Below are 60,948 nucleotides of genomic sequence, written 5' to 3' on the forward strand. Positions count from 1 at the left end.
TATCCTAATGATCTTTGGCATAAAAGAAAACTCAATAATTTCGACCCATACAATGTTTTTTTTTTTGTGGCTATTGCTAAAAATATACCCCAGCAACTTAAGACTGCTTTTGTGCTCCAGGGTCACATATTTTCTTGCTCAATAAGCTGTTTCACTCTGAAATGTGTTGATGTGTCACAGTACAGTAGTGAATCAGACAACTTGCATTTCAAGCAAACTTAAAATTCATTAGGCTACATGAAGTCATACTGAAAACAGTAAATGGTAACTAAGCCATCTCTTTGCAAGATTTAAAAAGCAAAATTCATATGTAAACGCAACATTCCTGTAGCTTAAACAGTCGAGCAGGTTTCTTGCAATGGCAAGGTCATGGGTTTCATTGCCAAAGAATGTTGCGTTTTGTACGCGACATCTGCTCAGAATGCATGAGGGTTAGTTTAAAGTTTACCCATTTGTTGTCTACCCTCATTTTTGTCACCCCAAAATGAATAAATTGCTGAACATTTACTCACCATGAGGCTATCCAATATGTAGATGAGTTTGTTTCTTTATAGCAACAAATTTGGAGAAGCGCTCCATCAATTGCTCACCAAAGGATCCTCTGCAGTGAATGGGTGCCGTCAGAATGAGAGTCCAAACAGCTGATAAAAACACACCTTTTCACATCACAAAACAATATTAGACTGGATGGTGTGGATTACTTGTAGATTATTGTGATGTTTTTATCAGCTGTTTGGACTCTCATTCTGACGGCACCCATTCACTGAAAAGCATCCATTGGTGAGCAAGTGAAGTGGTGCTAAATTGATGATAAATTTTCAGTAGACGCACATCAGAAGCCATGTCCCACATTAATGTGTCTAAACTGACAGCTGAGTAATTCTCTACAGCTAAGAATTGTGGGTCAGATCAAGCCGCTGTAAGCCACTTTAAGGCTGTGGGTTAGATAACACTTTCTGGTGAAGAAATCAAAACATGTCTGCCAGAAGAGGAACAGGAACTTCCTTCTCCACTCTCTTTAGCTTCAATAAAAGCACAGGCTTTTAATGAGAGCAGGTCAGTCCTGTTAGTCATCAGTTTTACTAATATACGTCCTGTCTGACACTAATTTAGTCTAATGTTCCATTCAAGATGAAAGATGAAGCAGGAAGCTGAGAAGGTCAAAGCTGGATAAGCTTTTATTCATGTTGGACTTAGTGGATGATTCCTTATACAACATAAAACTGTACTAAATGAACCCTGTCCTGGTTAAAAGGAATGTCACGAATCTGCAGTTTTCTTGAATATTATGAACTGAACATTCAAGAAATTACTAGATGGAATGTCAAGGACATTCATTTCTGCATAAAATGCATGCATTTTGTCATCATTTTCATGAAAAGTAAGCACATTTTCCTATTTAAACTCTCACTATTGCAAACACAAAATATATTTTAAATATTTATTAATGCATCATTTAGTATTTGTTATATTGCCAATAATTTATTTAGATTTCAATGAAGAAAAATCACACTACTTTTCATAAGTTTGGGGTCAGTAAAATCTTTTACATTTTAGTTAGTACTTTTATTCAGCAAGGATGCATTAAACTGATTGAAAAATTCAGCTTAAATAATAAGATTTTTTTTTATTTTAAATTATAATAATAACTAATTTCACAATATTGCTGTTTTTAGTCCATTTTTGATCAAATATATGAACTTTTGGTCAGCATGAGTGACTTTTGAAACATTTGAACATCAGAGTGTATAAAAATGAGTGCTGTCAAATGATAAACTGCATCTAAAATAAAAGTTTTTGTTCACATAATATATGTGTGTGTGCTGTGTATATTTATTATTTACATATTAATACACATTCATGAATTTATTTCAGAAAAATATTTTATGTTTATATATTAAATATATTTATTTATAATATCAATTGTAAGAATATAAATATAAATACATGTAAATATTTCCAAAATATATACTGTATGTATTTGTATTATATATACATAATGAATATACACAAAACACAAACATTGACCAGCACTCATATAAATAAATAAATCAATAAAAAAAAAAATTGCATTAGATCAGGGTATCTTAAACTGAGGTTTGAAAGTTGATGAAAAGATATTGATTAATGAAATCATCAAACATTTTAAGTTTTAGTATTTTCAAAATACACTACTAAATATTTGATTTGTTTACTTGCAGGTCATCATTAACTGACTTCAGAGAATGATGAACATACAAGTGCATTATCTTAATATAAAACCTTTATATTAGCTAAAGTATGAGCTTAAAATCTCAGGTGTTGCAGGATCTTTTCTCATTACTTTTCCTCAAGTTCCCACAGGAGGAACCACAGCTTTAGAAAATCCCAATTTTCTAAAAATCCCAAAATAGTTTCTGAAGTCACATATGAAGAACACATTTATAAAGCATTCACAGACTGGTGGTTGTGATAGTCTAGAGGTTTATGTTGTGAACTGGGAAAGTACATCCAGTAAACTTAAAAGTCACTGAGGGAAAACTATCAAGCCCTTGAGTACAGCACCTACAGACTCCAGAGAGACTGAACCCACAGACACTGTGCTGTAAACAAAGCTTCAAAGAGTGACTTTCTAATTCTTTGTTTTCCTGTCTGACTCACTACAGCTTTGAGTAACTTCTAGTACAGGACGATCAGGATGAAAAGATGGCGACCATGCTCTTGCCAGCGGGTCCTGATGGCTTGCGACCATACACTCGAGAGTCTCTGGCGGCCATCGAGCAGAGGATCAGCGAAGAGCGGACTGAGAACACGAAGGATAACAAGACGGATCCGGGGAACACAGAGGAGCCCAAACCCCGTGCTGACCTGGAGGCCGGGAAAGTGCTGCCTCGTATCTTTGGCGACATCCCCGCAGGACTGGTCGGAGTCCCACTGGAGGACATCGACCCTTTCTACTTCAAAAATCAGAGGGTGAGTCAGTCTGAGCTCGCAAGCGCCCTTCAGATGTTTTAGTGCAACTTAAAGGAGGAGTAAGTGCTGTAAATGAGGTCTAATGGATGTGAAGTTTTGGGGAAAGAAAAATAATCTTGTTTGCCCTTAACCCCATTGGCAGATATTTGATTCTCAAGTAAATGTATCTTGATTGAAGAATGTTTAAATATTTGTATAGAGGAAAATTGTATTTTACAGTGTATAAGTTTAGCACCACCATACTAACACAATTGCCAGTTGAAGACTTTAACTGACCAATCAGAATCAAGTATTACAGACAGCCATGTGATTATCAACTTCTTATATTGCATGTCTTATGCATATGATTTAAAAACAAAAATATTGGCCAATATGGTCACTGATGTATTATGATATATCGGTATGATTGAAATATTCTACCTAAGTGAACATTTTCACTTTCTCTTTTAGTCTTACCTTGCCTTGTTGGATTATTTAAACATCAAACAGTTCAAAACCTACTGTTCAAAAGTTTATGAGAGTCGGTAATAGTTATTTGCAATAATTCTGAAACAGAATTAATTTGAACAGAAATACAATAAAAATAATATTTTTAAATATTATTACAATTTAGAATACCTGTTTTTAGGTCAGAATTATTACTCCAGTCTTCAGTGTCACATGATACTTCAGAAATCATTCTAAAATGCTGACTTGCTGCTCAAGAAACATCCATTTATTATCAATGATGAAAACAGTATTCTGCTTCATATTGTTTGTGGAAACTTTGATGAATAGGACATTTGAAAGCCCAGTATTTTTTTAAATAGAAATATGTAACATTATAATCAAATGCATGCTTCCTTGCTGAATAAAAGTATCAATATATTAAAAAAAACACATTGACCCTAAACTTTTGAACGGTATTATGTGTCTATGACAGCAGAAAAGTGACATTTTATCTTTTTTCCTTTTTTTGTCTCTCTTTTTACAGACTTTTATAGTACTAAACAAGGGAAAAGCCATCTTCCGCTTCAGTGCCACATCTGCGCTCTACATATTCACTCCATTTGACTGCATCAGAAGAATCGCCATAAGAATCCTAGTCCATTCATATCCTTCCACTGCCTCTTAGAAGAACCGTTCTCTATGTGTGCATGTTTATAGCTTGGAGAATTACAGAGAGATTTGGTCTGTATACAGCCGTGCTTCTGATTTGTGTTTAGCTTGCACAGATATCAGACCCCTAAGACCACAAACTTCTCTAAAAACACAGCTACACTGATTTCTTTTTAAATTTGCGAAACATTTTATAAATCTGGTTTCCTAAAGCATCATTTTAAAAGCCAGGAATTTCGCCTGGGCTAGTATACAACCACGCAGTACATCTAAATACCATATACTCTCAGAAAAAAAAGGTACAAAAGCTGTCACTAGGGCGGTATCTTTTTTTAGAACCTCAAGGATATGTATTTGTACCTTTTGAAAAGGTACAAATGACAGCTTTTGTAGCTTTTTTTCTGAGGGTGTACCAAATGCAATGCACTAGCAACCATCCACAACATTACAGTAGTTGTAGTATCATTATGGTGGCTTCTGTATGGGCAAACACCACATATATTATCAGAAAATGTAGCAAAAAGCGGTTTGATTTTTCACATAAGGCCTCCTAAACTAATCATTTAGGCATCAAAATCCAAAAATCTGGCCCAACAGCACAATGATATCCAGCTGCTCACACTTTGAGGCAAATCTAAAATGCTTATCATCAGAATTCTATTGGATTTGGTCTCATTTCTGAAACAGCGCTGTAATGTTCTTCTCTGGCATTGCCAACCAAATCCGCTGATATTCCTCTTCTAATTCCCCAAATGAAAGTGATTTGGCATCATGTGACAGCTGCACATTACAGCGCACCACATGCACAGATGTTTTGAACGTCTGCAGTCATGATGCACGCAGGTGTCTGGTCCTGTGGCAGTCAGTTCTGTGTTGAAACAATTCAAACCTATTAGGCAGAGAGAAGGACAGAGATTTATTGTAGCTTGTATCACAATGTCACTCCATGTTACTGTCTTCATGCTTTACCAGTACAAATTATTATTTAATTCTACATTAAACTCTGATGACATTTCAAAGTACGCTTTTTCTTATTTTTGTCCCCCAAAATGAAACTCATCCTTCATATATTAATTATTGAAAAAATAATAATAATAATTTCAATACTAAAAAAGGTAACACTTTACTAAAAGCCTTTATATACAGTGTAATGCATTATGAAATTTATAATCTCTAATGAATTAATTGTGCATTTTAATGCACCTTATACTGCAAGTGAACTTAAGGTGTAAGTTAAATGATTTTATTTATTTATTTATTTATTTTCCAGGGCAACATTAGTAAGTATAATGCACTAAAACACGTGAACAAACAACCAGTTTCCGACATAACAAGGAAACTGCACACATTATAATGCATTTTAACATTGTATACAATTATTTATTAACATATATAATGCATTATAATATACACTATGAATACCTTTAAAATACATAAAAGCCTAGAATAAAGTGTTACCTTTAATTATTAACACACTGACATTTGACATAATTTCAAACAAAGTCAAATGAATAATTATCCCATTTATTTGTTAACATTGACAAAAAAATAAAATAATAATTATTTTTATTAATTTATTATTATAACATCACTGACACTAAAAAATACCGTTTTTTGTAAAAATATTGAATTAATCTGAAATAAAAACCATTATCAGTTGTTTTATACAGTATAAATATAAAATGTATTATATCCCAGCCAATATTCTACACTGAAAAAAAGAAAAGTTCAAATAACATTGATTTTAACATTACAATTTGAAGTAGAGAACCTTATTTTGATTTTCTTGCTAAATGCATTTTAATAATACTTTAAACGATCTTATATAATCTTTTAACAATGTAGATTTTCAGGATTTAAGCAATTTACAAAGAAAAAAGTTTTCGAAAGTGCTAATAACATGATGTTATTAGGAACATGGTCCATACTAAATTGTAGTTTAAAAACTATGCCGTGTCCTCTGACTGGATGTTTATTATAAGCAGTTCAGACAGGGCCAGCTATCGGATATCTTGTGTTATCCCCAAATGCCACAGGCTCTGAAAATCCCCACGCTGAGTCCATGTTCAAGCTCTATTAAAACCTCACAGAAAACAGAGTGAAGGAACAGATGCTTGTCTATCACTAGGGTAAAATCCTTCCATATTTTCAGTTATGATAAACAGAAATGACATCATGAAAATTATAGGCTAGCAACTTCTTTCAAAGCTTCTTTAAAGACATAGTGACATTAATGACATAGACCTAGATAACAGCAAAGTCCTCATATGTATAATGTATATAATACAATATAAAATAATATATACAATACACCCCATGTCTATAACATATTTTAGTAGGTTGAACAGAAAAATGCTATAGAGTATGTACTGAAAAGGCATATTAAAACACACAAGTTTAAAAATCCATTCCATTTTAATTCTACTTCCTTCGGTCAAAGTTCTAATTACTAGTCTTTATGCTTTTTGCTATCTTAATTCAGTTTCAGAAATGTAACTGTAATATTTAAGTATTTCTCAACCTTGAACTGCTGCTCATTTCCTTAACTTGTTCACTTTGTTTAGCTTGTTCATCATGTGCACAATTTTGACAAACTGTTGCTTCATGGCCATGTCAGATCCTCCGCTGTGGACCAAATATCTAGAGTGAGCAATACCATTATTCTATTTTTAAATGATTATTCATATTTAAAAATACAGTGTACATTTGGTATTTAATTTTGCATCATTTTGGTGATCTCTATATTTATTTTAAGATATTCTTATTTGTTCAACATGAAATAATATTGACATTTTTTTCAAATATTTTTTTAGTTTTTTTTAAATAATTATTTATCAACCTGTTTGTGTTGACAAAAAAGTACTTAAAATAAATGCATTATTAAAATCTATATACATTTTACCATAACATCACAAACACTAAAAATAATAATTAATCATTATTTTGGTGTTCTCTAGATGTCCGTATATATCCTTATTTGTACATTATTTTAAATTCTAAAAACAGAGACGTTTTAATTTAAAGAACTGGCACTCATGCTCTTTTTAATGATACTGATCAGAAATACCTTAATTATTAATTAATACAATGACATTTTACCGTATTTCCAACAAAAAATTTTGAATGTTTTTTTTTAATATAATTTACCACTAGCCTGTTTGTATTGACAAAATACCAATAAATAAAATTAATAAATAATACAATAATAATTATTTAGTATTTTTACCATAACATAGAGTAACTGACACACACACACACACACAAATGCTGTTTTGTAGAAAATATTGGATTAATTATCATTTTGGTGATCTCTAGAATATGTCTGTGTAGATATTGTTATTTGTTTTTAAACCATTTTAAACTTGAATATATATATATATATATATATATATATATATATATATATATATATATATATATATATATAAATGTTCACAACACTTCCAAAATGATGCAAGTGAAATAGGATATTTACAAAGAAATAAGTGTGCATTTATTCTGATGTATTGTTGACTTAATGCACAGGAACATGTAATGTTAGCATTCATAAGTGCTTCAGAATGTGTACTGAAATGCTAAAAAGAGTTTCCATCTTAATTTAATGCTTTGCTAAGGTCCCGATGACCGCATTGGTAAGAGTCACATCTTAACCATTCTGCCTGCAGCATCAGGAATGCCACATTCCCATGATGTCACTTCCTGTTATGTTTTGAAGAGCTATAGCATTGCAGCTCATTCACATGGGAACGTGACAGTGTTAAATTTAAACTAAAGCTACATAACGCAGGTTTCCGGGGTCCAAGCCATTGCCTAGATTTTAACAGATGACCAGAGTTTCCATATTCACTGATTATACATCCTAATACAAGGCCACAATGACCCAGCTCCAATCAAACATCATATGCATGCATGGAATATATTTCTAACAGATTGAATCTGAGCATGCAGCATGTTAATGATTCACCACTTGCATCAAAACAATCACTGAGCGAATTTAATGCATGTTACACGTTACACGTCCACAGCTAGCTACACAACTCAGTGTAAATAGTTATTTGCTTTGTATTCATGCAGGTATACATTCACTGGCATTTACACATTCGAGTCTCTAATAAAGATCTTGGCCAGAGGGTTTTGCGTAGAGCCCTTCACCTTCCTCCGAGACCCATGGAACTGGCTGGATTTCAGCGTCATCGTCATGGCGTGAGTTTGCCATTTGCTTTTATTAACCCCATATATCATTTTTCATAGCAAATTTCTTAAAACTTGGAATGATTGTACACAGTATTGTATGCAATTTACAACATGGCTTCTGTCCTCTGATTGATTGTTTATTCTTTTTTAGCAAATAAAAGTCCTTTTAGTATCGATCTAAAAACATCCACCTTCAGATTGTGGCATCTTTGCTGAGAAATCATTACTGAGTTTTTATAAAATAAATGCAAGAATAACTTTTATATTGTTAGTGATATTACAAGACAAACACTTACTTGAGCAAAGCAACTATAGGTTTACTTAATGATCCAGACATCATGTTTTTAGAAAAATCATGTGTCTAGATGTTTGATTCACTGCTCCATTTATACAAAATAAAAAAATCTACAACTATTTTATTGTATATGTCAGACTTGAAAGGGTTAATTGTCTCATTCTGAAACAATGTTCACAAATAAGAAAATTGTGTCATAATTTACTCACCCTCATATCAGTCCAATCCTTGCTTTCTTCTCTGGAACATAAAATGAGAAATTTAGTTTATTGTTAATACTGCATTTTTAAATCTAAAAAGTGGACAGTGACTTATTCTACCATGTTTCATAAATGTCAAAACACCACCAGAAAGGATCATTATAATAGTTCAAATAACTTATTTATTGAATTTCATGTTTTCTGAAGTAATATGATCACTTTGTGTAAACAGCAGACTCTGAAATGTTTGGAAATGTTAAAGGATGTTGTGCATATTCAGATTTGCTGTGTGTGAATATATTTGACTGGAAATATGAACTAGGGTTTAGAAACAAAAACAGACTGTTCTTTAAGTAGAAATCAACAGATTATATTCCCATGAGATACAATTATTCATGGAGCTGTCCATGGTTCTGAACACCAAACCAATGAGACCCAGGACTGCATTTGAGTGTGAGTCTAAAGAGAGAGGAACCAAGAAGGATGTAAATCAAGGGATGCAGGTATCCAGATCGGGATTTGTCAGGTGACCTAAATATCCAGCATTAAAGCTCCACCAAATCAGAGGAGTGGATTAACTGAAAGAGAGAGATAGACTACTGCAGGACGAACATTTCCCCTCATTAACAAACTGCTCTAGTTTGTCCTTCCAAGCTGTTTTCAAAGTTTAGAGGGTTTATCTCCTCTCATGCTTTGAGCATATGAACTTTTGTGGGGTAAGAGAAATGTCAGATGTGGTCTTTCGGAAGAAACCTTGAAATTTGTGGCTCTTACAAAAATAAATGAACTTTATATGATTATTTATATACTAAATATTATTTATGACATTGTCAGCAGTATGCTAGTGTGTGACAGACACCAAAATATCAACTCTGGTTGTTATTAATTAAGTAAAATGGTCAAAGCTCATAAAGCCCAGCTGATTAGATTATTGTGGTGCCCGAGGAGATGGAGTAGATTTCAAATGTCACATCCTCTGGCAAAGCCGTTAACTAGTGAAATACTGTGGGGAGATGGAGGCGACATATAACGATTTTTGAGGAATGTTCCGGTTTCAGTACAAGTTATGCTGTTTTATACAGCTTGTGTGAAATGCGATAACCACAGGGAATAATTTGAACAATAAGCAGTTAAAGTAGAAGTCTATGGGGTAATGCAGTGAGGTAAAACAATAAATTCCATTAGTTTCAAAATTACAAAACAACCATTACATGTGTTAACATGAAACTAGTGTGATAAATGAATTACTTGCCTTGTCTGTGTAAAGCTGTGTAAAGAAGGAATTTACACATGATATGCATAAAGATATAAAAAGATGCTTTTCCATCCACAGCAACAAGGTGAATTACACAAAACTAGTTTAAGTATTATTAATATATGATATATTATAACATACATACATTATAGTAATATACATGAAAGTTTTTATTCATGTTTTGCAATTATTTTTATATTTTAATTTTATTTTTGGTTTTATTTATTAATAATTTTGTTATGTGCATATGTATCAGTTTTTGTTCTTTAAATATTTCTATTTATTTCTTCCAGAATCGGCTTAAAACCCATCTTTTCCATCTTTATTTGACCATCTAACTTTAACACTCACTATTCTAATTCTATTCTTTAAAAAAAATTCCTTTCTAATCTTTTTTGTATTCTATTTTTTCATTTATTATGCAAATGTGTGTGTGTGTGTATAAGACCTCTTACATTAGCTTTCTCTTTTCTTTTTCTATTCTATCTGATTTCTTTTTATTTATTATATTATTTAAAAGCCCTTGTTAAGTGTACTGTGTTAACCTAACTGAGACTTGTTATAGCACTTATATATCATTGCTCTTTTGTTGTTTTTGATTGCTTCCACTGTCCTCATTTGTAAGTCGCTTTGGATAAAAGCGTCTGCTAAATTAATAAATGTAAATGTAAATGTATTTCTTTCTTTTTTTTGCAGTTCCTGAAAGCTTCAACTTAAAATTTCAGTTAGTTGGTCAAGCAACATTTCTACTATTCTTTTAGTTAAATTGCTTCATCTAATATTTATTTTTTCAATTAATATAAAATTGTTTTAAATAGAGGAGAGTTCACTGTGTGTAAAAGCCTCACGTTTCTGAGTCAAAATGATCATAACATTGCATGAACATAAATCAGTGCACACACTTTTTTTGCACTGTTTTAAAGAGCTGAGCTCTCTTGGAGAATGACTGCTTTTTTTTTTCAGGTATGTGACAGAGTTTGTGGACCTTGGCAATGTATCAGCATTACGGACATTCAGAGTTCTACGTGCTTTAAAAACTATATCAGTGATCCCAGGTGAGGGACGTGTTCGGTCCCGCTATCCACTTTACTTTCACACAGGCACTGCATAAGCCAATTAACTTATTTATTTGAATGTAATATTTGTTTTGTTTTATTTGTTTCTTCAGGTTTAAAGACCATTGTCAGTGCTCTCATCCAGTCGGTTAAAAAGCTAGCGGACGTGATGATCCTCTCTGTTTTCTGTCTCAGTGTCTTCGCTCTGATTGGTCTACAGCTCTTTATGGGAATCCTACGACAGAAGTGTGTCCGTAGCCCCGCCCTCTGCATAAACTCCACCTACCCTGGCAACGGGAGCTTCGTTTGTAACAACAAGACCTGGCTCTCCATCAAGGACTTCTTAACTAACGAAGGTTCAGAATTTTAAAAAACCATAAGGACACATTACAACAATATTTAAATGTATCCTCTCAACAAGAAAAAAGCTTCTAATACCACTCTCTTTATGTTGAGTTAACAATAATAACCCTCAGACAAGGTTTCGGTGATTCACAACTCTCAGTCTGACGTGTCTAGCAAAAGTAATTGAGATTTATTTATTTTTTTATTGTTCCTTTAGACAATTTCTACAAAATTGAAGGATCCAAGGATGCCTTAATATGCGGATACAGCAGTGATGCTGGGTAAGCCATCCCACTGATTACATTTAGATAAATAACGTGAAATAGTGTATATAAAATGTCTAATTAATAATTTCTGTACAAGGTGACCATGTAGATCTATTATGCTGGTTTCAGCTCGGCCTCATTGATAATCACTCAGTATCTGTGTACCATGAGATCATCAAACCCATTGTCATTAATATGAAATGAAACACAGCCATGGTGCTGCAATAATTTCCATAAATCCTAAAAGGGATGATTTATCTGAGAACACACAGCACTGTCTCTGCGTGTGAGGACACTGAGCGGTCAGCATGGTGACATGTGGCATATAATCGGAGGTCTGTGATAGTTAACCACAATGACAAAATGAGCAGCTGTCATTAGGAGAGCAAGCTTTAAAGCTTTATTGTAATGTTAGGAAATTTTTTGCAAAAAATGAATAAAATTTAATTAAAATAAGAGTTTTCATACAGGTTTCCTAAAGAAGAGTTATTTAACTAAAAACTAAAAACACATAAAAAGTCATTACTTGAAACAAAATAAAACATAAAATATAATCAAATAAGTGAATACAATATAAATCTAGAAAATAATATAGAATATAAAAATATAAAAAATCATAAAAAAGTTTTTTCTTCATCAAGTTTCATTTTAATTTAGTTTAATTTGAAGTACTAAAATAACTAGCACTAAAGCTATATAGAAATAACCAAAACTTTAACTAAAAGTTAAAACAGAAAATATAAAAATAAAATCTAACTTAAAATATTGACAAAAGCAATAATATATTAGTGTCACTAAAATAACACACCCCTGACGATCAAATAAATAAATCATAGCATTTACACTCATCAGAGTGGAATAAGTTGTCGCTATATGTTGCAAAACATCAACAAAAAGAAAAATTGAAAAAATGCATCAATGCTTTTAAGCAACCCCAATAAAAACAAAATACAAAAAACACATATTTTACAATATGTTGCTAGATGGTTAACCCAAAATGCACTATTAATCTAACCCCGGTGTCTTAATTTGTGGAAGAGTAATCATTTTATACCTTTTTAACACCTGATTATTCTCTTCAATTATTTCAATTACTGCAAAGGTTTTAAATGAGCAAAAGTCTGCATTAAAAGAATTCCACTTTAAAAGAAGCACTGTAATGTATTCAGTTCATGAACGCTTAGAGTTTTTTTGTTTGTGCATAAACAATCCACACCAATAATCCACTGAATTACGAGTGAAAGTCCTTCATTGTGGGTCTCACTAACCGTCTCCGTCTCCACAATGCAGAGACATAATCCTACAAATCCCAGCAACAATGTTTAGACCGGAGCCACATGATGATATTTGTGGTGTCAGGGCTAGTTCAAGGATTTTATTGTGCTAAATACCATCTGTGTTAATGTGAAATACTGCACTGTTAGGGGTATCAGTGACTATGAGGAACTGAAACAAAAATAAACCAAAAACAGAACAATTGATAATTAATAATTTTATAAACTGCAAGATGTCATTTCTTTGCATTTATCTTGACAATTCAACTAATTTATTTGCCGAATTAAACAAACAAACAAAATGCACAAAAAGCAAGCATTCTTTACTTAGCATAGTGTTTTGCAATTTCTCAAGATTATTCAGTTTCACTACTTCAAACCTCATCCTATGAGCCTTTATAGCTCATATCAGCCTCACCCAGTAAGAAGAAACAATGATCTGTGTATCTGTCTGTGATCAGGGTTTAACACTTTCAGTTCCCATCAGTCCTCTCCTCGGCTCAAGGCACACAACCCAGAGTGGATTTCCCCTCTACATTCACATCTGATCCCTCCTAAGCCCTTTTGTAGGTTTGTTAATGGCTGTTTTCACGACAACAGAACATAGTGGATTTGCACTGCTCTTTTCTCTCTCTCTCTTTCTGTATGAGAAACAGAGAATTAGATGTAATAATGAGATACAGACAGAAAACCCTATATAACATTAGATGCATTAAAATCAGACCAATTAATTACTCTGGGAATGGAATTAAAGTAATAATGTGCAAAGAGAGCTTATTTGTATGGCTTAAATACGGCTTAAATTCATTTGGCTTTTCTGTTGAAAAAAAACCACTTCTTTGGAAATTGGGGACTAATCAGAAACATAGTCAAAATGCCACTGTACTGTATATTGTATTTTCTGGAAAATGGGTAAAAATTGCATTATTGGTAGAAAAAAAGTTGCATTGGTGTATAAGTAACATTTTCACAGCTAACAAGGAACGTTTTTAGAACTTTGTCTAACATCGTCTTAAACTTATTAATAAAATGTTTCCAGTTTTTATAAGTTATGCTATGTGATGGGAAAGGAGAGAAGAATGAGTTTGGCAAAATGTGGGTTCGTAATCAGGTCGATTGTGTCAAAAATTACAGCCACGTGCCTTATATCCTATGTCACCGTTCCTGTTGCTTGACTTTTCTCTTTTTTAATGTTGTCTATTCCACCAGACATTGGTGGGCGAAGCTAGTGTAAATATCCTCTGTCAACACGACGGCTATTTGTACCTACAAATAAGCTAACCCATGACATTTGGTATAAATCCAAATGTGCGCTTATATGGCTCACGTATCTTCAATGTATGTCTTTGAGATTGGTTTGGTTGTTTTATAGTGTACTAAGTGAAAGTCATAAGCCTACTCACTTATTAGATAAATAATAATAGTACACCTGTGTCTATGCCACAGTTTTATTTAACAGAAATACAAATATATGTGTGAATAGCCTGCTGTCAAATGCTTACATACTCGCAAAATTCTTCAGCAGTTGATATGAAAGGTCAGCACTTACATGTGAGTAGGCAGATCCTGAGAGACACTTTTATTACCATCGCTTCATTCACCTCCAGGACACAGTTACTATAGAGACCTGAGCACCTCCATCCTCATGGCAACCTCAATCCTGAGACTAATGCACAGATTTAACCAGTTAACTGATGCTGAACTGGAACAGATCTACAGGAAAGAGAGAGAGAGAGAGAACGTACTTATAGTACTTATTCAGTACTAATTCAGAAATTGTGCTCAGACTTGCCTAGACAGGGATCTCAGTGTCTTACAGAAAAAGTTTAATGCTCAAAGAAAGCTCTTATATAGCTCATGAGACGTAATTGAGTTCTTAAGTATGCACCATTTTAGCATCAGCTACAGAGATATAAAATTATACATACTCTACTGTTCAAAAGTTTGGGGCCAACATGTTTTTTATTCATCTTTTATTCAGCAAGGACACATTACATTGATCAAAAGTGACAGTGAAGACATTTATAATGCATTATAATGTCTTTACATTTATAATGTAAAAGATTTCTGTTTCAAATAAATTCAGCTTTTTAACTTTCCATTCATCAAAACATTATGAAAGAATATCATGGTTTTTACAAAAAAATGAAGCAGCACTGCTGTGTTCAGCATTGATAATAATCAGAAATGTTTCTTGAGCGGCAAATCAGAATATCAGAATAATTTCTGAAGATCATGTGACACTGAAGACTGGAGTAATGATGCTGAAAATACAGCTGCGCATCACAGAAATAAATAACATTTTTTATATATATTCACACAGAAAACTGTTCTTTTTTTAACAGTATTACTGTTTTTATCTGCTCTGATCAAATAAATGCAGTTTTGGTGAACATAAAAGCCTTGTTGCAAAAACATGAAAAAATAAACTGACCCCAAACTGTTAACCAGTAGCGCATAAAGATATTTCAGATATAAAATTGTCATCAATTCTCATTTTAAGAGAATTTGAGGAGGATCATCAGAAATAATGTTCTAGATTTATGACACAGGTTTTATGAGCGTGGTATTGTACTGGACTGCATTATATAAACCTGTGTGTGTTTGTACACATTGTTAGGCAGATCATGGTTGCACAGCCTCTCTCTCTTTCTGCCTTTGGGCGAGAGATTTACAGATGGCCTCGTTTTGCGGCTCTGCTGTCCAGCTGTTGGCAGTTCCATTACTAAATGATCCCTCTGTCAGATTGACATGCATCTGTCCTCTGCTGGTCCTGTCACTCAAACTTAATGTCACCATAGTAACGCAGAGAAAGAGAGGGTGGACTGAGGATGGGAGGGGAAAAAATAACTGCAACTCGATACCCATCTGTTTACTTATAATCTTCCTTTTGGGCCTCAATGCATGTGACTTTGTGTGCTGTCTTACTGGAACTTAAATGGTTCTCTGTATATTTGAATATGCAATAAATACACTGCTCAAAAAAGTATAGCATCAAGTCAGTTAAACTCCTGGGATATTGATCTGGTCAGTTAAGTAGCAGAGGGGGTTGTTAATCAGTTTCAGCTGCTTTGATGTTAATGAAATTAACAACTGATGCACGAGATGGGCAACAATGAGATGACCCCCCAAACAGGAATGGTTTCAGAGGTGGAAGCCACTGACATTTTGTTCCCTACTCATCTTTTCTGACTGTTTTTCATTAGTTTTGCATTTGGCTAGGGTCAGTGTCACTTCTGGTGGCATGAGACGAGACCTGGACCCTACAGAGGTACATCAATATGTGCCATTGCTAGAAGGTTTGCTTTGTCTTCAAGCAAAATCTCAAGAGCAAGGAGGAGATACCAGGAGACAGGCAGTTACTCTAGGAGAGCTGGACAGGGCTGTTGAAGGTCCTTAAGCCATCAGCAGGACTGGTATCTGCTCCTTTGTGCAAGGAGGAACAGGATGAGCCACAAAATGACCCCCAGCAGGCCAGTGGTGTGAATGTCTCTGATCAAAAAATTAGAGACAGACTTCATGAGGTGGCCTGAGGCCCAGTGTCATCTAGTGGGCTCTGTGCTCACTGCCCAGCATCCTGGAGCTGGACTGGCATTTGCCATTGAACACCAGAATTGGCAGGTCCGCCACTGGAGCCCTGTGCTTTTCACAGATGAGAGCAGGTTCACGCTGAGCACATGTGACAGATGTGAAAGGGTCTGGAGAAGCTGTGGAGAATGTTATGCTGCCTGTAACAGGACCAGTCTGGTGGTTGGTCAGTGATGGTCTGGGGAGGCAAATCCATGGAAGGACGCATGCAGACCTCTAAAGGCTAGACAATGGCACCCTGAGTGCCATAAGATATCAGGATGAAATTGGACCCATTGACACTGGTGCAGTGGGTCATGGGTTGGTCCTGGTGCATGACAGCCTCAGGTGGCTAGAGTATGCAGCATGAAGGAATTGATATCATTGAATGGCTCCCACGCTTGCCTGACCTAAATCCAGTAAAACACCTCTGGGACATTATACTGTAACTCAGACTGTCCAGGAGCTCAGTGATGCCCTGGTCCACATCTGGGAGGAAATACCCCAGGACACCATCCATCTCAAAAGGACATTGTCAGGCATGCATACAAGCGCATGGGGGCAATACAAACTACTGATTTGCAATGAAATTTCATCAAAACGGACTAGCCTGCTTCATAATTTTTTCACTTTGATTTTCGGGGTGTCTTTGAATTCAGCCCTCTGTAGGTTGATCATTTTCAATTCCATCAAACGATGTGGCATCATTTAGTTCCTAACACATTAGGCAGTCCATATCAGTCCATTATGAAGCAGCACAACCATTTTCAACTTTGATAATAACAAGAACGGAGCAAATCAGCATATGATTTCAGCAATGATTTCTGAAAGATCACATGACACTAAAAACTGGAGTAATGATGCTGAAAATTAAGCTTTGCATCACAGGAATAAATTACACTTTAAATATATATTAGAACAGAAAATAGCTATTTTAAACTCATGTTTATATGCTATATTCTTATATGAATCACATTGTCATTCCTACTGTTAAGTGTCTTTGTGTTTCCTCCATGAACAGGAAGTGCCCTGATGGATTTGACTGTTTAAAAACAGGCCGGAACCCAAACTACGGCTACACGAGCTTTGACACCTTTGGCTGGGCTTTCCTGGCTCTCTTCAGACTGATGACACAAGACTATTGGGAAAACCTCTACCATCAGGTACCAGCCATGACACCGAAGGAATAATCATCAGTTATCTAAATATTATTACAAATGTCTTTTCTTCCTCTCCATGACAGACTTTACGGTCAGCAGGGAAGACCTACATGATTTTCTTTGTGTTGGTGATATTTCTGGGTTCGTTCTACCTGGTGAACTTGATCCTGGCTGTCGTGGCCATGGCATATGAAGAGCAAAACCAAGCGACCATCGCAGAGGCCTGGGCAAAAGAAAGAGAGTTTCAGCTGGCAATGGAACAGCTGCGCAAGGAACAAAGAGTAATTCAACAACTACTTTATAACTCGCTGTCTGAAATAATCATTAGCTTAACCTCAACTTCTTGTAGTTCTTGATACATTTTTCCTTTCCTTTTATGGCTACTAGTGGATAAAAGCAAGTAAAATTGATTGCAAACAACATTTTATGTTGACTTTGAAAGCAACTTCAAATACTGAAATTATGCTTTTTTCCCAGTACCTACATAAAATGTGTTGCATTACACTGCAAAAATATGTATATTATCAGAATACAGAATTATTAAACTCATTGCATTTAATTAAGCTCAAGCACATTTGATTTTTCTGTTCTTGTTGGTATTAGGCATTAGCAAAACAGCGCAGAAAGGAGGCTGAGATGGCCCTGAATGCAGATTTATCTCCGTCACCTTTCTTACGGAAAGACTCGGTGAAATGCCGAAGTAGAACGAGATCCCACCAAACGCTTTCAGAGGAGATGGAGGACAACTTTTTTCCAAAATTTGACCCATTTGATGAAAAAGTAAGTATATTTCACAACTGTTTTATTTATATTTGGCTTTAAGGTATACTCATTTCTTTTTACAAACAATAAAATAAAAAAACTGTTGTCTCAAAACCTTTTATTAGGAAAAATGACCAAGTTTAACCCCCCCCCACCTCAAAAAAATAAAAAAATAAAAAAAAAATATATATATATATATATATAAAATGATTGTAAAGGCGTATTGTCAAAAAATAAAATACAAATAAAATAAAACCTAATAAAAATAAAATTTATTTAAAAAAAAAGGAAAAAAGTATTGCTTCTGTCTTCAATTATTTTAGTGTCATTAGTGTCATACTATAATATAGTTTCTGTTAATATTTGTATTTTTTTACTAACAAATTTTCTGTCTTCACTTATATTTAGTTAAAGGTTTACAAATTTAGCTTTTTTTGTCTTTTTTGATACATTTTTAAATAGTACTTATTCATTTTGTAAATCTATATAGTATTTTTTGTTCATCATTTATTTATTTTAATACTTCAGCTCAAACTAAATGAAAATGAGAACTTTTGCCTTGTCAACTGGCTGAAATAAATGTTACATTTGTTTATATTTAGTTATGAAGTTTTTATGAGTTTAGTTTTAGTTAACGATAATAACCCTCTTGTCTTTTTATCATTTACTCCCTGATCTCTCTTTCAAACTCCCATCCTCCAGCCAGCTCACCCTCTCCTAGCCACTCTCTCCTCCCATCCTCTGAGCACCCGTCGAGGAAGCCAGCTCAGTACCTTTAACTTCCGGCCGCGCAACAGTTCAGAGGCTGACTTTGCAGATGACGAACACAGCATCCACGGTGATGGGCGGAGCCGAGCGGGTTCCATGGCGACACCGTGGAACAAGCGTCGTATGGGCAGCATCAAGAGTCACTCGTCGCAGGTGTTCATGCCCAGCCTCACCCATAACGGCAGACTTTCCCTGGACCAGAACGGCATCACCAGCATCGGCCCGCACACCCTGACCTCTGTTCCAGCGTTCAGCATGGAGAAGGTCAGGGAGGACACGGTATGGTCTTATCTCATTACAACTTTTTTTTGAATGTAAAATTTAATTCATGTCATTTATGTCATTTACAAAAAACATCTAAAGACAAATCTTTTTCGCCATCACCCCCTGACCAATTAATAATAACACTTACCTATTCTATTCTATTCTATTCTATTCTATTCTATTCTATGTGCAGTGTGCTATACTGAGAGCATAGGTCTGATTGTTTCTGCTTGCTTCTATTCAAGTCGCTTTGGATAAAAGCATGTGCTAAATGATTAATCTGTTTAATGATTAAATGTAATCATTATTACATTATTCATTAATCATTATTACGCCATATTATTTGTAATGATAATGTGAATATATAAAGGAGAATGTCCATGCAAATCTATCAACTTCCATCCTATGGAAAAGAGTTGAGGATGGCTACTGGGTGGATAAAATGAGAAAAATGTTTATTAATGATAATAATTTGATAAGGAAGCATTTCAATGAAAAAGTAAAAAATTGACTATTTTCATTGTAAAAAGCTTATTGTATTTTATGCAGATTTCTAAGGACTCTAAGTTATCAGCGATCAAAACTTTACTGAAAAACCTGTTGTATGCAATCTAACACATGCCCTCTGTCTTCTAATTGATAGTTCATACTTTTTTAGATTGTAAAAGGCCCTTTAGTATAATTTCAATAGTGTCAATCTAAATTTCATTTATTTACAATAGAAGTTATCAGAATTTTATTGTACTTTTAGATCATATAAATATCAGCAACTGTTTTTTATATTTAATCTAAAGATACAGTAATCTTCAAAAAAAAAATAGATTTTTTCTAACTATTATTTCAGGGTTAACCAATAGAGTGTAAGCTTGTTAAAATATTGTGCCAATAGTAGCAGCTTTTGAGGAACGTTTCAAATCAGTCACTTACGAGGTCCCACTTTAGTCTGAATACAGCTTTACTAGGTGTTGGAAAAGTTTTGACGTATTGATGTTCACTGTGATTGACAGGAGCCAGTGTTTCAGAATGAGCAGAGCTCTCCAGCTGCCAAGCTGACCGTTGACTTGCAGGAGGAAGTCCCGCCCCCTCGCAGGAAGAGAGGACTGAGCTCTGTCAGCTTCTTCAGTGATGCCATAGAGGGTGTGACAGATTAAAATTGTTTTGAAAAAAAAAAAAAGACACAAATGAGACAATTGTTGACATGCTGTAATATATAAAATCTCAGAAGATTTTAATGAGAAATGTTTGAGAATTCTCACTTTTGATTGCTGATGTTTGTACCTTTCTGATTGTTCTCCATTTAATCTCACGGCTATCGAGGAGAAATAATTTAGCTACAAAAGGATGTTTCAAATTTAAAATCAGTTTATCTAAAACACTCGAAGTATCAAACATCATCTTACCTTAATGTCCATGTTTCTTTTCAGTTACTCATTTAATGATTTTAATTTCTCCTCTTAGAACTAGAAGAGGCCAATCAGAAATGTCCTCCATGCTGGTATGAATTTGCGAAGAAGTACCTGATTTGGACATGTTCTCCTGCCTGGCTGAGAGTGAAGGAAGGGCTTAAAGTCATGGTGATGGACCCTTTCCTGGATCTTGCAATCACCATTTGCATTGTTCTGAACACATTGTTCATGGCGCTAGAGCACTACCCCATGACTGATGAATTCAACAGCATGCTGAGTGTTGGAAACCTGGTGAGGACAAACAATGGCATCTCAAACAGCCCTGTTTCTTTGCTTCTCTAATATTCATGTAAAGTTTTGTTCTTGCTTACCAGGTGTTCACTGGAATCTTCACGGCAGAGATGGTGCTGAAGATCTTCGCTCTGGATCCATACTATTACTTTCAGCAAGGCTGGAACATCTTTGATGGAATTATTGTTTGTTTGAGTCTGATGGAGTTGGGCCTTTCCAACGTGGAGGGTCTATCTGTCCTCCGCTCGTTCAGACTGGTAAACTTCAACTCTGCTTGGAAATAGACATACTGTAGTAAATTCACTAGAATGGACACTGAGGATTGCCACATGTGCAATTTATGAGAAAATGCCATATAGATACAAGAATCATTGAATCAGAGTTTGGAATCAGTGAAGTAACTGAAGCAGTGTGTTTGAACTGTTCCACAGAAATGAGCACCGTTTTTTTGTTCAAATGCACTCATATATTCACAAATCCCAAGACAAGGATTGTAAAACTAAATGTCATTATGGCCAACTAAAAAAATGCATTAATCACAATATTCAAATTAGTTTATTTTTGCAGCAAAGAACTATTAGTATGTATCATTCAGAGAGGACAGTTTTGAAAAAAAAAAGTAGCTTTAAACAATTCAGTATTGCAATGATCTTGAACTGACATCAGTGTTTGAATCTATAGTCTGCAATTAGAAGGCATTAGAATATATACTCCAACAAAGTTTTAAATATCAACACATCAGTATTTATGTGATGTAAAATGCAGTTTATGTGACAAAACGCAGCATGCAGGCTATCTGAATTTGTCTGACCCCTTTAAACTCAATTGTCTTGCTATTTATTATCAGATTAAAGCTGCACAGAGCTTTTAACATCCTTTTGTATTGCGATAAATACTGTTGTTAAGTAGTACTGTGTATGTATATTAAAAATGACTTTTTTCATGGCTGCACCCACATGTGCATATTTGGCCGAGCGGTAATCCTTTATCCATTAGTGAGATTAAATATGTTGGAGTTGAGATCTCAAAAAGTGGGCTACACTTTCTTTTAGTTCAACATCAGTCACATTGCAAACTGAATATAGGCCATGCTTTAGCTAAAATAAAATGAGAATTTACATGAAAAACAGTGACATCAACTGAAAACAAAGACTATTTTTGGTGTCAAATTACATGACTGATCAAAAATGTACTCGCTCTCAGGCCATGTAAGATGTATGCATGTTTGATTCTTCATCTACAGATTTGGAGAAATTTAGCATTACATTACTTGCTCACCAATTGATCCTCTTATGTGAATGGGTAGCGTCAAAATAAGAGTCCAAACAGCTCATAAAAACATAAAAATAATCCACAAGTAATCCAAAAAACTTTTGTCCATTAGTCAACATTTTGTGAAGTGAAACAAATCCATCATTCAGATACTTTTAAAACAGTCCCAAACAATTCTAAACAATTATTTCAGTGGATTTCGATGTGAGAGAGAACAGGGGGATGGACTTTTTCACTGGATGAAGTGTTATTACCGATTATTGAGTATTTTGGCCAGAAATGACAAATTGAAGTTCAAACACTTTAATGATGAATTAGTTTCTTGCAAACATGCAGCTTTTCACATCACAAGATGTGGATTATTGTGAAGTCTTTATCAGCAGTTTGGACTCTCATTCTGACGGCACCCATTCACTGCAGAGGATCCATTGGTGAGCAAGTAACATAATGCTAAATTTCTCCAAATCTGTTCTGATAAAGAAACAAACTCATCTACAATGGATGGCCTGAGGGTGAATACTTCAACAAATTTTCTTTTTGGGTGAACTGTTCCTTTAAGAAAGTAAATAGGATCAATTTTGATTTCACGTTGAAATGAAACGTATTCTGTATTTTGTCCTCAGCTGAGAGTTTTTAAACTTGCAAAGTCATGGCCAACCCTCAACACGCTGATAAAGATCATCGGTAACTCTGTGGGTGCCTTGGGAAACCTGACTCTGGTCTTGGCCATCATCGTCTTCATCTTCGCTGTGGTGGGCATGCAGCTGTTTGGAAAGAACTATCAGGACTGTGTGTGTAAGATCAGCTACGACTGCACGCTTCCTCGCTGGCACATGAAGGATTTCTTCCACTCGTTCCTCATCGTGTTCAGGGTCTTGTGCGGAGAGTGGATTGAGACCATGTGGGACTGTATGGAGGTGGCCGGACAGCCGCTTTGCATTCTGGTCTTCATGCTGGTCATGGTCATAGGAAACCTAGTGGTAAGAATGATATCTTCTCACATAATAAAATAATCTAATCTCATATCAACATTTCATGTCCATTCATTGATTCGTTATTTAAAAAATAAATTATTTATAAGGCATACCATAAATAATTTAGAACTTGCAACAGTGGTCAGCTGACTGTTCATTAACCCTTTACATATTCTTGTTAAATGTTAAATACTATAAATAAAAATAATATGTAAGCAGCTTTTAAATATTCAATCGCCATAAATATGCATGTCAGTTTGTATTCCTTGTGCATCTCTCAATTGTCAAATAGTTTTTGGATGCCTGGTTTCTTATTCTTTACATTTCAATATATTTTGAAGATAAACCATCATACCCTGAGAAAAATCTCAGACTGTGAGGATACACAAGATGGAATTAGAGAAATATTACTTAATTCTCCCAGATGTTCTTCTGTGATCCAGTTGTGACCAGAAAATACTTCTAAGAAGAGTAACTGAAGGTCTTTTCCCGGAAAATGAGATGCCACTAAGCTTCCCTTCCTAAGTTTTCCTGTTTTCATGACGACTGTTCTAAAAGCACACATGATGTCATGGTAGCAATTTTGTTCTATAAAGTGACAAGTTTTAAAATAGTAAGACAACATGCACAAACCAGAAAATTCTTCTCAAAAGGTGTGTGAATCATGGTTGACATTTATCATCATACTGTATATATAGATTTCCAAATGTATTTGGCAGATGACTGTAAACATAAAATAAATGAACCATATTTAGGCTGATGAGTGAGGGATAGAAATGTTTGGGTTCATTGGCTATACAGTTGTTTTGCACTAGTATAGCCTGACTAAGGTCATTTCCAAGAAAATAAATCAGCAAATTTTAGCTTTAACCTCCATATTTTACCCAGAAGTCCCCTGTTGTGTGTTGCTTAGAGACACATTTGTGGAATAGGTCCACAGGCTTGTGCTTAAGTACACTTAAGTATACATTATTATCCTCTTCTGGCTTTTCCAAATCATAACTAGCAACTTATGTACTCTAGAAATGTTGTAAAACACATCAGAAATAGCTGTTTGTCACTAAATTTGGTTCTTTCTGAAATAGACAAAAAAAAAAAAAGAGTATGATGTGTGAAATAAGTCCTTTTTATTTACTGTCTATTTGTCCTGTATGTTTCTGTACTACACTATATGTACTGTCTGTTTTTGGTGTTTGTTTGATTTTAAGCACAAACCATAATTCATCAAACATCAGTGTAGAAAGGTATAACCTTAAATCTAAACTGGGCCATATACAAATAGTTCACGCAGAACATTTTTATTTACATAAAAGGGGTGATGTTGGCGCAGTGGATAAGACACATGCCTTTGGTGTGAGAGACCCGGGTTTGAATCCACTGTGAGACACCAATGTGTCCCTGAACAAGACACTTAACCCCTAGTTGTTCCAGAGGCGTGCAACCTCTGACATATATAGCAATTGTAAGTCACTTTGGATAAAAGTGTCAGCTAAATGAATAAATGTAAATGTAATGTACTCACAATCATGTGATTCCAAAGATGGATCAGTATGGTTGACTAGTTCACCAACAACTGATTAATAAGGTCGAATAGTTGTTGATATGAGTTTGAAGTAGGGTGGGCTACGTGTAACCAGTGCAGTCCCATTTACGAATAAATGACTTGTGTGAATCGGTTCTTGCAAAGACTCATTAAAAAAAACACACGGGTGACCGTTTTGAATCAAATTCACTTATGGCTCACTAAATCGGTCATGGCTGTTACTGTATCAACATCTGTCTCATTTACTTAAATGCATATTATGTTTACTGGTAGTCTCAAAATGAAGTGCATTTGGCGCTTCTAGTTCGTGAAATTCTCCGCATTCAACATTGTATTTTAGATAATTACTTTCAGACTTCGAATCACCTATCTTAAGCAATGTTCCATTATTATTAATCTACACATTTATTTTTGCGGTTTTGTGAGGAGATTATTCTAGTAACAAACTTTAAATGCTTAGTGGGAATCGCATAGTTGGTTCATTCTGTGTGAGAAATGCGCATCGAGTTTGTAGCACACAGACTCCGTGCACTTAAATGGTTTTGTATAGTAAAAAGGTTATAAATATTTTCACTAATAATTTGTTTAGTTTTAGTTAGTTGAAAGGATGCGATTAGTGTTCTGTCTACACTATTTTAACACACGGTTTAAATCTTAGAAGCAGTGAATCTTACAACGATTACACCTATCAGATGCAAGTTCGATGACCTCAACAACGGTAAAATAGATACATTTTACATTTTTGAATCTGACTTAATGTCAAACAGATATTGATTAGTATTAAAAATATATATTTTATAACATTAGGTTAGGCCTGTTGTTTTTACATATTCTGAAAGCAATAGCTCATAGTGACCACTTCTATCAAGCTTTACAGGAATCTGTTATCACTTCTCCTTCTTTCTTGGCACAAGTCAGTTTGGGATTATCTTTGCTGTCTAGTGTGATTACAGGTCAGAGTGCAACTAATCAGGTTTCCATGCAACCCACAAAGTGGCTCTTACAATAGACCAGACTGCAAGAAAAAAAGCCTGTTATGATGAACATGGGAATTTTTTTTGTTTGACAAATTGTTGACATTCCTGCAATTGAACAAAGGCTTATCTTATAAAGACTGTTGTTCCCAGAAACACAGACTGCACTGAAGGTTTTTAGATCAACCAAAAATATGTTGCTTCGCTTACAATATCCTAGTCGGATATAAGGATTTAGTAAATGCCATTTCAGTAAATGTACCACTGTTCATCAAAACATTTCCAAATTCATTGCATCCAAATCAAATCATTTGCTTACAGATCTGTATTCTTGATTTCTCTCTAGGTGTTGAATCTGTTTTTGGCCCTGTTGCTGAGCTCCTTCAGCTCTGATAACCTGTCAGCACCCGATGATGACGGAGAAATGAACAACCTTCAGATAGCCATCAGTCGAATCCACTTTGGTTTCTCTTGGCTGCTGGATGCCATCAAAGATCTCTTCAATGGGAACTTGGCACGGCACAGACAGAAGGCCAAAGAGGTGCAGGTGTCAATGAAAGAGAACCACACTGAGTGCAACGGCGGCGTGGGAAGTTTAGAGTGGCATGGAGGGAAGTACATTACTCCAGAAGGAGAGGACAGTTACATGACCAATCCCAACCTCACCATCTGTGTCCCGATTGCACCAGGAGAGTCAGATGTGGAATTCACTGAGGAGGACGAAGATGAGGAGACAGAGACATCAGAGGATGAAGATCAGAAACCGGTGAGAGGTTATGAGAGGTGATTTATAAGTTTGGTTCATAAGGTCCTTGAAGTTGTTTATTCCGATCAATGAGCAAATGACTCATATGAGTCGACTCCTTTTAAAGGTATAGTTCACCCAAAAATGAAAATTACCCCATGATTTACTCACCCTTAAGGCATCCTATGTGCATGTGGGTCTATGTGACTTTCAGACGAATACAATCTGAGTTATATTTCCAGGCTTTATAATGGGAGTTGGTGTTTTTTTCAACACTCCAAAAGATGCCCAATAAAAACGCATCCATCCATAATAAACAGGGCCTCACATGGCTCCGGGGGGAGAATAAAGACCTCTAGAAGTGAATCGATGCATTTTTGTAAAAAAAAATATCCTTGGAAGATCCAGGAATTTTTCTTTTAAATGTAACTTCAATTGAAATCGTCTGAAAGAAGAAAATCATATATGCCTTCATGCCTTGAGGGTGAGTAAAACATAATTTTAATTTTTGGGTGAACTATCCCTTTAATGCACTGGTCAAAACACAAGTTACATAGTGATTCACATAATGATTTGAATCGGTTGGTTAATTCACTCTCTGATTCACTTGAACTTTATAATGTAAAGTAAATAATAAGTTTTCTTTTTATTTTTTATTATTTGACCAAAGTCATTGTTGTTTAGGATAGTCAGGACCAACAATTTCTGCTTTCTTAAAACTATTAAAGAATTGTTAATGTAATAAATTTAATTGAAATTCACAAATAGAACAGTAATTTTTTTTGTTTATGAGGTCATTTATTTAGTTTTTAAGGCTGTGTGACTCATATGAGATTATTCTTTTTAATGGATAAGAATTAATTCACAAATTAATCTCAAACTCCTTAGATATTGATTTGAAATAGGTTGGTCAATTCACTCTCTGAACTGCTGCAACATTTGTTTATAATAAATGAGTACTTTAAATTTAATATTACAAAAAAAGAAAAATGGTTGTGTAGTCTGATTCATTAGCAAATGACTATATGAACCATTTCTGCATTGTTCAAAACAAATTAGTCTGAAACTCATGAGTTATTGTTTTGAATCGGTTGGGTAATTCACTCTGATTGGCTGCTATTTTTGTCATGTCAAATTACAGACAGTATAGAAGTATAAAAAGAATTGTTAATGGAAACCAGAATAATTTTGGTCACACTTTATTTTAAGGTCCAATTTTCACTATTAACTAACCATTAACTATTATTTTCGCCTCAATTAACTCCTAATTTGCTGCTTATTAATAGTTTATAAGGTAGTTGTTAAGTTTAGGGTATTGGGTAGGATTATGGATGTCATGCATTATACTGTATGTACTTTATAAGCACTAATAAACAGCCAACATGTTAATAAAAGACATGCTAATAAGTGACTAGTTATTAGTGAGAATTGGACCCTATAATTAAGTTACCATAATTTTTATTTCGTTTCTGTGAAGGGGATCTAAAATTCATAATTTGACAACAATCTCCAATTAGTGTGGTGCATCTGATAAAAAAAAACACTAAAATTTGAAATTAACAGTGGTTTGACATCATATAATATTTTATATTGATATAATGCCATCTGACTTGCTTTTCCACTGTTCAATTTAACATCAGGACCAATTAGTTATATAACCCTAAATCCTTCATTTACAGCATATAATGGCTCATTGGTTTATCCCTATTGTGAGTGACCGGGAGCTCAAACGAGCAAGTGGGGTCAGAGGCCAGAGAGATGATATGATGTCACATGTGAGTGAGCGAGCCAGCGGCCGTAGACGTGGGGGGCGGGGGGGCATGCAGATTCATAAGCTGATAAGCTGCAAAAGCAGACAAGGTGAACCCACCAGACGCCATATTTGTTATATAAGAGAAACGGGCAGTGGAGAGGAGTGCAGGGAATATCGGTATAAAATGGTGGGATAGTGAATTATAAAACTACAACAACATAGGTCCATGTGAAACAGTTAAATTCCAAATTACATCTCAGTATGAGGAAATACAGGTGCATCTCAATAAATTAGCATGTCGGGGAAAAAGTTCATTTATTTCAGTAATTCAAATCAAATTGTAAAACTTGTGTATTAAATAAATTCAATGCACACAGACTGAAGTAGTTTAAGTCTTTGGTTCTTTTAAATGTGATGATTTTGGCTCACATTTAACAAAAACCTACCAATCTCAACAAATTAGAATATGATGACATGCCAATCAGCTAATTAAATTCAAAGACCTGCAAAGGTTTTCTGAGCCTTCAAAATTCAGTTTGGTTCACTGGGCTACACAATCATGGGGAAGACTGCTGATCTGACAGTTGTCCAGAAGACAATCATTGACACCCTTCACAAGGAGAGTAAACCACAAACATTCATTGCCAAAGAAGCTGGCTGTTCACAGAGTGCTGTATCCAAGCATGTTGACAGAAAGTTGAGTGCAAGGAAAAAGTGTGGAAGAAAAAGATGCACAACCAACTGAGAGAACCACAGCCTTATGAGGATTGTCAAGAAAAATCGATTCAAGAATTTGAGTGAACTTCACAAGGAATGGACTGAGGCTGGGGTCAAGGCATCAAGAGCCACCACACACAGACGTGTCAAGAGATTTACTGAACCACAGACAACATCAGAGGCGTCTTACCTCGGCTAAGGAGAAGAAGAACTGGACTGTTGCCCAGTGGTCTGGAGGAAGGGTGGAGAAGCTCATAGCCCAAGTTGCTTGAAGTCCAGTGTTTCCACAGTCTGTGATTATTTGGGGTGCAATGTCATCTGCTGGTGTTGGTCCATTGTGTTTTTTGAAAACCAAAGTCACTGCATTTATTTATTTTTTATGGCCTGTCAAGATGATGTTGAATCATTGACCTGGTGACACATTTTGTTGTGACTCATTCGAAATGTACAAATGTTGCTGCAAAAAGTCCTCGTGGACTTTATAAAGGCATGCAAGCAAAGTCTTAATGAGTCCTCAAGACACCACTTTTGACTAAACCTTTAAATATCTGCACAATTTGAACTGAAAACAGCATTATAACATAAAATACAGCAGTCATTTTTTTTTTTTTGTATTTGTATTTTTATTTTTTTTTTACAATATTAACATTAGTTACTACGCATTTACATGGGAGATTTAATCTGGCTGATCATTGCAAAAATGCCTCAACATTGTGTGCACCAACAAATGCACCATACAAGGCTAAGCACCTAAATGGTAGCATATGCATTGCATTAATTATTAGATGAAGAATGAACAGATACAGAGTAAGTCCTTTTTAATCATAAAGCATAGATTTAGGAGGTCATTTTTACATACATTCCATCAGTCAAGTTTAGTTTTGACTGAATAAGTATGAAAGGCTTAAACATTTTGTAGTTTGCACTGTATAGCTTTTAGTGTCATTTTTGCCTATGTAGGTTTTTTTTTATAATTTATATTTTTTCCTTAATTTATTATTATTATTAAATAGGTCAGAGTAGGGTGGGTGAAGTAAAAGCAGCCAACAAGTGTGCATCAGACACACACACACACACACACTGCCCGTCTCATAATGTGGGATTACATAAACAGCGCTATTGGATTGTGCTGGCACCTTTGGGCCAGTAATCTCTGTAAATCATTTTAAATATGTTGCCATTACATGCAGAGAAAATCCCATCAAAATTGTATTAAGAAGGCCCACTGTCTATGTAGAAAAAGAAAGAAGAATGAGTGTGCATTCAGGCAGATTTAGAACAGCTCTCTCGCTATCACCATCTCAGATTATACTGGAGGTCACAGACCTTGACTTGTGCGCTCGTGGATTAGATGCGTATGCTAGCATTGCACCATATGTAACTTGGGATGCATGCATTCTATTAACTCTCTGCATTTTCCATGCCAAACCCTGAGGATTTTTCAATCAATGCTGATTTCCTGGCTTTACAGCATATGTGCAAATATTGCACCAAAATTGTGCATTTAACAACTAAAATATTTAACTAACAGATTCAGTACTAGTTTATATGAAGCCAAGAACATAAATGATAGCATATGCATCACATTAATCATTAGTTGTAGTGGGAATATGATGGAATATGGGAATATGAGTATGCTTTGCATGTGGGATTTGAGCATATAAACACAGAATATCCTTTCAGTAATGGCTGCTGAAAATTTAGCTTTGCATCACAAGAATAAATTACATTTTAAAATATAATCAAATAGAAAACTGTTATTTTAAATTGTAATAATATTTCACAATATTCATATTTTTGCTGTATTTTTCATAAATGAATGAATGAATAAATGAATAAATAAAATAAATGAAGCCTTGGTGAGCATGAGACCTCTTTCATTTAAAATGATTGGTTTTGAAGTCCATTTTTATTTGAAACTCAATGCAAGCTTTGCGGTCTCGTTCAACAGGAAGTCGTCAGCCTCTCTGAAGGAAGTACTGTGGACCTGAGGAAGCCTGGGGAAGATGAGGAGGAATATTCTGAGATGGCAGATGATGGCATGGATCCAGAAGAGTGTTTCCCTGAGTGTAAGGATATAATGAAACTCCTGTGGCCATTGCTTCCACTTTGACATACTGTATCTTGTCAGGAGCTGATCTCTCTGTATCTCTCCAGTCTGTATACAGCGCTGTAAGTGTTGCAATATCAACACGACGAGAGGTCTTGGTCAAGCATGGTGGAGGTTGAGGAAGACATGCTATCAGATAGTGGAACACAGCTGGTTTGAGACCTTCATCATCTTCATGATCCTCCTCAGCAGTGGAGCTCTGGTGAGGAAACATGCTGAACAGTGAACTTTAACTATTCCATACTGTTTTGAAGTCAAATACTAATGTAATTCACGCATATTGTAATTGAATGTGTAGCTAGTCCTGGTCTTACTGTGGTATGATATTCTTCTTGTGGTCAGGCATTTGAAGACATTTACATTGAACAGAGGAAGGTGGTGAAGGTGGTGTTGGAATATGCTGATAAGGTGTTCAGCTACATCTTTGTGCTGGAGATGTTTCTGAAGTGGATCGCATATGGCTTTAAGAAATACTTCACTAACTACTGGTGCTGGCTGGACTTCCTGATTGTGGATGTGAGTAGAAGAATCTTCTCTGGAGCAATGTAGAACAGTTGCACTTTGATATGTTAGGCAAAGTTTGGAATAATTACATTTAAAAGTAAATAAATAAATAAATAAAAGAATATATTATGTTCACCAAGGTTGCATTTATAGTCAAACATTAATTTTTTATATATATTTTAAAATGTATTTTATCCCTGTGGCGCAAAGCTGAATTTTCTTCAGTGTCTTCAGTGTCACATGATCCTTCAGAAATCTTCCTAATATGCTGATTTGCTGCACAAGAAACATTTCTTATTATAATCAATGTCGAAAACAGATGTGCTGCTTAATATTTTTGTCAAAACTGTAATAAACTTCTATTCAAAAGTTTAGGATCAGTACGATTAAAAAAAAAGAAAGAAATACTTTACAGTAACAATAATTCAGCAGTGATGCATTAAATTGATCAAAAGGGACAGTAAAGATGGACAGGTCCATCTCAGTAAATTAGAATGTCGTGGAAAAGTTTATTTCAGTAATTCAACTCAAATTGTGAAACTTGTGTATTAAATAAATTCAATGCACACAGACTGAAGTAGTTTAAGTCTTTGGTTGAAGTCTCTGGTCTAATTTATTGAGATGCACCTGTATATAATGCTACAAAAGACTTCTATTTCAAATAAATGCGTTTGTTTTGAACTTACACCAGAGAATCCTGAAAAAGAAAATCAATTTATCAATTTCCAAAAAACATATGAAGTAGCACAACTGTTTTCAACATTGAGAATGAGAATAAATAATTCTTCTTTTATATATATATATATATTATATAAGTTTATTGGCCCTCAACTAAGCTGAAAGTACTTTACTAGTATAACTGTTGTTTCAAGTCAAAAACACGTTGAAACAACTGCCTAACACAGAAAAAAATAAAATAACAAAACATTTTAAAGCAGTGGGGTGACAAAGCTTTTTAAGGTGACTCAAAAAATAGTTTTTGACAGTGTACTATATTTTGCTATTACACAAGCAATAAAAGTAAAACAAATTCGACTGGTTTAAAATGAGGACATTTCTGGCTAGAAAACTGCAAAAACCATTTGCTGTAGCGAAGGCTGTTGATTACAGCAATTTTAGCACAAATCATGAATGAATGAAATGGACACAGACGTGGCCTATTGATTGAACACAAATGTTGGATTCTAGAACAGTTCATCCACAAATAAAAGATTTAATTTGTCAAACTGTACAGTAGACTGTTTATGTGTAACAAGCATGTAACTTAATATAGCCAGAATTTAGAATCTATCTAAGCCATCCATAATTGAGATTAAAGACATAATAATACAATTTCAGTTTGAAGTTTTGAATTTGTTGACTTTTGTTTGCAAGTTTTAGTTTTGTATCATTCTGGTTTTGTGTTACTGGCACAGTGTATAGTGTATTCAGAGTGATATCAGAATTGAGATTTTATGGCAAACACATCCAGACACAGAGATAACTGCACAAAATACACATAAAACAACTACAAATGAACACACTGGATAAAACAGCTGGCACAGCATCTGGAGTAGCTCAAATAAACACAAGTGTGTCTCACCTGATGCTCATCTGACCCACACAGATCTCCACACACACCTTTAACCATAGGGTAAGTTCACAGTTCACATGTGTCTCAGCTGCGGTTCTCTTCTCATCCACGCCGAGATATAAATGCCACCGTCTCTCTGTCAGCAATTTATTTCGACCTGTAATTTAACATGGTGTCAAGCTTGATATGTTTAATGTTAATTATTCCCACAGGACCTTGGCTTTTATATCAGAATATACTCACTGTATCAAATAATTATCTGGAGAAGATTCGTTACATTTAAGACTGTTAAAGCAACACTATGTGCATTTTGGATTTCTAGCGATTAATAAACACAAATGCACGCATCCCACAGAAGAACATTCTAACCGGAGCTACTTCTCCAAATTTATGTCTATGGCGATTCACGCAGGTATGTGTTACTCCACAGCAGTGACGACCCGAACAGGCCACAATAGTCCAAAAATAATCACTTATTCTATACGTACCGTAGAGATTTGGAGAGAAAAAGGCGGTTTGGTAGATGAATTTATGATGTACTCGCTCATTATATACATTTTGCAAATTTTGAACACAGAAAAAATTACATAGTGTTGCTTTAATAAAATCAAGAATTGACATTTTAAAGGTACATTACAGTGAGATGTCTTATTATGATACATTTAAAGAGCATTTAAGCTGAAATCCATATTTAATTTTGTTTTATATTATTTTATTATTAAATTTTGTACTTTTATATGTATTTTATTTGAAGTTGTGTTTGAGAGCAAATTGCACAGAAATATCTTCTTTAGATATATTGCAGGAAAACTATAGAAATTGTTTTTTATAAAGAACTGACCATTCTTGGGACTACATTTAATAATCCATAAATGGAATCTATAAAATGAATCTTAAACGCTGTTTGGACTGATGAAAATCACATTATTAAAAAGCAAAAGAAAATCTGATCAAAATAAATGATTTTTAAGAAAAACCCAAATTCTTTATAAAACCTCACTCTATTTTATATATATGCATATTGCTTATGCATATATAGTTGAGTATGTAGGTAAATACATTGATGTAAATATGCATACTTGTCCATGTTTTTTCTTCATTTCACCTCATCGAACACATTCCTGCCGTCCCTGTGGCCACAACCTGCCATGACAACCGAAAACCATTCTGTTCTACACTGTCTGCCTTCTCTGACTGTAGAATAGAGTGGAAACCTATTGTGGTTTTAAACTGATTTGTAAAACTGATCCTATAGAAATGGAATGTCCCAAAAGTGCAAAAAAAAAAAAAAAATCATTTTATAAATAAATTGCATCTAGTTACATATTATAGTCTATTGAACATAAAAATCCATTCAAGTGTTTTATAAATATTAACTTAAACATTCTTATTAAGTGTTTTATTAAAAAGTTATTTATTTCTCTCCACTTGCAGGTGTCTTTGATTAGCTTGGTTGCTAACTCTCTTGGCTACTCAGACTTTGGGGCCATTAAATCTCTGAGGACTCTCAGAGCTCTGAGGCCCTTGAGGGCCCTGTCTAGATTCGAAGGCATGCGGGTAAGATCCTGTCTTCTCTGTCGCTTCAACTCTCTTAATGTGATGCACATTAAAGCATGTCAGGTTTACTGGGAATTCACTGAGATTATACCACCCTGTATATGTTGAATGAAGTCCAATACATTTCTTAAAAATGTTGGACTACTGATTGCAATAGTAGTGTCTGTTTTGCTCAAGCACATCACACTTTCACAAAATATGATGCATTTTGTTCCATTTTTGCTTTTATGACAGCCATAAGGTGAAGAAGTCACTTAATCATCAGATAAACTGCCACAAAGACATGATTCCTGTCTTCCTCTGTGCCAGACCACAACTATTTATTCAATTGTCTGGCAATTTTCACATGTATGAATGATTCTGAAGACATTTTAATGTTTAATCCTAAGAATTATGACCAGTGACAGAAGAAAATTCAAACAAAAACTGGATGTTTTCTGCTACACCTGTGGGTTTTTCATACATCCAGACAGAAACATAGAAACGTTGTTGTTTACAAAAAACAAAACATTGTTTTTATAAACTTTTTAAATGTAAAGTTCATTGATGTATTAGGTTTAGTATTTACATACTGTAAGTTAATTTACTGTATGCATTTTGAATACTTAAGTTTTGTCATTATAACTTTTTTGACATATTCATGAGTGCATTAAAGCTGATACAATTTAGTTTAATCAGATGTTTAAATTACATGTGCATGTCTTGAGAAAAGCAGAAAGTTTTATATGATTTATTTATTTGCTTTGGTGATCTAGCACTGTGGTTGGATGAAGTTACATTATGATTGCTTCCTGTATGGTTTTCTGTCATCCAGGTGGTGGTGAATGCACTGATCGGGGCCATCCCATCCATCATGAACGTATTGCTGGTGTGCCTGATCTTCTGGCTCATATTTAGCATCATGGGTGTAAATCTCTTCGCTGGAAAATTTGGGAAATGTGTCAACAGGACAGGATACATTCACAGCTTAACCCTGGTCAACAACAAGAGTGACTGCCAGGCCATGAATGACACCCAGTTCTACTGGACCAAAGTGAAAGTCAACTTTGACAATGTGGGTCTTGGATACCTCTCACTTCTGCAGGTGGTGAGTGTCTCCAGGGCTGTGCTCCATTCAGAATTGCACTTAGAATGATTTTACCAAGCTGCCAAACAGGATGCATAACTATAATTCAAATTCAAATTTAACCCTTGTTCCCAGTAAAAAAAAGACCAGTCATTTAATAATTACTTGAAAATCTCTTTTATTATGCTATAATATCAACAAATACGTAAGCTCAGACCAATGAGACTGCCGATCATTAAATTCCAAAAATACAAACCCAGCAATTATCCAAAGAAAACTAAAAAGTTGCTAAAGAAGTTCAAAATTGCCAAAAATATTGAATCCAATATTTGGTAAAAATGTAGCGAAACAGAAAATGTATAAGCATTTTTGGAGATTGGTCATACAACAAGTATAACAAGGTAAGAAAAAAATTCCCCAAAAGTAGAAAAATGTAACTATATTTTTAGAGGGTATTCTTCTACCCCATGTATGCTACAGGGCCAGTTCAATATGTTTTAGGAAAAGAAAATCAAAATGACTGGAATACAACATTACGTATTAAGGAAGTATAATTATAATGGAAACTAAAGTTTTAAATAATGCATTCAGATTAATTTTTTGTGTAAGTTACTCTTAGAAACATTTTCTGCAGATATTTTAATGTCAATATTTATTATTAGAAATTAAATATCAAAACATATTGTTTACATAATGTTATGTATTACATTACATAATACATAATGTTTTTAGAACATTTTACATTTATTTTTCATTTAATTTTAAACCATTACATCTTGTTTTGATGGCCTTCCTAATTGTGTACTTCACCAAATACTGAACTAGTATTGATAGTTTTAGTCCTGAACTAAGGGTCTAGGATTATGTCAGTTTTGGAAAAATGAACCCCAAATTCAAAATTAGGGAACCAAAAACGCTCCTGCACAATTAAAGTATATCTGTTATGCAGCTTTATCCACCTTTGTAGTGTAAAGATGGCTTTTTGTTGATGTTGTTAAAACTGTATTGAAGTAATTGTTTAAATTCAAGTATTTGACATAAAAGACAAAGCTGAAGGAAATTCTACAAATTATAAATTTAAGGAAATTAGCCAAAAAAGGGAAAAGTCCTATCTGACGCTGTTCCATTCCAATTCAAATCATTAATGTAAAGGGAGCCAAATCTTAAGTTCTGAACTCTGGGCATTTTGAACAGTTTAGTCAGTCTAAGAAGGACTTTTGGTGAGTGTGCTGTAGAATCATCATATTTGTTAAGGTAGGCAAGCACCCAGAGTTTTTCATGGGCCTGCAACTCCTCGCTGGGCTTTAACCTATCATTTACCTCTAGGAACAGTCTCTCAATCACCACAGGTTATAATTTCTGTAACCAAGGCAACAGCATCCAAAAATGGACTAGCTTAATGGCGTTCATGCTGACTCTTGGTGAGTCACAACTCTTTGTCTTCACAGAAGGTATGAAACTTAAATGCGTAATTACCTCAGACTAAAAAGCCAAGTTTCGCTATTGTCAGGCATAAAAAGAAATGTGCTCACCTAGACGCAGAACATATATTTGAATAAACTGAAATTTGAAAAAATAAAATCTTTCTCTTTTAGGATGGACATTCAAGCATTCTTAAATATTTTGTTTTTCAGGCAACATTCAAAGGCTGGATGGAAGTCATGTACGCTGCTGTCGATTCCCGTGGAGTAAGCATGTTCATTTCATTCCTGAAATTAATGACTTGCATCCAAATTCACAAAATAACCTGGTTATTAACTACAAACTATCATTATTTTAAAAATAATAGTTTCAATTAAAAGATAGTTCTCCAAAAAAATACTGGTTTGTCGAGAAAGCCATTCAGAGGGCCTAGAACTTTTTAAAGGGGTCATATGATGTTGCTAAAAAAAACATTGTTTTGTGTATTTGGTGTAATGTAATGTGTTTATGTGGTTTAAGGTAAAAAGTCCCTAGTCCCTGAGCAGGGGTAAACCCAAGGTGCTACAAATAACCAAATACTGAGGGTTCAACACAAGGTGTTGCAAAAACCCATTGAAGAAAGTTCATTTTAGAGCTTTAGACTGTCAGAAAACCATATTTATGAGTATCTAAGATTTATATTGTTCTTGTTTGTCAGGTTGAGGAGCAGCCCGTCAAAGAGATAAACCTCTACATGTACCTCTACTTCGTCATTTTCATCATCTTTGGATCCTTCTTTACCTTAAATCTGTTCATTGGTGTCATCATCGATAACTTCAATCAACAGAAAAGAATGATAGGTGTTTAAGTTGAACTTATCTTCTAAAAGCATTTCGTTTATATTTATTGTGTTCCATGAAAAGATAACAGCCGCCTTTTCTCTGTACTAAAGGTGGCCAGGATATATTCATGACTGAAGAGCAGAAAAAGTACTACAATGCAATGAAGAAACTCGGATCGAAAAAGCCACAGAAACCAATTCCAAGACCAGTGGTAAGATGAAGAATTTGAATATTTTTGTAACAAAAAATCTCATTCCAAGTTCCCTTTCAAATTTCTCACCATAAAAACATTTCCATCTAGAACATTTTACAAGGGTTCTTCTTCGACTTGGTGTCCAAGCAAGCCTTTGACATCACTATCATGATGCTCATTATTCTCAACATGATAACCATGATGGTCGAGACCGATGAACAATCTGCTCGCCAAGAGACTATTCTCAATAACATCAACCTGGCCTTCATTGTCATCTTTACCACCGAATGCCTCATCAAGATATTTGCCCTCCGCTGCTATTTCTTCACCATTAGTTGGAACATATTTGACTTTGTAGTTGTTATTCTGTCCATCGTTGGTAAGTGCACGACTTTACACTCTGGTAAGTGATACATGTGGCTAATTCAAGATACTTCCCTCCTGAAAAGACCAACTTGGTTTATACTGGTTAGCTCTTTGGTACGGGTCCATCTGGTCACCGTTATGGTGAAGCCAAAGAAGAATGGCTGGTTTGGTTAAGTTAGTTAAGAAACTTTGCAGAGACACCAGCTTGTCTTTTCAACTGGGTTGTTGTGATCTGAGATGTTCATAGAGCCATTTCTCAGTTCTTCAAGAGTTTTTCAAGCGAATCCACCTTCTGTGTGTTGATATCTGGTTTTAATTTGTCCTTCCTCATAGGAATTGTCCTTGCTGACATAATAGAAAAATACTTTGTGTCCCCAACTCTGTTTCGAGTGATCCGGTTGGCAAGAATAGGACGAGTTCTCAGACTAATACGAGCAGCTAAAGGAATAAGGACGTTACTTTTTGCCTTAATGATGTCGCTGCCGGCACTGTTCAACATCGGCCTCCTGCTTTTCCTGGTCATGTTCATCTATGCCATTTTTGGCATGGCAAACTTCGCCTATGTAAAGAAGCAGGGCGGGATTGACGACATGTTCAACTTTGAAACCTTCGGGAACAGTATGATCTGCCTTTTCCAGATCACAACATCAGCTGGCTGGGATAACCTACTGGATCCCATTCTCAACAACTCTCCGGAAGAATGTAGCTCGAGTTACATCAACACCGGAACCAATACCAAGGGAAATTGCGGCAACCCCTCAGTAGGGATTGCTTTCTTTGTCAGCTACATCATCATTTCCTTCTTGATCGTGGTCAACATGTACATCGCCATCATTCTGGAGAACTTCAGCGTGGCCACCGAGGAGAGCACTGAACCTCTGAGCGAGGACGACTTTGAGATGTTCTACGAGGTTTGGGAGAAGTTTGACGTCGAAGCCACGCACTTCATTGAGTACTCAAAACTCTCGAGTTTCGCAGACAGCCTTTCTGAACCTCTGAGGATCGCCAAACCCAACAAAATCAAACTCATCAACATGGATCTACCTATGGTCAGTGGCGACAGGATCCACTGCCTGGACATCCTGTTCGCCTTCACCAAGCGGGTCCTCGGGGAGACAGGAGAAATGGACGCTTTGAAGCAGCAAATGGAGGAGAAGTTCATGATGGCAAACCCTTCCAAGTTGTCCCACGAGCCCATCACTACCACGCTGCGGCGCAAGCAGGAGGAGATTTCGGCATTCCTGATCCAGCGCGCCTACCGGCGGCACCTGATTAGACGGCAAATGAAGCAGGCGTCTTACCTGTACAGGCACATAAACCAAGACGCACACTGGCTGGAAGAGAACAGCGCCCTGGAGCGGGAAGGACTTATAGCATCAATGATTAAAGAGCTCTATGGTCCCAAGAAGGGGCTGCTGTCCTATGACGCTGTAACAAAGGATCCTAGTGACCATTTGAAGATGTTAAAACCTGACCTGCAATCCAGTGAGCCTCATAAATCAGAAGAGACATATGATGAGACCTTTCTTTAGGAACTCTTTTTTAAGTAACCAATCTTTGCTTGCTTTTTTTTTTTTTACAATGTTTGGATGTGTAAGTGTCTGATCAAGAGGAATCCAAATGCAAACAAGATTTCACTTTTTTAATCTGCAAGAAAATGTTTGGACAACCGGTTGTTTTTGTCACAAAATATGGCATGGTATCATGGGAAACGGAAAAAAATACATGGACATATCCAAGATGTACCTTTTCAGGTAGAGAATATATTTGAGCTCAGATTTGTTGCACTTATCGCAACTGTAATATTGCACAGATGTTATTTTGGTTGTTTGCTATAAAGCTTAACAGCCACATGTAGTTTTTCCCAGAGTTTTTCATTTCTCAGGATTAAATGAGAAATGTTATCACTATCACGTTACCACAAAAAGCCCCTAAATGCAGTTGGATTGACTACAGTGGAAATTTCCTCTTACAAAGTGAATAATCTTGCATTTTTATCAGCGTTTGAGGAATTTTTGTTTTCTTGTTGCACACAAGTAGGAAACTGTGTTTTAAAATGGTTTAATGGACTACTTAAGTAAATACATGTATACATATTCCTGATTTTATTATGCACAAGTAGTGCGTTATTCCAAAGAAAGAATCTATGTAATCTTTCATCAAAATGAAACTACTTTCCTGGCTGATGTTATGTATTTCTCAACCCATTCTCTCCAACAGCTTTGCTCCATTTTGACATTCAACACCCACTTTTAATGATTAAATCAATTCCCAGTGGATAAAAATCCATAATTGCCTACATTATTTTGGGTTAAATATCCTGTTTCACTAAACTTACAGCAGTAAAATGTTGAATTAACTGAAATATAATGGATATACAACTATATTTAATACAAACTTTGAAATTACCTTTAGCTCTTATGTTTTATTTAAGAGCTTTGCACATTGAAATACTTTAGTCTGGATAAAAGAAGATTTTCAGAATGTCCTAATTACGCATAACCTCATCACTGTTTTTTTTTTAAATCAGGAATATGAATTTACAAGCATTAAATGCATTTCTGTGACATTTGAAACTATATATTAACTAATATAATATACATAAGCAAATGGGAAGAAAAGTACAGATGTATCATCAACATTCATGTACAGGTATACCAGTTTCTGTGTTCAACTCCTTTTTTTATGAAACACTGCTGTCCTTTCCACAAATTGTTCTCTCTGTTGTATTTTATTTCAAGGGGATATTTATGGAACATGAAACACAATAAATAATAATTATCATGGCTACATTTGAATAAAATCCTGATGGACTGAGGGATGGATGATAATCACACATTTGCAATCTAATTTTGTCATGTTACATTGACACACAAATTGCAGCTGAATGCCTAGAATGATATAATATGGTAGATTGACATTGTTTGACTATTTTTTTCTTGCCTGTGATGCTTCCATGAAGCAGGATGTTGTGGTATGACAATGAATATCCTGTTTTAAATATCCAGTAGATCCAATGATTTATGATTTGCTACACAAGTAGTTAGACTGGACATTGTTATTTTAGGGCACTTTAAATGCATATTGTATATATTTTTATACAGTCCTGATAACAATAGAAATCCTCAATATTTTTGAGTCACCAAACAAACACAATACTTTCTTGGCCCATTTTAAGTTCATAATTTCTCAACCTGAACATGGGTCTGTAAGCAGCTACTGTCTGTCTTCTGAACATTAGTCACCATTTGACCAAAAAATGAGCGCTGCATTCTAAATTTTTGCTGATTTTATATAGTTTGTACTCTCAGCTCTTGGTTAGGGAGCCAAATTGGCTTTGTCCCCTGGGAGTTTGCCCTTTCTCCAGGGCAGGGTGAGGGTGTTCAAATCCTCCAGACCAGCTGGACCTTCAGGATAATCTCAGCGGAAAATAATCACTTGTTTTAATTAAACACAAATGCACTCATACTTCAGTTTGCTCAGTCACAGATCTACATCATGCTACATTTAAAAAATGCAGCTGCCTTTTCCATTTTGGAAAGGTGATGTTTTAAGAGTTTATTTTCAATTATTTTTTACATTCTCTTGGGGAAAAAAAATTCTTCAAGTGCTTTAAAAAGTATATATATTGAACTTTTTTTTACATTTTATTTGGTACTTTATGCTAAGAAACTTTTTTTTGTTTCTCTATTCAGTTTCTGCACATGCTTTCATTTGAATTCTTTGTGTCTCTATATCGCTTTAAAGAAATCCAGTTTAATGAATGTGTCTGCGTAATTGATCTGATGTTTAAACATCTGAACATGTGGCCGGGATTAAGCTCGAATACAGGAAACCCATTATTAGAGATTAAAATGCACTATAAATAATTACATACACACGTGCATGCACATTTGTCATCTTCTATAAAAAAAAAATCTAAATTAACAAAAAAAGTGATAATTTTTAAAAGAAAATAAAAAAACAGAACGTGCTTTTGTATTTTTGATTTGGAGCACAAAAGGACACAATCAACGAGTAAATGTGATTAGTGCTAGATTAGTCCCAGAGTGACTGATTAAGTTTGTTCACTTCCTGGATTTAAGGATGTGAACCCTCTTAATCAGGATATATGTGTTTTTGTTCCCGTTGCCATGGTCACCCTGCGCTAATGATCAAAAAGCTCCGCTTGATTGGTCTCGCCTGATGATTAAGTTAGCAAAAAAAAAGGAAAAAAAAAGAAATTACAAATAAGTCAAAGCCTGTAGGAAATTGTACTATTGATAATTTATGCAGACTCCATCATATATTAAATTCATATTATATTATGTATGCACAATAAACATAAAACTATATTTTATATATAATATTACATTATGAATTTGACAAAATATAGGTTTTTCAATTAGCAACACTAAAGCACCAAATCAGCAAGCATGTGAGATATATATATGTGTAATGCATATTTGTATGTTGAGGAATAGGAAATAATAACTAATCCTTTAACAAATGCATGAATGAATAAACGTTCATGTGTTGACATCATGGAACACTACAGCCGGAAATGCGATTCCAATTCTTGAAAAACAAAAGCAAATGTATACAGAACCATTTTCCGAGAAAAAAAAAATATGATCATAATAATCCACCATGGAAAAAAAGGAAAAATGCAATTAACGCCATCCATCTGTTGCAGTGCAGTGCTGGCTTAGAAAGGTTTGGAGAAATCCTGACCTGACTATTTCCACTGAACTCAGAAAGAGACTTTTCCTGAAAAAGCACTTTGTTGTTGTTGCTCTTTTTAATTCATTCCATTTTTTTCTGCCCATTATTTAATCTTGAATATTCATGACTAATAAACGATGTACGACCAAGTCATGACTTTAGCATGAACTATAGCCATTAAAAAGTTGTTGAAAGTATTCCACACTGCAACAAAAGCCTTAATTTCCATCTTTTTATAATGTAAATGGTTAGCTTACATAGTTGCAGTCTGTTTCTCATCTCATCTCATCTCGTCTGTGTCACGTAACTTACTAACGTTAGTTTTTCTCCTGAGAGATGTTTTCTTTCTGCCCACAGCCGTGCTATAAACTCGTCAAGCCAGTTGAAATATGTGGACTGGAGAGATTTGAGAATTGCAGCAAATTTTGATTGATTTCAAGATTTCATGTGTACAGTTCACATTCCAAGTAAATTTATTGATTTAAATATAGTGGAAAACATGACAAAAATTCTGAGGAAGATTTTTTTTTTACATGCAATATTTAATTCTGTTTATGCATTTAAGAACTTTTTAGGCCTTTAATTTGTATATGGTCCAGGTATGGATGAACCATAGATGATAGATTAAATTATTTTCATACAGTAATGAAAGTGAGGTCTTGTTTTAGATCCTTACAGGGACGGAGCTATTAAATATCTGGACTGTCAATATGTCCTGTCTGCTAACCTTGCAGTCAACATCTGTCATGAGTGTGTGCTGAGAGATCAGCTGAACACACACTGTCCTCCAGTGCTGGACAGAGTCATAACAACTCAACACCAAAAGCCTTATAACCCCAGTCAATGTTCAATGTATTTTCAAAAAATCTCAACTAATGCAGAAAATAAATGTCTTCGTCTAAACTAGATACGATTCACTGACATAAATGGTCTGGTATGTAAAACAAAAAGTGTCAAATATCTAAATACAAATAAAATTTTCTGATTTTTTTTTTTATAAAAAATAAAATTAAAATAAATTTTAATTTTTAAAACACATTTTAGAGGTCAAATTTGACCAGTGGTCAGGGTCTTTAAAATAAAATGAAATATTTAAGCAATTTTAACCAGCAGTTATGGCCTCTTACATTTGAATAAAATAAAACATTTTAAGTTTGACCAGCAGCCATGGCCCTTCCTTTTCTTTTGTTAAGAATCTTTATTATTTTTTAAAGTTATTATTTTATTATTATGTTTTGTACATATGTAACACTTAAAAATTAATTAACTATAGAAAATGGAATAAAATACAATTAAAGGTCAAGTCTGACCAGCAATGGTGGCCTTATATTGGAATAAAAATAAAATAAAATAAAAGAGATTTTTAAGCTTGACGAGCAGTTATGGTCTTTCCTTTTAATTGTGTTATGCATCTTTTAATTTGTTCGTTCTTATTTTTTTATTCACTAAAAATCACAATGTTATAAAATTAAAGTAAAGGCAAACAGAACCTGTAAGTGATAAACACTGGTAATGTTTAATAATTCAACAAAATACTGAACATGGCAGCAGAATCTGAAATTCCCAAACTTGGGTAACACAAGATACATTTACTACATTAGCAGCAGTAAATAAAACCACATCAACAGACCTCCATCATTCCTGATCCTTCACGAGAAGCCAGCCGAGACAGAGCCAGCAAAGGATCATGGGAAATCTCCTCAGGTAGTCCTAATGTACGAACACTTCTTCAGGGTTTATTTATGTGAAATAGAGAAATAAAAAGATGCTAAACTACATCAGACATCATTTATATACATCACACATCAACACCTGATAGCATACAAAGTTTGGCTTCAACTAAACTTGCACAACTTGCACTGCAATACTTTAATTATATTTCAAATCCCTGATTTGATAATTGAGAAATTCCAACTTAATTCAATTGATAAGATGTAGATGAGGGAAGAAGATACATGTCCCACACAAACAAACGTAACCTAAATCAAACAGAAGTGAGGAAGGTTTGCATGTCCTCAGAGAACAGTTCATCTGAAGCTCAGAAGACACTGAACCTGCGGATGCTAGACTCAAAGCTAAAGACTTTGTGAAACGCACCGAGCACCTGGCAATCAAATTCAGAGCACCTTCTGTTAAAAATTAACAAAACAGCAGAAAATCTCCAGAAATCACAGAAAAGCAGCTGGATATTAAATCATATTGCTACCACAAAACAGAATAAAATACTTTAGATATATATATATATATATATATAAAAAGTCACCATATCTGAGGTATATCTGATCACTGAGAGCCTGACGGATGAGATTCAGTGATCGTGTTAGTGTTACGCTGACCAGTGAGTCTGATAAAAGCTGCCCGTTTCTGAACAACACTGGAGTCCATGAGATGATTGAGGAGTACAGCACTACAGACATTTAGTCTTCCATGCTGACGTTATTGCGGGAAACAGACGAGCTCGGAGGTATCGCCAGTGTTGAGATGAAAACCCAGAAACATCCGGGTCATAGTACATTCTAAAAATCACAAGAAAAATAAGAATTCTCAAATCTAATGATGCAGAAAAACAACAAAACCTATTTTAGGACAGGTTTCTAATATTGTGCTATTTTCATGACATTCCAGCAACTTTTTTTCCCATTATTGTAAAAAAAAACTAAAATTACTCCTGAATTATTATTACTGTGATGCAACAAAAATATATTTCAACTGTTAAACACAACTGTAAGTATATTTTAGGTTAACTTTTGTTGTATTTAACATAAATAAATTAAAAAAATCTGTATTTTTCACTTACAGTAATGATAATTTGGAGGAGGTAATAGTTGCTCAACTATGACATCAAAAGTTTAAGAGTAAAAAAATAAATAAAATCATATTACTTTGATGCAAGAAAAATATATGTAAATTCTTAAAAAACAAGTGTATCTAAAATTCTTAAAAGAAAATGAAAACTATTTTAGGACCACTATGATGTTTTATATTGTGCCATTTTTTTATGTGACAGTTAAGCCTATTTTTGCCATGTTAGAAAATAAAATACATTTCCTGACCAGGTGCCGAGTGCTGTCAATCACTGGCCCAGCTAACCACTCACAACACATTTCTTATTTCAGAAGGCGGGCCTTCATTTGATACAGGAACTATTCCAGCCGTTCATGCCAGACTGGATAGAGAGCTATTATGTACAATATCTGAACAATAATGTGTTTTTTGAACAATCTAGTATGTGAGACTGTTCTAGTACACCCCCAAAACAAAATCGAGACCTTTTAAAAGAGCATAATAGGAACAATTGATGTAAAATGAAAACTTATTTGTGGTATCTTTATTAAAGTATTGGTTTTGCATTATGCTAATGATAAGCTATAAAGATGGGCAAAAAATTCTGGCCCTGAAAACAAGCTACATTTTCATGAATGTTTAACTCGTTTCGATTTTCAGATGACTCATGACCCAGATTTTTCCCGGTGAGATTCACCTTACTATTGAGAACTATTGCTGTAAGAGTGAGCGGTCACACAATCACATGCACAGAGTTTACCTGAGTAGTGTAGCGGATAAACATGACGCGCTTTCCTGATGCACCGAAACATTGAGTCGTGACTGAAATCATACCTTTGACGCTGCGCTGCTTTTCACTAACACTTTGACTGCGGCTCTTGTCACTCGAAAACAACGAACGCTGAACTGATGGCACGTCTGACTTCAAATACTTCAACACAAGCGGATGCTACATTAAAACCAATCCCGATGCTGCAAAAGGCAACTCGAATCATAACAGTCCCGCTGCCTTCAGCTTCCAGTGTCCCAGACAACTGCCGGAAAAACACGACAATTAACAACATCCCACAAAACATTTCGAGGAAGAAAGGGTACAATAAAACTAGACTAAAATTCACTGAGTACAAAAAGGGCATTGTGTGCTCTTGGAAGGTTGTGTAACAGTCATCGGATCGTTGCGTAGTTTAGAGGGTTCAGATGGAGGTATTCATGGAGTGAAGGCAAAAAAACAACATAAAAATGGCATTAAATCCGATGAGGTAACGTGTGCTCATTTCCCAGCAGTCTGAAAGATCCCCTGAATGCCCTCTGAGAGTTCAGGCTTCTCGCGGTTGAGGTTTTTCTGTGTATGCCTTCCTCTCGGAAGAGTACAGTAGATGAATGAGCTGGTGAAAGCCATCCAAGAAATTAAATACATGACGATCCAGAGATCAAATTAGCAGCAAAGTTCACATTTACTGGATGATGAACGCAGTGGTTGGCAGTCCCTGATGTTTGGAGGTGGGCGTTCAGGTGAGAGGAAGGTCCGTGTCGATGTGGGACGTCATCATCATGGAGACCAGGCACTCCGAGGTAGACGTGTTGATGGTGTTGGAGGTCTTGGAGATGCTGGAGATGCGCTCCTCCACGCAGCCTGCTGACAGTCGCGCCTCTGCGTCGTGGTCCCAGCACTCCTCGATGGTCTCGCACAACTGGCCCAAACCCTGAGCGAACCGCAGAGAAAGAGGACAAAATTTGCTTGAGATTAGTAAAATGATCTCAAAATTCTAATTTGAATTTTCAATTTCAAAATTGGAGGTAGTCACAAGCTGGATCAGAATGCATTGGCTATGTGAAATAAAAAGCCCTATTTAAATTTATATGGGCAACCTCTTAATACTTCTTATCAAAATGTGCTTCTCAAATTAAAAGGTGGCAATTTAATAACTGTAAAAAAAAAATGCAAGTGCAAAATAAACCATCTCTGAATATGCTGGGAGTTTAATGTGCATTTTGGAACGCCACGCGCCTAAGGTTCACTTTATTAACTTAAAATGTACAACATTGTTGTAAGCAAACGTTTACAGCATTTCAGTAGCATTCCTTTAAAATAAAGCTCATAAATGTGAAATGTTTAAAGCTTGAGGATTCAAACATTTAAATAAGATCATTATATTTTATTTTACAATACAATTCTAATTTACAACAGTAATATATTACGGTGATAACCAAATAATCTACACAATAAATTATGAAGTAAAAATAATCACTGCAATATTTCGCTGTAAAAAAAAAAACAGGCACTAAAGAACAATTACAAATTTAAATTAAGAATTAAAATTAAGAATATTTTTACAACAGTAATATATTTTTCTTAAGTTGCAAAATGTTAATTTAATTTTTGTAATAATATTAATATTGCAATTACTGCTACAGTAAATTACTAAATTAAAACAATCTATCTATATATATATATATATATATATATATATATATATATATTTATATTTATCTCTGTCTTAACTTCAAACGATCAAATATTTATTTGGACAGAAAACTGCAGGGAGCCTTTAAAGCCTCACTTTTGTTGATTTTGAGAAGATGGTTGGTGCATGCTGTATTCCCAAAAGCACTTTAAAGTGACCCGAACTCAAAGCGGATGCAGAGTTTAGTTTGGAGCTGCTCTGAAACACTCCAAACACTGCATCATGAGCTGCTCACATGCTACTCTAAAACATGCAGTGCATATATTTATTTACTCAAATCACTTTGTGATATGATAATCACACTAAATCATAAATGCAATTTTTGTTTTATTAAGTAAGTAATTGTTTGGCTCTAACTTCAACTCAAAAGTACATTAATTCTCACCAGATGTTTTATCCAACAGTCTTTAAAGACCGGCCGCATCTTCTTGTGGACCACCACATCTTGAAGGTCTTCTAGTGAAGGATGTTGGCCCACCTCCTCCTCAAAGGGCAGCTGATACTCGCCTACAGGACCTGAGTGAGACAGCAAAAGCATTAGCTGTGTAAAACACACAATACACAGTCATGTGTTATCAGCTAAGGACAAACAAAAAATGAAAAGCTGAACTATACCTAATTGTACTGATTATTATTGGGCTCAAATATAATGTTTAGCAATTTTTTAGTGTAATTTCAAAATTCGCATGGGTCATACTTCAAGTCAGAATAAGTAAATTGTATAGAACAAAAAAAAAAAATCACCTCCCTGAATTTATAGCCAGATTTTTGATTAAATAAATCAAATAATAATAAATAAATATAATAAATATAAAACATTAACAGCTCTGTACTTCAAAGTTCAATTATTATGGTGTGTTGGGGTGTCCCCGACTAAGAATTTTCATAGTCGAATCGGAATTTTTGAATCTTGCTGATATTCGACTGATCTGACGAATCATATGTTTGGGGGCGGGGCAAAATACATTGAGTCAAGTCAGACATTCGACAGCCATAATTACTGAAGTTAACACACAGGGAAAATTTGTTACAAATGCCTCGCAGATACAAACAGGGTAAATAATGTTTTCATGTTTTGATTAAAAGATAGTTAACACTAAACGTCAGCGAAACCCTAACCACAATTTTTACAATAGTGCTCTCATTATAAAGTTAGCCTATATGACAGTAGTTATTAATGTTCTGCATTTCTGTTTTGAACTGCGCGCGCTGAAGATGACCAGTGAGTGAGCATTTGATAGTACGTTTTTAATCAAGGGAATTCAACTCATAATTTCATGAAGAATAGGCTTCGTTATTTATACAACATAACGTTAATATTAAGACTTATAGGCTATCTGCAAAAATATCCTGAATGCAAATGAACATATCTGCGCGGCTCTGTGTTCGAACTCCTTTTGTGGACGCGTTCTTCACGAAACAATGTGCAGAAACACAGCAGCTAAACTCACACTAAATTCACAGCGTTTTATTATAATGGTGTTCTCATTATAATTGTATGGGTGTTACAGTCCAGTCATAGTTATTAATATTCTGCATTGTAATTTGACCTGCTTGCGCTGTGCGCTGAAGAGATAATCACCGTAGTACTACAATGAAGCGCTTGACTCAAAACCAAATGCATCTTATATCAGGTAAATAATATATTCACAATATATATACACCGGCTGAAATGTTTTGAAATCACTTGTACCCTGCCTGTTCGAAAAAGTCTCTGCCGGTGTCAGTTTGAGTCTTGGTAATGTTTTAAATCCCTGTCGCCAAGATGCTCCTCAGTCGGTCACGGATTATGGAAAGTGAAACATAAATCTATAGGGGTGTTTGGATTTATTTACGCACTTTAAAATACTTATTTGAAGCTTCTTTCTTTTCAGATTCTTATTCACGGCTTTATCATAATAGGCTGTATATTAACTTATTGGGAGAAAACCGCAAGTTCTATGTGAAATCAGACATTTGAGCTCCCCATATAGTCAGAATGGCATAATCATAACAGCCCGCAAACATTCGACTGTGAGATTGGAAGTCGAATCAGGCTCCTCGAATCATCGACTATTTTCGGGGCACCCCTAATGGTGTGTATTTGATTATAAAACACATTACTTCCACAATGGAAACGATGGTGCGCGCACACACTCTGAGACCCGTATGTTTGTGTGGACTCACCATCAGAGGCGGTGCAGCGAGACACCAGCTCCCACAGCACCAGTCCTAGAGCGTACATGTCGATCCTTAGGAAGGCATCCCTTTGGAAATTAATGGCACCCTCCAGCACCTCTGGAGCCATGTAACGCCAAGTTCCCACCTGCGGCGGGGCAGAAAACACAAACAGTGATTCACTAGACACAGTTTCACCGCCATCCCAGTGGAGTCTGGGGACCATCATGACCTGCTTCAAATTGACACTTATCTGAACTTAAAAATGGCTGGATAATCATAAGAGAGTGAAACATGTCATATTTGTGGTTGTAATTGCACAACTCCTCAGGGAAACCGACCTGATCTTGGACTCAAAGCCTCAGATTTCTTAGATTTATTTATTTAACAGATGCTTTTATTTAAAGCCACTTACAAATAAGGAACATCACAAGCACTTTATCATAAGAGCAGCAATATTTACAGTACACAGTGCCAAGTATTAGACAGATTAGACTAGAGTTCTTTGAATTTGCAATTATCTATTTTGACGGTGTGTGGATTATTGATTATTATTATTGATTATTATTCTGAATTGATGCACCAGAACACCAACAAACAATATTTTTTTAAGCACTTCCAGTAAAACATTTAGGGTCAGCAACTTTTTTAAAGCAACATATGTTATGTTTCAACATAAACATAAATCAGCAAATTTTTTCAACATCGACAATCAGAAATGTTTCTTGAGCAGCAAATCAGCATATAAGAATGATTTCTGAAGGATCATGTGACACTGAGTAATGATGCTGAAAATTCAGCTTTGGTCACAGAAATAAATTACATATTCAAGTATAAAAAGCTCTTTTAAATTGTAATATTTCACAATATTACTGTTTTTTTTAACATTTTGTTCAAATAATTGCAGTCTAAAAATAATAATTGCAGTTCCAAAACATAATTTTTACCGACCCAGAGCTGAACAGTAGAGTTTTATTAGGTAACTTCAGTGCATTAATTCCCATATTTAGCATGGATATGAAGAGGCATATGGACTGAGGTTTGGCTTCATCTCTCACCTGGCCGTGTGTGTCTCCAGGCGGTTTCCCAGGCTCGAAGCAGACAGCCAACCCAAAGTCTGCAATCACTGCGGTCAAATCAGTCTTGAGCAGGATATTCTTACTCTTGAAGTCTCTGCAAATCACAGACCTCAAATCACCCAGTATCTACAGACTTCCTCTTGCTCATCACTTAACAGCAAGAGCACAATATTTAAAAATCTCGTTTAAAATTACATATCAATCACTTTCCTGTTAGATCTGTACTGATGTTGTACAAGCTTGTGATTCGCTTCAGTTCATGTACCTGTGTGCGATGGCGGGTTTGGGTCCCTCTGCTCGGTAAGGAAGGTCTTCATGAAGGTACGCCAGGCCACGGGACATACTTGCAGAAATATGGCACAACTGAGGCCAGCTCACCGGGTTTCCCTTCAGGTAATCTGCTAGTGAACCCTGCCATGCATTCAATTTGGGTTTTTAATAAAGATTATGACTTTTTTATTTAAAAAGAAATTAAATACTTACTGAAGTTACTGAAATTAAAAACACAAATGAATAAATTAATTTAATTAAAATAAAAAAAATACATTTTAATTCAACTATTTGCTAAGGAATTGTTGCTCATTTTTATTATTTGATATACAAAAAAAAGATTTTAAATAAAACTGAAGACAGACAGAAACTATAAAAAAACTAATTCAAACTATTAATAAAACCCCTCACTGATACTAAAATAACTGGTCAAACTGTCTATGCATACCTTTAGATACAGCATTTTTATTTGGTGCATATTCAAAATATTTTTGACATTTTGCCTCTTAAAAAGCATGAGTTACATCTAGGAACATACAAAAGCATCTAGGAACATTTACAGAATAATAAAACATTTTTGAAGCAATGCTGATAGGCAGTGAAGGGAATAAAGCATATGACTTTTTGTGCATTTAATTTATAATCTTAATTTAAAACTCTTCAGTAAAACTGATTTGATTTGAGACTCAAAGCTTAATGTTTCTTACATTCATAAATAAAATTTATTCAAAGCCTCTTACAAACACTATCATAAGAGCAACATTTACAATGCACAATGGCAAGTTTCCAATATAAGATATATTAGCCTAGTTTTTCTTTAAATTTGCCATTATATTTTGTCTTTTTTAATGTGGAGGTTATTGTTAGGTTTTATTTTTTCATTCTGAATTGATTTAACTGAACACCAAATATGTATATGCACATCTTTTCATACACCGTTTTTATTTGGTGCATGTTTAAAACATTATTTGGTATATTATACCCCATAATAAGGTTTTGTCATTTCTCTAGGAACCTTTTGGGAAAAATAAACTTTCATTTACCCGTTCATGGAATTCTGTGACCAGCCACAACTCCATCTGAAGGTTTGTGCCGCGTTTTTCCGCTGAGATGTAGTGTAGAATATTCTCGTGTTTAAAACCCTCAGTGAGGTAAATGTCCCTTTCATTTTGCCACGACTGCTTGTCCTGTTAATAAACACATTATTTCAGAATCAAGCACTAAACACACATTTCATTTGAGAAGAAAATCAAGCACAAGCAATCCTGTCTGAACAGTGCATGAGTAGAGTATTTACCTGGATGGGGAATATTTTCACCGCCACATATTCACTCAGTAACTGGGCCTTCCAGACGCAGCCAAAGCGCCCTCGGGCCTTCAACTCCAGCAACTGAAGTGGCTTCAGGCCAACCAGAGGAGACGGTGGAGGAAGACCAGCATCCTAACCACAAAAATACAAATAAAAACTCGTTTAAAAACACAGATAAGAAACTGTATCTAATGAGCAGTACAAGTTATTCAAAGTAAATCAACTTGAGAGGACATATAGAGTGTGTGGAAAAAATGCAATCTTCAGGACGAAATTACAATCCTTCGTATCTTTTCAAGTCATTCATCTGAAAGAAAACTACAAGCATAACCCAGTAATAATCTCAGGATATGCAAAACATGGGGTCGGTAAAATTTTGAAAAGACTCACAAAAGCTGCATTTATTTTTACCATAAATACACTAAAAAAATAGTAATATTGTGGAATATTATTATAAACAAAAACAACTGCTTTCTATGTGAATATATGTTAAAATGTAATTTTTAGCATCCTCACTCCGGTCTTCAGTGTCACATGATCCTTCAGAAATCATATATCGTATGTATACTTATGTTATATTGCTTCTCAAGAAATATTTCTGATTATTCAGAAATGCTGCCTACAGTTTTGAGGAAACTGTGATGCAAACATATACATGGCTGTCAGACCTGGCCGATGTCGACGTGTCTGTAGAGTGGTTTTCGTTGGTGGTACGTCCAGCAGGCGAGCACCAGGGCCAGAGAGAGAATGGCCAAAGGAAGAAGAGAATAAACCAGCACACCCCACAGAGACGGCCCCGGCTGAGGAGGCTGGATCTTTACTGGGAGAGAAAACACAACACAACGTCAGCAATAACAATAAGAGAAGTGTAAAAAAGAAAATGACAAAACAAACCACTTAGACTGAAGTCATTATGAAAAAACCAAGCAATGGCAAAACACCAATTTTATATTAATGCACTAACTCTTGTATTTACTATCACCTGCAGTTACACAACTAAGAGATATTTTTTGTTAACAAATGCAAATATTGATCATATTGCTATTGCCATCACTGACATTTTTGCATTAAAGCTTTACCTTTTAACCATTGTAATATCAGTGTAACATATTACACATTGCTTTATTCAACAAAACACTGAAAATTATGACTATTCACATGCCAGCCAAAGAGCATTAAAAGAAGAACATTTCATAAGAAGATATTTTAAAGACCGGGCCACATGGCTGTGAGGGGACATATGGAGGCTGGTTTACCTGCAGGAGCGATGGCTTCTGGCAGGTGTGTGAACTTCTCATTACAATAGTTTCCTTCACAGCAGCAGAAGAACACCTGTGGACTCTCCTCTGTGGCCACACACTCCTGTCTGCTCACACACACACACACACACACACAGAGAAAACGGTGATTAAAGGGGTAGATCTAAAATTAACCATAGTAAAATGGCACTGACTGTTGAATTCTTAACTCAACGAATTGCTAAATTAGAGCGATAAATCTAAATGTAGCAACTGTGATGTCTGCAAGGAAAGCACATATGCAAAAACACTATTGTTTTCAGCCATTCAGAACAGTTTACGTGTTTCCAATCCTCACTGATCAATATCTACTGTGACTCATTTGCATGTTTTCACAAGAGAATATGGCTCTTGGCTTTCAAAACTGCAACCATGAAAGAAAAATTACAATTCTGTCATTAATTATATAAGCTTTTATTATACTCAACAAACATGTTTTTTTTTCTTTTTTCAAAGCTATTCGAGCACTTTAAATTTCCCTAACAGCTTGAAATAAAATGATTTTATTTACAACCATTAAAATAATTAAAAGATAACTACTGATTTCTATAATTTGGAGTCAGTTACATTTGAATACTTGAATAAATCAACACTGATTGATTACAAGACAGTACAGAGAGACATTTACAATTTTACAAAAGATTACCATTTTTAAATCATGTGTCTATAAAAATATTAAGAATAAAATGTTTTCAACATTGATAATCAGAAATGTTTCCTGAGCAGCAAATCACCATGTTAGAATGATTTCTGAAGGATCATGTGACACTAAAAATTCAGCTTTGCACCACAGGAATAAATTTTACATTTTACAATATATTCACAAAGAAAGTTTTTTTGAATTACAATAATATTTCAAAATATTACAATTTTTACTGTATTTATTGCAAAACAAATGCAGCCTTGATGGGTATGAGAGCATCAAAAACATACACAAATCTAGCTGACCCCACACTTTTAAACAACTGTATGTTTAAATAACTTCTGACTATTACATTAAATGAAACCTGTGATAAGACAATACATTAAATAACTTTGGATGTCCTTAAACCTTGTTTGGCACAACAATAACAAAAGGCAGTAGAATCAAACAGTGACATCATATAAAGGAAGTTTTGATGTTACCTGTCGTAACAGTTGAAGTCGTCGAGCCAGCAGCCTTTTTTGACCAGGCGGATGGTTCCAGTGGAGTTCAACCAGGAGGCGTAACAGTGCAGCCTCTTGTCTTTCTCCCCCTCACACCTCTCAAAACCGCTCTGATTGGTTTTCTCCGTCCTCCAGTTATCATTGTAGTAGACACACTCTCTAGTCTCCACCTCCGCCTGACTGCCTCCTGACAGAAAACACAGAGAGGAAGAGACTGAAATGCATTTTCTTGACCAAACAGTTGATGGTACTGTCAAGATAACCAACATCACCAACATTCTTCAAAATATCTTCTTTTGTGTTCAACAGAAGAAACAAACTCCATCAAGCCATCAAACCCCCCATACCAAAAATATTACTTCATTTATATTATTATTTAATTTTTTTTTTTTTGATATCTTTAACCCAAACCTTAACCTATAAAATATCAATTAAATATTAACTATATAAAAATATATATATTTGTCATGAATAAAAAAGAAAAATTATTATTATTATTATTATGAATAATATTTTCTGTTTTTCTGACACCATTAAACTCCATGATACATTTAGAATGAATAAAGTTTTCATTTGGATTTGTTCTTTATATACAATTTTTGACCAATTATCATTTACAAAAAATTAGCTTTTTTGTTTCGGACACTGGCACTGAACCTGATTAATAACCAATTTGTATCCATCTTTTTTGTCGCGTTATTCAAAGCTCAATTGATATTATTGAATATTTTTTCCCCCTTATTTTTTTTTTAAATAAAGCCTGTCACTGATTTTGAAAATCATTACAAATAAAAGTGTCTCTGTTTCTAGGGAAAAAACAGCAGATTATGACAATGTTTGACAGGCTACACAGGCAAGGAGGTTAATGCACATTACATACTTAAAAAAAAAAACAAAGTCTGTCCCTTTAAACTTGACATATCCACTGGCCACCCTTCCCCCTGCAAACACATGAGCCCACCTACTCACTGAAGCACCCAGGATCAAGAGAGACGGGGCCACAGAAGCTTTGGCACCAGGGTTCATGTTATGAGTTGATGGTCATCATGCGTTTATTGGCTAAACACACATTAACAGATCAATGTATGGCTTCTTTGTCACTGATACTGGGCGTCACATGATAAGACTGAATTACATCAGCAGCCCCCTACTTAAAACCCATAGCACACCGCTTTCCTCATTCTCTGACACACACACACATAGAAAAAGTGTATTTCTAAGATCCCCTGTGGTGCACTTTCACGCCAAAGTGCCCAGATTTTACCTTTCTTCACCACCCCACAGCTGACACACACACACACTTGTATCAAGGACTCTTTTGTTTTGAGGGGGCTTCCTCCTCACAGAGACCTGTAAGGAACTTCATTACAAATCAGCTTTCGGGATAAGAAGATTTCCTCACTGTTCCCCTAAAACAATGATTAAAATCAATTTGTGTTTGTTTATATTTTATCTATTTATATACACTTAGTAAATTACAATAATATATACAAAAATGAAAAGGATATATTTCCCCTCAAACCTTTTGTTTTTACTTTTTTTAAACCCGCTAACCTGATGCTTTTATAAATAAATAAATAAAAATTTATTTATAAAAGATTATAAATAATAGATTTATTTAATAGATTTAATAAATAGATTTAATAAATTTAATAGATTTATCACACTTGAATAACATTTTAATCAACTTTGTCACTTAAACCAAAGTCCAACATGTTATTATTATTATTATTAGCTAATTGTTATTTGCCTTGTTTTTAATTCAACTCAATGCTCAACCCATTATTATTCATATTAAATTGACAACACCGGCACTGAACCTGATCCATAAAATATACAAAACTAATTTTAATTTGTGTCAAAGTACACCACTGTTTTGAACAATAAACACTTAATCTGTTATGGCAGCTCATAATAAAAAAATTAAATAAATAAATAAATGTTAGTCCACAAATTAATCACAAGAACTAAACGCACTGACAATATAGAAGGCAACACTTCATCCTAAAGATATGAAAAATGCTTAGCATATTATATTTGAAGTGTCTTATAAACCTGCAATGAAAACACACTAAATTGGGAAACCAAACGTTACATGAAAACAAGTTGTTTTGTGGAGATCGATTGTTTCAACAAACCACCAGCTGTTTTACTTTTGTTCGTTGTGCCCTCGCTGTCTTTCAACAACCAGAAATATCACACAAGCAACTTTAAAACAGATTACTAGAGCTGGATCAAACCTAAATAACGAAATATCTCAAATAGAGTTAAAATGAACGTCTAATTCGTGCTCCATTGAAGCCAAAGCTCAGTGGATTGGTTTGGTAACACTCTGGATGCGTCTCAAATCCTAGTTTGCTGCCTAAATAGTTAGCATCGTGGGCTTCACGTGAGAACTAGAACGCTGACTAGATAGGTTCTTGACTGGGGAAAGTAACACAGCCAGTAACACTATGATCAGATACTATCGTTTTGATTGAAGATGAACAGAATCTCTGTAAATGAGCGCCTTACCTGTGCACCAGACAAGTGCAAAAGTCAGCCAGGTAACAATCATATTCTTCCTTCGAGGATCCTGGCGATAAACGGTGTCTTTTATTCCGCGAAAGCATTTAAGAATGAAATGAAGCAGATGAAGGCGAAGGCCTGTGCGCTATTCTTTACCCGCTACAATAACAACACGAGCTCTTCACAACAACACAGTGTATCCCTCAGAAGAGCACGGATCGGAAACAAAGTCCCTGATGCCGCAAACATCCAGCTTTTCATTCTGACCAGGCGGCAGCAGTGAGAGCGAGAGTTTGGGCGCTTGGAGAAGAAGCGAGGTCCCCTTGTGTGTGTGTGTGTGTGTCCTGGAGCGTGTTTCTCCCCCTCTGTCGGGCCAGTTGGAGGTGGAAGGAGGGATTGATATGAGAAAACCTGAACGGCGTCCAAAATGGCTCCTGAGAGCCACAGCAGCGGTGCCAGCGGGAAACCCGGATGTTCATCAGGGCCACTGGGGAGCCACTGCTGCTTTATCATCAGTCCGATGAAAGCAATGCAATGAGACGAATAATGATAAAAACTTAGAGTTTCTAATTAATTGTAACATAACTATTTAAAATACATTAAAACAATAAATCAATAAAACAAAAACAAATGATCATATAAACTAGAACAATAATGTTGTAATAAGTTGTAAACTTATAATATTTTAATTATATAATTAATTAAATTATAATTATATGTGACCCTGGACCACAAAACATAAGGGTAGAATCACCTTTAAATTTGTCTGAATGAAGAAGCAATACATATTGCTAATATAAAAATTAAATAAAACAAGTTTTGATATATTTACAGAAGGAAATGTACAAAATATCTGCATGGAACATGGTCTTAATATCCTAATGATTTTTGGCATAAATTAAAATGTTATTATTTTGACCCATACAGTTGGCTGTTGCTACAAATATGCCCGTGCAATTTATGACTGGTTTTGTGCTCCAGAGTCACATATTTACATTTACATTAAGTAATTTAGCAGATGCTTTTATCTTAAGTGACTTACAAATGAGGACAATGGAAGCAATCAAAATCAACAAAAGAGCAATGATATGTAATATAATTTTATAAGTTAAGGTTATAATTATATTTAATATATTTATTTGTTGGTTGTATGATGATAATAATAATAATAATAATAATGTAATGTTGTTGTCAAATCCTAGGCTTACTGAAGTAAAGAAAGTATTGGTCTAACCATCTTTTTAAATGTGTATTGTTTTGTATTGTGTTTTTTGCTAATGGTCTTGAGTCTGGAATAATGTTGAACTAAATTTCCCCCTTTGTATTATGTAACAGTACATGGAAATTAAACATAGCGGCACTGGAGAATATTAATATCACACACTACTCAAAGCTCATACATTTTGAAAGGCTGCTTTAGGCTATTTTAAAATACATCACATACATTTTTGGGTACATTCATCACTGGGCCAAAATGACATGTCTGAAATGTCGCCTATTTACATAGATTTATTAAATATAGCCTTTGTAACATTTAATTTACAAATGTGTACAAATTGTTAACTAATATTTAAAAAATAACAAATAAATAAATGAATTAAATAAAAAAAAAACATTAAAGTTAAAGAGTGTGAACTGTGGTACACTTAAAACTCAGAATACTACTACTACTAATCAAAATGGTCTAATATTTGAGCAACAGAAAATTATACCGTTTTTATATAAAATATATAATTAAGTTATATTATAATTCAGTTTTAATTAGATATAAACAATCATATTAAACATTGTGGATTTTGGATACAAGTCATGGAACATCCCACTTAAAAATATTAATTAATTAATTAATATTATGTAAAAACACAGTAATATCTAACTAAAGTAGTATAATTGTTTGTTGTTCAGATTTTTGGGACAATATTTTATTATTAATTAATTAATTAATTAATAATAAAATATTGTCCCAAAAATCTGAACAATAAACAATTATACTACTTTAGTAAGATATTACTGTCTTTTTACATAATATGGTCTGAATGAATAAAATAATACAGATGTGCTTATTTGCAACTATATTATATATTTTAAAGCACATTAAAATTAACCCTGCTTTACCATTGGACTTGAATATAAATTGTCTAAAGCTTAACTATACTTAAGTAAAAAATAAAATGAACATGTCTGTGTCCAATTTGTGTTCAGTTGTACTGTTCAAACTGTGCTATATTAGACTGAACCGTTTTCAAATGTGATTTGATACTAAACTACATCATTTATGATGACCTGGACAGACAGTTTCAGATGTTTAGTGAAGCAGTCATTGCTAAACTCAGTCATGTCAAACAGTTTTTCTCTACACAACCAATCGACGACACAAAGAGTGAGAGAAACCCCCAGTGCTGCTTGACCCCAGAGGTCACAGCTTTGTCCGTTCTGACCCCCCTCCCTCCCCCCATCTCCTCCAGCAAAAACACTCTTCCCCCAGA

General features: G+C 34.8%; 2 protein-coding genes and 2 long non-coding RNA genes across 6 annotated transcripts; 1 reads left to right on the top strand and 3 right to left on the bottom strand.

The window, feature by feature from the left end:
- The first annotated feature begins 2,685 nt into the window (after positions 1–2,685).
- scn12aa (sodium channel, voltage gated, type XII, alpha a) lies at positions 2,686–41,563 on the top strand. The gene is made up of 26 exons (XM_059501139.1): positions 2,686–2,952; positions 3,926–4,044; positions 6,606–6,695; positions 8,125–8,253; positions 10,958–11,049; positions 11,163–11,405; positions 11,612–11,675; positions 17,523–17,664; positions 17,745–17,942; positions 18,265–18,441; positions 19,126–19,470; positions 20,463–20,592; positions 20,914–21,152; positions 21,236–21,409; positions 23,048–23,404; positions 26,262–26,681; positions 31,082–31,199; positions 31,288–31,442; positions 31,583–31,756; positions 34,752–34,874; positions 35,689–35,961; positions 37,575–37,628; positions 38,060–38,201; positions 38,294–38,394; positions 38,485–38,755; positions 39,076–41,563. The coding sequence occupies exons 1-26, from the start codon at positions 2,686–2,688 to the stop codon at positions 40,272–40,274; spliced, it is 5,796 nt and encodes a 1,931-aa protein (XP_059357122.1). The 3' UTR covers positions 40,275–41,563.
- On the bottom strand, positions 4,353–18,271 carry LOC132096028 (uncharacterized). Of its 2 annotated transcripts, XR_009422537.1 has the most exons (4): positions 17,814–18,271; positions 14,484–14,647; positions 13,353–13,575; positions 4,353–4,939 (listed from the first exon to the last, which is right to left on the bottom strand). It is a non-coding gene; the product is annotated as an uncharacterized LOC132096028 (long non-coding RNA). The 2 variants fall into 2 exon arrangements; XR_009422536.1 differs by lacking the exon at positions 4,353–4,939 and having other exon boundaries at positions 12,782–13,575.
- Positions 20,623–33,680, bottom strand: LOC132096026 (uncharacterized). Of its 2 annotated transcripts, XR_009422535.1 has the most exons (6): positions 33,561–33,680; positions 33,327–33,474; positions 23,135–23,398; positions 21,233–21,422; positions 20,973–21,149; positions 20,623–20,764 (listed from the first exon to the last, which is right to left on the bottom strand). It is a non-coding gene; the product is annotated as an uncharacterized LOC132096026 (long non-coding RNA). The 2 variants fall into 2 exon arrangements; XR_009422534.1 differs by lacking the exon at positions 20,623–20,764 and having other exon boundaries at positions 20,772–21,149.
- A 5,023-nt stretch (positions 41,564–46,586) lies between the features above and the next one.
- LOC132096029 (activin receptor type-2B) lies at positions 46,587–58,878 on the bottom strand. Its single transcript, XM_059501140.1, has 11 exons — positions 58,469–58,878; positions 55,934–56,141; positions 54,767–54,876; positions 54,179–54,330; positions 53,499–53,642; positions 53,245–53,388; positions 52,197–52,342; positions 51,911–52,025; positions 50,862–51,000; positions 49,081–49,211; positions 46,587–47,933 (listed from the first exon to the last, which is right to left on the bottom strand). The coding sequence occupies exons 1-11, from the start codon at positions 58,509–58,511 to the stop codon at positions 47,739–47,741; spliced, it is 1,527 nt and encodes a 508-aa protein (XP_059357123.1). The 5' UTR covers positions 58,512–58,878; the 3' UTR covers positions 46,587–47,738.
- Between the last annotated feature and the right edge of the window lie 2,070 nt (positions 58,879–60,948).

Source organism: Carassius carassius, chromosome 20, assembly GCF_963082965.1.
Source record: "Carassius carassius chromosome 20, fCarCar2.1, whole genome shotgun sequence".
NCBI classification, from domain to species: domain Eukaryota; kingdom Metazoa; phylum Chordata; class Actinopteri; order Cypriniformes; family Cyprinidae; genus Carassius; species Carassius carassius.

What these genes read in the sequence shown, in the direction of transcription:
- scn12aa (XM_059501139.1), top strand. Translation starts at nt 2,686, where the DNA reads ATGGCGACCATGCTCTTGCCAGCGGGTCCTGATGGCTTGCGACCATAC. An exon ending in AGAAGGTCAGGGAGGACACG is followed by an intron (nt 19,471 to 20,462) that starts GTATGGTCTTAT and finishes TGTGATTGACAG; the next exon opens with GAGCCAGTGTTTCAGAATGA. An exon ending in AGAAGAGTGTTTCCCTGAGT is followed by an intron (nt 31,200 to 31,287) that starts GTAAGGATATAA and finishes GTATCTCTCCAG; the next exon opens with TCTGTATACAGCGCTGTAAG.
- LOC132096029 (XM_059501140.1), bottom strand. Translation starts at nt 58,511, where the DNA reads ATGATTGTTACCTGGCTGACTTTTGCACTTGTCTGGTGCACAG. An exon ending in GACTTCAACTGTTACGACAG is followed by an intron (nt 54,877 to 55,933) that starts GTAACATCAAAA and finishes GTGTGTGAGCAG; the next exon opens with ACAGGAGTGTGTGGCCACAG. An exon ending in AAACCCGCCATCGCACACAG is followed by an intron (nt 52,026 to 52,196) that starts GTACATGAACTG and finishes TGTGATTTGCAG; the next exon opens with AGACTTCAAGAGTAAGAATA.